At 36.1% G+C, this 72,089-nt stretch overlaps 4 protein-coding genes across 4 annotated transcripts in view; 1 reads left to right on the forward strand and 3 right to left on the reverse strand.

Annotated features, from left to right (window-relative positions):
• Nucleotides 1-11,666: 11,666 nt before the first annotated feature.
• On the reverse strand, nucleotides 11,667-13,365 carry LOC107819789 (MYB-like transcription factor 4). Its single transcript, XM_016645944.2, has 2 exons — nucleotides 12,962-13,365; nucleotides 11,667-12,393 (listed from the first exon to the last, which is right to left on the reverse strand). The coding sequence occupies exons 1-2, from the start codon at nucleotides 13,222-13,224 to the stop codon at nucleotides 11,883-11,885; spliced, it is 774 nt and encodes a 257-aa protein (XP_016501430.1). The 5' UTR covers nucleotides 13,225-13,365; the 3' UTR covers nucleotides 11,667-11,882.
• A 9,939-nt stretch (nucleotides 13,366-23,304) lies between these two features.
• LOC107819788 (L-ascorbate peroxidase 3) lies at nucleotides 23,305-28,661 on the reverse strand. The gene is made up of 9 exons (XM_016645943.2): nucleotides 28,405-28,661; nucleotides 28,192-28,316; nucleotides 27,469-27,518; nucleotides 26,696-26,761; nucleotides 26,555-26,603; nucleotides 26,215-26,297; nucleotides 25,984-26,063; nucleotides 25,737-25,839; nucleotides 23,305-23,721 (listed from the first exon to the last, which is right to left on the reverse strand). Exons 1-9 carry the CDS (start codon nucleotides 28,515-28,517, stop codon nucleotides 23,527-23,529), a joined length of 864 nt encoding a protein of 287 aa, XP_016501429.1. The 5' UTR covers nucleotides 28,518-28,661; the 3' UTR covers nucleotides 23,305-23,526.
• A 2,478-nt stretch (nucleotides 28,662-31,139) lies between these two features.
• Nucleotides 31,140-43,897, reverse strand: LOC107765314 (synaptotagmin-1-like). Its single transcript, XM_075238100.1, has 12 exons — nucleotides 43,441-43,897; nucleotides 41,815-41,913; nucleotides 41,678-41,728; nucleotides 41,462-41,585; nucleotides 40,384-40,502; nucleotides 40,192-40,293; nucleotides 37,103-37,177; nucleotides 36,716-36,792; nucleotides 36,364-36,610; nucleotides 35,929-36,279; nucleotides 31,893-32,024; nucleotides 31,140-31,442 (listed from the first exon to the last, which is right to left on the reverse strand). The coding sequence occupies exons 1-12, from the start codon at nucleotides 43,549-43,551 to the stop codon at nucleotides 31,311-31,313; spliced, it is 1,620 nt and encodes a 539-aa protein (XP_075094201.1). The 5' UTR covers nucleotides 43,552-43,897; the 3' UTR covers nucleotides 31,140-31,310.
• A 26,996-nt stretch (nucleotides 43,898-70,893) lies between these two features.
• LOC107767217 (E3 ubiquitin-protein ligase UPL3) overlaps nucleotides 70,894-72,089 on the forward strand; it is a 14,200-nt gene continuing 13,004 nt past the window's right edge. The window contains exon 1 of the mRNA XM_016586139.2: nucleotides 70,894-72,089. This exon is cut by the window's right edge and continues 214 nt beyond it. Within this exon, the coding sequence (XP_016441625.2) occupies nucleotides 71,404-72,089 (686 nt within the window). The 5' untranslated portion in view covers nucleotides 70,894-71,403.

Raw genomic sequence — 72,089 nt, forward strand, 5'->3', positions numbered from 1 at the left:
TTATGAGATCTTTTAACTTCTCTAGATTGTATTAAATTTAGCTGAATATAAGCGAGTTTTTTTAACTATAATTATGGCTTCTAAAAGGGCATTTCAATTAAAGACTTTATTTGTTATATAAAGTGATTCTTAAATTTTTGAGATTTACAAAGAGTTTTCATTTGCTTTTTTTGGAACATGTCATGCATGAATGATTTTTCACCTAATCGGTTTTATACTATTTGAAAAAGAATTCTTACCGAATAAAAATATAATTGTAATTAAATACTTAAATTTTGGTATGAGCTAGCTAATTAATATTATTTAAATAATAATCTAACTTAAATAATGATACTTCCAAATAAAATAAACACTTCCCATTCTAACTTCAGTCATTCTTTGAAATGCATTTTAAGTTGAATATTGAATATTTACATGGAGCAATTTTATTTTTATTAGTTATATACGACTAACATTCATTATTTTTAAGAACTTATATTTTTATTTTATAAAAAATAAATTTAAATAATTTTTTCTTTGAGTTAGGTACACGTGCAAAGCGCGTACACTAAGACTAGTTATGTATTATACTTTAAAAGTATTTAATGTGATAGTATCTTAACAAACACTTCTTTGTGGATAATATTTTTTGTGTACGTACTAATGCTTTGGTTGCTCTGCCTTAACCAGAACTCTTGTTATCGATCTTGATATCCCTCTTGAAAGTGCAGCATACAGTTGTTCGTGCAAGAAAACATATTGCGGTAAATATAGTCCAATATTTAGGATGCTTATCCTTGTGCTTTATTTATTATATTTGCAAAACATAAACATACTAAAGATTATCTTCACACAAATTTGAAAGGATATTCTTTAGTTTCAGAAGGCGAAAGTTGAATTCAGGAATATGAATATACTTAGAAGCACATTTACCAATATCATAATTTTTGCATGTATGGCGTTATTGTCAAAACTTCTATATACCATCTGTGTGCTATTACATAAGCTCTTCGGCATATTTAAGTTTTTCAGTAGCATAACAGGCATATTTTTCTTCAAAATCAACCTATATACAATGGAAGATCAACTTAGTCTATTATATATGCGGTGACACTAACATATGTAAGAAATAATAAACTTGATAACGAACATGTATAGTAGAAGGCCGTTTGGTATTAAAGTATTTAAGTATTCTTCTTGGTAGTAATTATTGGTATGATTTTCTGCCGAGTCAAAAACAGTAAAACATTTTGTTCTTACTATAAAATCTTGCAATCAACCTTTTATTTAGTTGATCAACATATTCATTTTTGCTAGCTAAGATGTCTTTTTAATTCTATCATGCGATCTGCACAAATTGCATTTTAATCTAGTGATAGAAATATTTCTCTTATTAAATGCGCTACTACTACCATTGGGATCGATAACCAAGTGTTTGGGAAGAACCAAATCATCTTTTATTGGATGCTCTTATTCGTTTCCGGCACAAAGCCAGAAGACATTGAATACTGAATTTGTTCTTACTTTAAATTTCTTGTCAGTTGAATCTTTTTCATTTAAGATCAGACGTATAACTTTAGCAAGCTAGCTTTTACAGTCTCTGCTTTTGTCGATTTTGGAACTGCTGGTAATACTTGACATAAATTACCTCCCAAACCATTAATTTTTCACCAAACGGTTCATTAATATCCAATATATCTCTAGAACTCCGTTTGACACTTAGCTATAAGTGCTTCATCCCATATTATCAATTTTGCTTTTCTTATAAATTTAGCATCATTATTTAACTTTGATATACTTGTGATGGTTATTTAAGTTGTTTAAAGAGGTATATCAAATCTAAAGTGGGTGGCCTCACAATAAAATCGTTATTGGTATACCACTTACTATTATTGCTAACAGTGTCATGCCTCTTGATATGATATTTGCAAGTAATCCTTGACATAGAAATATTATTTCGATTCTACCGGAGGCATCTACAAAAAATGATTTTGTTATAACATAGTCGACTCTTTATAATATAGTCTTGAAAGCTTGTTCGTGTTTAGGATTTAGCTTTGATTGTGCTTCCTCAAACATTTGTATAACATTTTGATTCTTAATAATATATTAACCTTTTTACTTTGTGTTATAACACTCTTTTTAATGAATAAATTTATGTACCCTAAGATTTCTTTTTAAAATTGAATAAGAATTTTACTCGTATGATAAATTTTAAAAATAATTGAATTGGATTCTCTTGCTATATAATTAATTAAAAGATTTAATTATTTAATTTTAACATAAAAAATAATTTATTCTATATTGATTTAGATCTTAATATTAGTTCATCTCTTGTTTTGAATATTTAATCTTAATTATAATTTTATTCACCATAAATTTTATTTTCAAAGAGTAAAATATTAATATGACATTTCACTTTTAGATCTTTATGTCTGTAGCATAATTAGTGGTATTGACTCTTACCAACCATTATCTTTTCTCTTTATCACACATTTATATTCTTAAATATTTTCTTAGTTGTTGTTTAATAATTGGGTATTTTTAATATTACTCAAAAAATTAATAAAAAAATATTATTTGAGTAGAAAAATAGTTCAAATATAATATAAAAATATATTATCGTGGGGGTATTTTTTTCTCAATGTCAACTCTTTATGAAATCCATTTAATATTACTTTTTATTTTTTGGTATTGGACATTATGGAGTGGTAACGTATTGCTAATACGGAGGATTCTGATGAAATTGATTTTATTAAACCTTCCTACATATTTTTAATAAGAATTTAATAGACACATTTTATTAATTTTAAAATATTAAATATTAAAAATTAGCATGAAAGGTATTGTAGTCCAAAAAATAAGTTATTGCAATTATGCCCTTTACCTATGAGTTATTCCGTTTAATATTTTAGGGCTATTTTGGTATATTAATATTGTATTTATGCTTTTAGATATAGATAGATATAGGCTCTCCTTTTTCTAAATGGATTTGAACAATATAATACATTCTCAAATTAAATTAGTAATAGGACATTATAATACATTTTCAAATTAGATTACTAATAGAAATTTTAAAGAAGTATATCCTAAAAGTAATAGGATTACATGACTAAAAATATTTACTTGTTCAATTTTATATGAACTAGACAGCCGAAAAATAATTATACTAATAGGATTCTTAAAGGTAATCATGTAGGATTCCTAACGTATAGTATTATGTCCTAAAACTAATAGGATTATAAGGTTAATATCTAAAATTCTGGTTATGTCCTTTTATTATGAGTTATTATGCTTAATATTATAAGGTTATTTTTGTAAACCGATATTGTATTCATGCTTTTATAATAATATAGATAGATAGATAGATAGATACATAGATAGATATAGATTACACACTTTTTGACCAATTAATGCAATTGTTTTCGATCGATCCGTCAATTTGGGTCAAATGGTTTTGTGGCCCATTACAAACTTGTTTTAGTTTTATGACCCCGTATCATTTTTTATACGTGGGAGATTTATTTTTACACATAAGAGATCTCGTAAGAGATCTAAAAAAGATATTTTCTTAATTTCAACATTGTAAAAAGTCATGGAGGCTTAAAAACCCCGTCAATTTTATATTTTGTCCTAAAAATATACATAAGGAAGGAGGGGATAGAAGAATGAAATTATAAAGTGGGGAACTGAATCCTCACAAACAAAGTAAAAGTTCAGATAGTCAACCAATTGAAATACTAAGATTCCCTTGTTACCACTTTCACTTGTTTAACTTATAATTACATGTTAGAGATAAATCAGTCGAGCTAATGGACGTCGAAAATTCGAATAGCACAATAGTCAAGAAATTACAGTTGATATGGTAAAACAAAATATTTTGAATATTAGTATATTTCGATAAAGTATATATATCAAAGTTTATAATTTTAATATTTTTATGAACATAATTTTTCGTAATTTTGAAAGTTGTAAAGAAATAGAATGATCTCTAATATCACGGGATGTTCAATAAAAGGAAATGCATATTACTCCCTACTCCCTCCGGTTCATTTTAAATATGTCCCTCGAGTCAAAGAAATTTGGCCCAAAATATCAAAAAAGGCATAAATCACCATTTTCAAATCTGTACTAAATGATTATGCAATTTTGATAAATAATTTTAAAAAAAAAATCTCTACGGTTATTATTCATTTTGAGGAGTGATAAAGAGTAATTTAGTCAAACAATTTTTTGATTAATGCTATTAAATAATATTTTTAATGAATATGCTAAAACCTTAAACTAGGAGGTCGTATAATAAATTAGAGAAGAGATAGTAATAACGGAAATAGCAATTACTATATGGGAAGTGGGAACTCAATCCAGCCAGCGACATAAGCGTAGCCTATTTATGTTGTTAGGTGAATAATTACTGCTAATCATGGTTTAGACATGTGATGCTTTATGGTGTAACCAATTTCTATCGTCTTCTATTTTATGCTGCTTATACCGGTTGACGCCGTACCTGCTTTGTTTTGTTTCTCATAAATAAATTACGAGGAATTTTTTACAACCAAACCTTCTAATTGCTTTTCACAAATATATATTATTATTATAAAAACATGAATATAATGTTGGTCGATAAAAATATTCTTAAAATATTATATGCTAGAATTCGAAAAGAAAAGATATAATTGGAAATAATAAGCGTAAGGAAAACACTTTTGGTAGGATACCGACTTAACTCGTCATTTGCGTCCTTCAAATTCTACTTCTATTATGCATGATATTGGCTATAATTCTACTTCTGTATGGACATCAACGAAGAGTTGCATCATCACCGTCATATGCATCATTCAAGTGACTATTCTATTTAGTTTGGAAATTTAGGTGAACACTTAATTTTTCTTTTCGGCAATTGACAACTAGCGTATTTTCCTAATATAAATATCCTAAGTATGTTAAAAAGGATCTTAACTCCACCTTTTTAAAGTTTATAGCTAATAAATTACTTTTACTATATTAATTATTTCATATGTAGTTTAAATCATTAATAATTTTAGATTTTACCTTTTTAAAAAGAAATTAAGAAGAGTAAAATCGAGATTCTCTATGTAAATTTATGTCATATTACCTTCTTCTTTTTAATATTCATGTTCTTATAATGGCTTTGCTCACATTATTTCTTCATTTGAATTGGTCATCCAAAATTTGGTTGGTTTTTTAACTTTAACAAAAGATATACAATATATAAATTCTGTAGAAATATCTTTCATTAGTGTATTATTAAAAAAGAATTGCAAAATGTAATAGCAACAACAACAACAACAACAACAACAACAACAACAACAACAACAAACCCAATATAACCTCATAAATGATATTTAAGGAGGGTAATACGTAAGCAGACTGTACCCCTACTTTGAAGTTAGCAAACTGTTAATAGCATAAGACGATTCACACTGAATCATGCTCATTAATTAGTTGAACACATACTCAACAAACGATGAAGCACAAATATACCTATACAAATAACTCCCAAAGTATTTATGTCTAGAATCCACAGCTGAAGACATGGACAAACATAAAAGAGAATTATAATTGGTTGAATTGCTACGGGTAAGAAATTTCATATTTACACTCAAGTTTTTTAATATCTTTTGTCAATTTTATTTATTTATTTATTTATTTTCTTTTCTTGAAAAATGTAGCAAACACTAAAGAGGGTGATCAAACGAACTATTTGAGATTATTATCGAATCATGTCAGAGGACCATATTAATAGAAGAATGTAAGACATTTAAGAATGTTGCAAAAGAAAGAGCATAATTAGAATCAAATAGCATCATTTCTGAATTCTTACGTGACACAGTGTTCTTCAAAATGTCATCAACTCTTCGAGATTTTGTTCCATTGTAATTCAATCGACGTTAGCAAATTGTAGGATGCTTATTATGAAGATATGTCAGACAACTTCAGAAGGATACATGATAGCTCATCTCATACTCAATTACAATTCACTCTAAAGAGCATTAATTATTTTTTAGAGAATACGAATAAGTGCTAAAAGATATGATTTACCTAAATTTGATCAGGACCGAGATGACAAAGTTGCATCAAAATGCTGCGAAATTATTGAAAAAAGGCTATACAAGTGCCTTAGGAACATTTCAATGCATAACCAAAGTTAAATCATGAACAAGAGCAAACTTTCAAGATTATATTACAAAGAGTCGACTCTGATGGGGGAGGGGGTTATTCTTTGTAGATAGCCCCAAAGGATCTAAAAAATAATCCTATATCGTGCATTAGTTGCAAATGTTAGATCAAGAGGCATGATAGTACTAGCGACAACAATTTTACCGGGGGCCATACGACTCACTGTAAATTCGACATAAATCTTGAAACAACTGAAACAACCGTCTCAAATATATCAAAGTAGAGTGGTGGTGCTAAATAAATAAATAAGGAAATCAAACATAATAATATGGTATGAAGTGTGAGAAGATCGAAACAGTTGACAAGACCTTTAGAGATATAATGGATGTCGATGAACCATTCGATGAAAAAGTAATAATTTTTGGAGGTAATTTTTATCATCACCAGTACTTTCAAAATCGACGAGAGCAGAGACTATAAATGCCAGCTTGGTAAACTCATACTTATGGCCTTAAATGAAAAAGATTTAGCTAAATAGAAATATGAGAGAAAGAACAGATCCAACATTTAGTGATTTCTTGCTGTGAGTCGGAGATGGAGTCTTGCATACAATAAAACATGATTTGGTCCTTCTTCCAGAATAATTAGTTCTCAAGCCCAATACTGATCGTAATGGTGAAGATCTCTTAATAAGGAAATAATTTTTGTCATTAAATGAAAATAAAAGCTATGTAAAGTATATGACAAAAAAAATTATCTTAGCTAACAAAATTAAATATGTTGATTCTCAAGTTTCCAGATGAAAGCAAAACATTACTCAATTTAACTCAGTAGAAGATGATACCAACAACGTAACTACTACCACTAAGAGTACTTATATACTTCTTCAATAGGAAATAACCTACCACCATACATGTACATTGCCAAGTTCAGCATATCTTTTATATGTCAGTGTCATGAAAGTATATAACAAACAAAGGATCTCTTGGTTCTGATCATGAAGGAGCAGCCAATGAGTAAAAAATGTACATATACAAAAAAAATATCATTTATAAAGAAGTCTTAGGCAAGATATAATCACATTGCATAGTTCTAAACAGTAACTACATAATATTTGTGATATATAAGTACATTATAATATTATCTAACTTAACTAAATTGATCATTTATGCAGATTCAGCAAATGTTCAACTAATTTAAATTTAAGTATTATACTAATGTAATAATATTGCATTTTGGTTTGTAAATGATTGTTGTATTTTTTCATGTTAATTGCTTACGCGCCATTATTAACGTACCATTATTAACGTGTAACGCACGTTCATATAAATTTTTTACTTGTCACTTTACGCATGCCAAGAGAAGATAATTTTTTTTCATGTTTTATCCTTAATTCATTAACCAACATTTCTTGAATAAATAATGGTCAATTGTAACTTTCTAATGCTCAATATTGAAATTTATGGAGACTCTTCATTATCCCCTTAGTTAAACACAAAAGTCCACTAAAATCATCTTTTATTCTTTTATTCTTTGGAGTATTTTTTCTTCAGAAGTTATTTGGAAATTTGGGTTCAATTATTGAGTATCAATTAATAAGGTTATTGTGGTAAAATTATCATGTCAATCATTATTTTTTAAGGGGCGTGAAAAGTCAAAACGTGCCAAGTAAAAATAACGGAGGGAGTATATATTTGACCTTTGAAAATCGTGTCCTTCTTCTTTCCTTTGTCACCTTTGGGGGTGTCCTTTCGTAGGAAGCTTCGCAAGAAACTGAAGAAAATTTTAGTCCATTATGTAAGATGTTACCTAAGGAGTTTCCTTTTTCTTTGGACGTGAATCTAAACATTATTCCTAATATAAATTGGCGATGATACTTATATTACCTCACAAATGTGACCTGATAACACCCCTAAAGATTATGACATTTTCTTTAATGCTGAAGACTGTTTTTGTGAAGTTATTAAAAGGAAAAAAATTGATAAGGAGAACGATAGTTCTTACAAATGGAAGGCAAAGATTGGATAAAAGAGAGAGGTTTTGGGTCCACACATATTTTTAATTTTGAAAGGGGAGACGGGGTAGTTATGCATGTGACATTGTGACGTCGCAATTTGGACTTTTAAAGCTGTATGAGGTAAAAACAATTATGAGGTTATTGAGAGATGTGCAATAATTAAATTGGTACCAACAAAGTATGTGGCATAATAATTAATATACTTTTATCCTTACAAAAAGTTTCGGGTTCTAGTATTTAGTATGGAATTATTTTTGTTAAAAAGTGGTTTATATATTCCCAATATGAAATTTTTTTAGCGCAAATCTAGATTTTGTTGAATCTCAATACGAATATCAAATAAAAATAATAATTAAATTGATAGGGGTAAGTAGTACGAACTTGGATCCAATTCTTTTTTTAAAGAGTGAGATGAGAAGTGGAAAATATTGTGTGTGTATACTAATTGGGAGGAAAAAATATCTTATGGAAGCTTCTAATGTCTCTACCTAACACATGCCATAATTAAAAAAGAAAGGAAAGAAAGAAAGGAAAAAAGAGGATGGTAGATAGGTTTAGAAAGTGATTTCTTTTCGTTGTGCGAAGAGACATTTCAATTTTATATTTTTGGCTTTCTTTTGGGATTCCTTCTCCTTTTCTGGAGGAATATGAATATGAATATGAATATGATATATATTGCTTGATTGGATTTGTCACACATGCCTTAGATTGCACTTTGAGGGGATCTTGTCCCTATTTTCTTGCTTTGAAACATTTCGAAGCATTATTAATAGACTTATCACGGTAACTAACTAGATAGTCGATAATTATATTCAATGTTGCGTGCGTATTAGAGTCCGACTCATCTCTTTAATTTATTTAATATTGTATATTTATATTAAGTTATCTACGCTTCTACACGGCGTGAGAATATGGATTATAGTCTTTTTACATGAGTTTAGACAATTTTCATTAACTACCTTTAATGTTAAGTTAGGCTCGAAATTCATAATTCCTATTTAACATATATACTATGATGCCAAGTCCAAACAACCATCGAATATGCATGTTTCGTGCCCATGGAAGTCTCAAGTGAAACCTAAAAAATTGGGATCTTCCAACTATTAGTACAAAAGTTCTACGTAATAAAAATACAGAGCGTTGAACAATTTTAGACAATTAATATGCGGTGATCTTAAACTTTAATCTGATATATTTTACGTTTTGTCATATTCATGAAGTGAAAAACAATGACATTTCTATACTAAATCTTGTACCGAAAATCCCGAATTAAGCTACTATTAAACTACTATTTAGATAACATGTTTTTTTTCGGCCAAACTTTTGACTTAGAGATTAAACACCGAAAAAGAAAATTTTACCTTCATAACATTTCAGATAATTAAGAAAAATATGAACCCGAATTAGTCCGCACATGTGATAGTTTTTTCAATTTTTCTTTCTATAGTGGAGATAGCCGCACGTAATGACAGACATATTTTTAAAGGATTCTACATTTGCTTTCTTATTCTTGCTAACAAGAAATGAACCTTCACGCTCATGTCACGTCAAGGTACTATAGGAAGGAAAAAATAGTAAAATCCGACCCAATTTATCTTATTCGATTAGTTAACATATTGGTTAAACGTATTCTGAAACACGACAAAAATTATTGGCTTTAAAGTCCCATTTTTAATAAATAGAGTTATTTTGTGAAATTAGTCGAAGTACGGATAAATTAATCCAGACAACGCGAGTACAAAAAAAAATGTAACGATGACTTTTCCTTTTCTCGGTGTCGTTACGTTTGTGTGGAATATTTAAGTTTGAAAAGCGGCCGCTTGATATTTGATTCACTCTAAATTAGTGAAAAAAAGATAGATTGTGATATTTTAATGAATCGTTAACCAATTTTGATAATATCATACTAAATTTGAATCCTTATCTTTAGAACACTCATCTCAATCGCAACCATCCTTGTCTACCTTGTATTTTCATCTTCTAACTTCTTACCCTTCTAATTTGAAGATTTCTCTAAAAAGTATATTTTCATGTCATAATTCTTTTGAAAAATTCTTAATTAGTTATTTCCTTAGATAACTTGACATTGTTTACAGTTTTAATTTGAATCTGCCGTGAATGTTCGGAGTACTCTTTCCATTCAATTAAAATTGTTCTTTTCTCTTTTGGTCCGTGTCCCGGAAAATTTAGACTTTAAAAACCCTCAAATAAGTCAAACTAATTTAAATTATTATTGTTTTAAGAATTTAAACTATTATTCAACACTTTTCTAGAACCACATTTAAACTTTCAAACATTTTACTCTGAACAACCGCACTTGTAAAGATATGCTATCTTGTTTTTTTAGGAGAAAGGGAGTAAATCATCAATTTTCTTTTCTTTTTTTCCTTTATGCATTCTGTGTTCAAAATTTACTGGTTGTTAATTCACGTTTGTGCATGTATTCCCACTAAAAAGGAAAATATTTCCCATCAAAATCTTTTTTATTCCAGAGCTCCATTCCAAAATTTTTAATTAAGGGTAAACGATTCTCATTCATCGACGACCCCGCCATACTTGTTGTGCTAAATAAACAAATTTCATTTGGTACATGTAATAAGCAGTGAATACTGCAAGGAGAAGGTGAAATGATATGAGGAGAAAGATGGAAGTAGAGATTTAAAATCTTGGCGTGGGGGAATGGTTGGTTAGGTCATGGCTAGGACAATAATTGTTAGGTTGGTGGAAGAATGGTACTACGGATATATAATTGTTTGTTAGTTTCTTCACGCAATTTTATCTATTAGTTTTTGAGACACTCTTTTTTTTCTTATTATTATGAATGGAAGAGATAGGTTACCCACTTTTTTCCGCTCTTCTTCTCTTCACATCCTCTCACTGCTTATCCATTGCTCCAACCCTTTATCCACTTCTTTTTTTATTTTTTATTAGGAGTTCGGTATTCATATTAGAGCCTAAGCATTTCCTAACAAAAATAATTATATACCTAAGGCTTTAAATCAAGATCTTTAGTAAAAATAAAGTAATACTTGTCACTCTCCACAATCTTTGTTGGTACCCTTTATCCCACATACAGATCCTATATACTCTCAATCCTACTTCTGACAATAAATCTTCTTTTTTTTCTCTCTAAAAAGACAAAAAGCTTACTAAGTCTATATTTAGAAAAAGAAAAAGTGATGAGCAGAAAATGTTATAAGTGAGTCTTTCAAAATTCTCTATGTCAAATGAATAAATAAATGTACATAATATATAAACGAAGTTTCATCGACATGGGGAACCATATAGTAGGACAAGGAAAACCTAATATAAAAGAAGTAGGCAAGGAAAGAAAGAAATCAGTCTCTTGAAGATGTAAAAAATAACGCAACGTTCATATATCTTTTATATCTTAATGTATAAAAATTTATTTTTTAAATCATTAATCTCACTTTTTATGAATAATTTTATAATATCTACCTAAAAATAGTTAAAATTAAAAAAGAACATGTTATAGTAACAAAAATAAAGAAGTACAACAGCAGACCCATTAATCAGCAAATTCCTCCAAAATGATACTACTAGTATAAATGTCGTAAGGTACACTGCTATACTGCTTTCAATTTAATATAATAATACTTTCAATTTTAGAAATAAAAGAAAAATCGAAAGAACTTAAACTAATAGCTCTGTCTTTCTTAATCCTCTTTTCCTTTCTTACCCAAATGCACAAGAGGGCAAAAAGAAAAGTTAATCCAAATAACTTTCACTTAGTCTCCAAAGTTCTATAGTCCAAAACACCATTAGTCTTTAATCCTAAAAAATCATAGCTTGCAATATTACCCATATTATTTTTACTGCAACTGCAATCTTTACTATTTTGTATGCCCAAACTGCATGCAAAACACCTCGGACTCGGTTTCAAATCTTGATCATTTTGGTAATTTTGCTGATAAGGAGGGCTAATTCTGAGCTCAAGATTTAAGTCAGGACAGTACTGTTCTTGAAAATGGCTGCTGTTGCTGCTAATTTCATCTTCTTGGCTAAGCCCAGATAATTCACCTTTAACATTGACCTTCTGATCTTCTTCATCTTTATTATTTCGAGCAGCAAAAGAAATTGTTGTGACTTTTGGAGTTGTATTAGGCTCGTTAACTGCCCTGTGTGTAGTAGGATCAATACCACGACTCAAAAGTTTCCTTCTTATGTGTGTATTCCAGTAGTTTTTTATCTCATTATCTGTTCTTCCCGGTAATCTTCCAGCTATAAGTGACCATCTGAAAATTAAGAAGAAGAAGAAGGTAACTAATAAATGCCAAGTTACTTCACATTTTAATTAATTGAACTAATTGAACTTTAGTTATGAAAGTTGAACAAAATGACAAAAAACAGTTTCTCATGTTTAGGGGTTGGTCTAAAATAATCCTTGAATATTCATTGTGTACCTTTACTCCTTTTCGTTATATTAAAACACAACCCGGCAATTATTATTCACGGAATTAATTCTGGAGAAATGCGAGTAAACTTTAAACTGAAAAATCATAAAGAATTAACTTAAATAGTTAATTATATAATCTATTTTTTCTGACCACTTTGGATTTTTCTTTTGACACCATCTGAAAATAGTTTCTTCAGTTTAAACAGCTCACTTACTTTTCACGAGCCAATTCCATGAATATAATTATCGCGTTGTGTTTTAAATCCAACTAAAACAAAAGAATGCTCAATCATAATGAACTAAAGTTGTTCAAGTATATATTTGAACGACTATTTTAAACCAACCCTCAATTAAAAGGGAGGATTTTTGTCATTTTCGACTAAAGTGAAATAATAAGAAAGACGTACTTGTTACCGAGAAGGCTATGGAGTTTGATAATGAGTTCATCTTCTTCTTCAGTAAAATTACCACGTTTAAGATCAGGCCTCAAATAATTAATCCAACGAAGACGGCAACTTTTTCCACACCGAAGAAGTCCAGCAGCTTTAGGAAGAGACCTCCAACAACCTTCGCCATGAGTTCTAATATAAGCAATTAGCCTTTCATCTTCTTCTTTAGTCCATGCTCCTTTATTTGTATGTGCTTTTTCACAACACGGTGACCTTCCCATGACCGGTTTTCCTCTTTAATTTCCTTGGCTTAATAATTGAAAAACTAAACCAAGAAACTAAAACAACTTCTTTTTTTGAAGTAGTATGTAGTATTAGTTGTTGTTGTAGTAAGAGGGTGGAAACTATAATGGAAGTTTTTTTGGCTTTGGTGGTAGTGGTATTGAGAATCAAAGCCGGCTTTTTGCAGAAATTATATTGAGGTGGGATTTTATAAGCTTTTGACTCCATAAAAAAATGAGGGACCCACTGACGTGGGGGGTGGTAGGGTTGGAAAGGGGGTGGGGGTGGGGTGGAGGTGGGGGAGCCAAGTGACCTTATAATGCTTCTAGATGCGAGTTGGTAAGACATGTTTGAGAGGAGTGGCTGGTGTCCATTCTTTCTTCTTTTTCTAATGCTATAATGATATCGATTTAAAATATATTATACATTAATAATTTAAAAAAGTGATTGGTGTATTTTATTTGTTGTAAGAGGTCATTTAGTATGTTTTACAGGTAACCAATTCATGTTTGCTATAGATCATCAATGTTGCATGTAAATGGTTATTAAATACCTAACTATGTTATGCAGTTTATAGAAATTAAAGTTTTTTATATGTACGAGTTTAACATTTATGAACTAACAGTACAAAAAAGTTACTACTCTATGCAATCTGGAAATGAATATAATCTACTACTAACATATTAAAATACATTAATAATATAAAAATTATTTATATTATCAACAGTTTACCCTCAAAATCGGATAACAATTAAATTTGTTAATGGTTTAAAGGATATGCGGATTAATTTGATACTAAATGATAAACTTGATAGCAATTGAAATAAATAACGATAAATTAACTGCAAACCACACGAATTTGATAATTTTAGCCTAGGAAAGCTGTCCACCCTCAAGCTGAATGTACTTCGATTGACACCAAGATACCAAAGAATAAGAACTTAAAGATTAACGATAATATATTGCTTATGAGTGTATGTTACAATGTTCTTTCATGAGTCGCTAGGCCCCCTGTATATATTAGAGGAGTCCTACTTTTAGAGTATTATTCTATTCTTCTATAAAAGGTAAACAGTCCTTAATTTGTTGACTGTTGGTCCCCCTTTTTTTAGTATGTTCCGTGATTTCCGTCGTAATATCCGGTTAGTTGCAAAAATTTCGGACCCTTGTCGGATAAGCTGGCAATATTTTTCTTGAGACCGTTATAACCGGGGCCGGTTATGATCTCGGTAAACTCGAAGGCAAGTCTGGTGGTTCCGGTGGCTAATTCGGCAAGGTAGGAACCGATCTCTAGGATTTTAGCATCATCTCTCAATCCTAAATTGTCGTGTCGGATGCTCGGTCAAATCCTAATTTCAGTTGAAATCCAGTGCATCATTGTGGGGCTGTGCGATCCCCTCTGCGTCTTTGTCGTTGAACGACAAGGTTCATTCTGGTAGGTAATCTCGTGTCTGTTTCTCCCTTGTAATGGAAATTTAGGTGCGCTACATCATCGGCCCCTGGGGGATATCGACCCCACCGATGATCATGTTTTTGACATGCTGAGGTTCCTCTGGTTTGGTTCGTTTAATAGAATCCATGTTCCTGAAATGGTTCTTCGCCCGATCATTGAGGAATTCTCGGAGATATCCGTTGTTGAATAGTCGGGCTACCTCTTCCCTTAATTGTCGACAATCTTCCGTTCTGTGACCATGAGTGTCGTGATATTTGTACATTAGGTTAGGATCCCTTTGGGCTGGATCGGATTGCAAAGGTCGTGGCTATTTGGTATCTTTGATGTGTCTGAAGGCGGACACGATAGCAGAGGCATCGATGCCGAAATTATACTATGATAGCCTTGGTGCTTCTTTAGACCCGATGGACCTGTCGAAGCCGTTTTTGCTCATGAGTCCTCGGTTGTTCTGTCCTAGATCATTTCTTCTTTCATTTCTCATAGGGTTTCGCCCAGACCCGCTGCTTCTCCGGTCCCTACTGTATGGTTGATACCGATCCAGGTTTGATCTAGGTTCATGATCGGTGTCTCTCTTGAATCGGTCGATGATCCTGACAGGGTGTACGGATCCGGAAGGGGTCCCAAGCTGGTCATCTTCGACCCTGATTTTTGATTGGTACCAGTTATGGACATCGGTCCAAGTGATTGCTGGATATTCTACCAAGTTTTGTTTCAACTGCTGTGAAACCAGCGAGCTTCGAATATTGAGTCCTTGGGTGAAATCCTGAACGGGCCAACCGTCCACGACCGGGGGCAAATCCATCCCTTCCATTTGGAACCGGATACTAATTCTCTGAGCATCTCGTTATCCCTCTGTTTTACTTTGAAAAGGTCTGACTTCCCGGCCTCGACCTTTATAGCCCCGCCATGTGCCTTTATGAAGGAATCTTCAAGCATTGCAAACGAGTCAATAGAATTGGAAAGCAGGTTGTGATACCATATCATAGCTCCTTTAGATAGGGTCTCCCCGAATTTTTTCAACAGGACAGACTCGATCTCATCATCCTTCAAGTCGTTCCCTTTGATGGCACGTGTATAGGAGGACACATGCTCATTTGGGTCGGTCGTTCTATTGTACTTAGGAATTTCGGGCATGCGAAACTTCTTGTGGATCGGCTTTGGAGTCACGCTCGGGGGAAAAGGTTTCTAAATAAATTTATTGGAATCCAAGCTCTTCAGTATTTAGGGTGCTCCCGAGATTTGGTCGACCCTAAAATTGTAGGTTTCTACCTTTTTATCGTTGGCTTCGATTTTATTTTCCCCTGATTCTATCCGTTTCGTCAATTCTTTGAGCAATTTTCTGATTTTGGGGTTAGTCCCTGATTCACTCTCGCTCATTCTTTCCGAGGTTGATTCGTTCATGCGGATGGCTTCCTGGGGGAGCTCGGGTTCATTCTTGCTTGGTGTTCGACCTTGGCTCTGCAATTGAGCTATCGACGTATGTTGAGCCTGTAGTATTTAGAAGATCATACGCAGGTTGATCCCATCATTTTCGTCGTTGTGCGTGTTTTGGGCAATCGAACGCACTTCCCTGCGCACACTATTTTCGGGTTCTGTGGGCTGGCTTGTGTCGATGGCCATATGCGAACAGGAGTCGATGGGAACCACCACCGGGATTCTACCAAGATCGACCGGTGTTGCCTCGTTACCGAGCGATGCATTGTTGTTCCTGCCATGGTGGCCGGATTCTGCGTCTATGTTTAGAGGGACAGACTGTGGGTTTGACATTCCGACCCTAACCTGAAATCAGAAATACTTCAAAGAGCAAGTGTAAAATGGGGGTGTGTTATGATGATTTGTATCAAATTACCGTTATTATCCTCAGCCCCACGGTGGGCGCCAAACTGTTTGCCTTCAAAATCGGATAACAATTAAATTTGTTAATGGTTTAAAGGATATGCAGATTAATTTGATACTAAATGATAAACTTGATAGCAATTGAAATAAATAACGATAAATTAACTGCAAACCATACGAATTTGATAATTTCAGCCTAGGAAAGCTGTCCACCCTCAAGTTGAATATACTTCCATTGACACCAAGATACCAAAGAATAAGAACTTAAAGAATAACGATAACGTATTGCTTATGAGTGTATATTACAATGTTCTTTCTTGAGTCGCTAGGCCCCCTTTATATATTAGAGGAGTCCTACTTTTAGGGTATTATTCTATTGTTCTATAAAAGGTAAAGAGTCCTTGATTTGCTGACTGTTGGTCCCCCTTTTTTGGTATGTTCCGTGATTTCTGCCATAATGTCCGATTAGTTGCGGGAATTTCGTACCCTTGTCGAATAAGCTGGCAATATTTTCCTTGAGACCGTTATAATCGGGGCCGGTTATGACCTCGGTAAACTCGAAGGCAAGTCTAGTGATTTCGGTGGCTAATTTGGCAAGGCAGGAACCAATCTCTGGGATTTTAACACCATCTCTCGATCCCAAATTGTCGTGTCAGATGTTCGGTCAAATCCTGAGTTCGATTTTACCTGTATACATCAATATATATAAGTTAAATCATAACTGGTATACTATTGCTAAAGGAAATCCAACAAAAGAAAATTGGGGGGGGGGGGGGGGAGGACCAAAAGTGGCGTTGATTTAAATAAAGGTAAATTTTAGGTAGGTGCAAAGTGAGGTATAACGATCCAGTAAATTTAGGACAAAGGAGAGTCTTGTGATCTAATCTCACTACTTATTTTTTTGAATTTTTTTTGGGTTTGTCACTAAAACTCTGAACCACATCTTATAATAATTTAGCTAACTACTAGTCAAAATCTTCCCAACCAAATGGACGACATGTACCAGACACTTTTCTTACAGACTACTAATTTAAAAAATAACAATAGTATCATTAGTGCTCTTGTTTGTACTAACAACCTTAATTATATTTGCGGGGTTCTACAGAAAGTTTGTCTTAACAACTGGTCAAAGTTAAACTAATTTTGTAAATATATATATAATTATGCGGATTTAAGTTATATACACTAAAACAGTATTAGTGAATTTTAACATGAATATATATAAGATATCAATTACCAATTTTACTAGGTTAATCACCTTATAAGTAACATGATTGTTGAAATGTTTTTGACATCATCGTTACATAGAGCTTATAAAACACATTTCCTTTTTTTGGATATTAGTAATACTTTATAAGATGCAAAAGGAAAAGAGTGGCAGTGCAAATTGACTGAATAATTTTCTTGGTTTCTTTTAAATATTTTAGCTAGGTTTCTGGTTAGTTGTAGTGGGCATTTGGTGAAGAATTGTTCACAGTCCTTTAGGCTTACATATTTTTGTTGTACAAGTAAGATAGTGGGGAGGAGTTTTTCTGTATTGGTTCTATAGTATACAAGAAAAGGTAAAATGGGTGTATATTGTTAGAGTTTCTAGAAGAGATGGAGGTTGGAGAATAATGGAAGAAAAAAAGAAGAGAAACATTAGGAAATTAGGGGAAAATGGATGTGGGGTGTGATTGTAGTTTTATATGGGTTTTGGTTCACCTTCCGCTTCTCTCTCTTTTTGTTTGTTTCATTATTAAAGAAATAGAGAGAGAGAGATCCCCTATTCCACAAGGCTTGTGGTTCAAGTTAATTTAGGCAACAAAGTAGGGTTGCATATGGTAAGGCTGATTCACCTTTTTGTTTGCTAAGGGAAGTTAAGTTGGAAAGATTGGAAAAAATAATCTTAGCATACGATAATACTCCCTTATATTTTGTAAAGGATGTATAATTTATGCAGTGTTTGGTTGCTCGTATAAAAAAGAGAGTTCACATTTTATGTATTGATTGTGTATAACTTTTTACACCGTTAGATTAAGTTAACTTATAATAATAACACGTCTATTATAGTAAGCTGAAAAATAGAATATATATATATGATCGATCAAACTAAGTTGATGGGATAAAAGTTCTTTATACTGTCATTATTTATAACTTATATTCATAAAAAAAGTCATGCATCATTATATGTCGCGTTTGATTGAAAATATTAAATTTTACTTACATTAAGTTATATGATATATATTATTTTACACGGGATAAAATGCGAAAAAGATATATGATTATTAACAATACAAAGATTCAAATGTTAAAGAGAAAATATGCTTAACATAACTAATTCATGCATAAAAATATCTTACAATAGCATAATAATTCCTTTATTAAGATTTATTGTGTAACTAATTCCTGAATTATAATCCCGAACTAACACGAACCAAAAGTCTAGTTATGATTATCTACCTCCAATTTGCAGAGCAATTTTACTGTTTTTTACCCACCACCAAAAAACGTTATCTCATTTTCCTCTTTTTCTCCCTGAAAACAACTGTGATAACAACTTGTGCCTATGCTTCACGATATACTGAAATCTATCAACTTGGCTTTGATGACTCGAACGAGAGTTGTCCACTTGTATAATTTCATGTGTGTGTTTTACCTACCTTTTGTCAACTTTTTGCATTCCCTTGTGTCACGTCCAAAAAAATAGTTCCCCACCCTCTAAAATTTTGATGTTGAACTACCGCACGGTTTTGGATTTTATTGCCACACGTAATTCTTCGTTTTATCAGATCCTAAAAACCAACCTTATAAGCTTATCCATTACCTTCTACAACATGTTTGGCCTCCCTCTTAATATTACTACCACCACTCAAGTGCTTAAATATCAAACTCCATCCTTATCTTTTAGTCCGACTCAACTGACGAGCTAATTGTTTGGGAGGGATTCAATTGAATTCTTTCATGAAAAATTATACCTGTGCAAATAGGATAAAAATAGAATTGTAATATGTATATAAATGGTAACAAAATTCATTAAAATAGATCTCACTATGTATATATATAAATTATTGAACTCCAACATAGAAATATTTTTTAATATGATGACAAAGGTGATTCGAAAATTACTTTATGTCTACATGTTAATTAGAATCTCAATTGTGACATTTCTGTATGGGCCAAAATCTGCCCTAAGGGTATTTGGTCTAATATGACATTAAGGAAAAAGTCGGTCGAGGTCGATCAGAAGATAGCAAAATTCGTGGCCGAGATGTCAATCATGGTCGAGGTCAAGCACTGCGTAAAGCACAATAATTGCTAGTTTTCAGAATAAGATATTAGAGAGAATATTCTTATGAATATTCATTTGTACTATTAGGGTTTACTAGGGATATGTGTTGAAGATATAAGGGAAAAGAAAAAGAAAAAAATACATGTGATATTCATTTGATAAGAACACTTTTGAGAATAAGACTCTCTCTCTCTTACAAAAATACAAAGATTATCTTTTGATAAAGATTCTTGCTCATATTATTCCCCATCTTTCCACCAGATCCGAGGATTGTTCATGCGAATCTTGGACCTTTCTGTCACTCATCATTGTCGTGAGAAATATTCGTCCAATCCATTCATTATTGGGTGAATCATTCTCCTTATAATTTACTTAAATGTTATTTATTACTATTTATTGTTAGTTATATCCAGTGTTTTAAAAGGCGTGGGCGTAAGGCGAGGCGTTTTACATATGCCTCAGCGGGGCGTAAGCCCCATAGGTATTTAATTTTTAATATTTTATAAAATAATATAATGACAGTAAATATTTATAAACAGGTAAAATTGCATAAAAATTTAAGAAAACTATATATATGTGTTCCCCCATCCCCACAAAAAATTAATCAAAATAATCTATTATACGCTACTTACAAGCACAAGTAATTTGAGTCTAAAAGAATAAAGTTTTCTATATGGAGAAACAAAAAGGACGATTAACCTGCAATTTGAATTTTGAATTTGCTGCTATGAAGGAGAATGTAGTTCTCTTTGTATTTGTAAAAAAAATTAAATATTCATTGCTTTTGGAAGATATTAGCACACTAGCGGACAAGATAAAAAATTGGAAAAAACCATGAATTAGGGCTTAAATCAATAAAAAAAGGTCTTGACTTTTAAATTTAATACTTTTGAGTTCCTTTTTAAACCTTTTGAGTAATTACCAAACTGACTTTTGAGAATTTGGGTATTATATGAAGGACTAATTCAACAAATTTTGTTTTAATTTGAAAAAATCTCTGGGGCTTACTCCTCACTAAAAAAAAAGCGCCTCGAACGCGCGGGCGTACGCCTCTTGAGACTTTCGCCCCACACCATCGTTCCAGGGCGTTTTTGGTACGCCTCGCCCCGAAAACGCCTTTTAAAATAGTGGTTATATCTCCATTAATGTTCATGCATTAATAATATTTTGCATTGATTGTCATCAATCATTTACGGGATCTGTTCTCATTTACTGCACGCTTTCGAGATTAGCATTTAGAGTTGTTATTCTTAACTAGATTTAACTCATTATTACATGAATTTAATAGTTTAACCGAAAATTATATTTTTTGGTCAAACAATTTCTTGTGCATTTAATTATCATGTCCCACACACCGGCCACTAAAATGAGCTAGGTTCTTTTAGAGACCCTACTCAATATGAAGCCCCTCCTATGTTACTCTTTCCTCGCAAATGGGAACCAGAAGACCAGTCTTGAGATATCTGAATATAATATCTATATTGATAAACGAAGGCAGAAGTTCAAGGGAAAAAAATAAGAATTGTGATGACATAGAGGTTAGTTCAGTGTAATTCACTTTCAACTTCAACTGATAGGTTACAAGTATGAGTAGCGGTACATAAGTTGAGAATATTATTCTGATCCGTTTTTGAGTATAAAAACTAGGAAGAAAAAAGGGGAGATAAATTATTAGAGAGGATTAAAACACTCATATAGAGTAAAAACTATATACTATAAGTCAAATCCATAATGAAAGAAAAATAATTGGTACATTACAACAGGCTAAAACATAATAATAGTGTAAAAGTTTGTATATATAAGTTAAATCTGTAATGAAAGGAAAATGGTTGGTGCATTAGTTATAACAATAATAACATACCCAGTATTATCTCACACCGTGGGGTCTGGGGAGGGTAGTGTGTACGCAGACCTTACCCCTACCTTGTGAGGATAGAGAGGTTGTTTCCAATAGACCCTCGGCTTAGTAACTCTTGCTAGACCATGTAATTGTATTAGGAAATCTATTAAATTTATATAAATATTTAATTGTGAATCTAATAATTAAGACGAGCTATGAGTTTGCAAGTAATAAGTTCGTAACTCATAAATTTCATATTCTGATCACTACTTTGTTGTCCTTGTATATAAGTTAAATTCATAACGAAAGGGAGATGGTTGGTAATGGGTAGGCGATATTATTATGGAAGAATAAGGTGAGAACCCAACTCGGGGGCTCGTGGAGATCATGTGCTTAGGTATAATGAAGAAGACTTGTGGGACTGTCCTAAAACCCCATTGTTTACCTACCTCTTTAGTCTCTATATCTCTTCCCATGTGACATCCCCTGCCTTTGCCATTCTTGGGTCTCTGTCCACTGTCCCACGTTTGCTGTTTGGTGGATAATGCTTCAGTAATTGCTTCCTCCTCATTCAAATTATTGATAGAAACACCTCCCTATGTGGGATATAATATATATACATTCGGAGCTTTCCTCAGTAATATTAAATGGGTTTGAAAAGGGTTAAATCATAGTGAGAATTTATATAGCGGACTACAAATAATTTGAGCTTCAAACATAGTTACTTTAGTGATAGATATTTTATGGAATCGTAGCAAGGTCGGATGTAGCCTACCGGTTATGAGTTCATCTGAACCCATAACTTTCGACATAGAGTATAGAATATATGTAAAAATCTATTGAAATCACAACAAATGCATTATAATTAGTTTAATGCTGAAAATCTTAAATATTGAATCCATACATTTAAATTTTGGATCCGCTTCTAATCATACCTAAAAAGAGATCCAGCCGAGGGCTGTCCCTTCATACTCTCTTTTCCCAGATATGAAACTTGAGTCACGGAAGCTTTTTTGGCTCTGCCTGATCCACTCATCTTAAGCAACTGGGCTTCAAAAGGAAAACTCTCAATGGTAGTTTGGTGACCTATTTTCAGTAGGGGGCTTAAGTCTTTTGATTAAAGTACGAGTAGCGAGAGAGTGAAACATACCGTCCCACCATAGTTTTGGGATTATTGTTATAGTCAATAAAACTGAAACAAAATACAGTACCGCACACCCAAAGTTCGAACCCTTCTCATAAGCGTTTAGAACATCAAACGTAAACCAGATTGAGCCACTCAACATGCAAAGCAAAATGTTTGTGTTTTTTATGCTTTTCGTACACTGAAACACACAGTAGTAAAGCGTCTCTTTCTTGGCATATGCTTGGGGTAGGTGTAGGTGTGACAAGGGCCAGATTCAAACAACATGACCCAAAAAATTGGGGCAAGAAAACTTTTAAAACTGGGAAAAAACCATAATTATCTGCTTATTTTGGCGACAACAATCACTGACGACGTTAGGCAAGACAAGCAGGTATGCCACTCAATAATTCGCACATGGAACGTGCAAACAAATGAATGGTATATAAATCTCTGGTAGCAGTCTATTATGCTCTCTTCGTCTCTCTTTGTCTTTCCTTGTCAAACTCCTAACAGGATAAACTCAACAAGCATCTGATGCAAAGACAAAACCAACTCAGGTTGAAATCAGCAACCTTCCAGAAGCACGGGAATCAAATATAAACATTAATTCCATGATACAACCGGTTTACTATATTTTTGTATTAATCCATTTAGTCGACGCTACAGGGTATTATTTGAAGAAAGTGTGTAAAACCATAAAAATAAGGTACAGTTCATCATTAATGGTACGACGTTGAAAATATGGCAGTAAGAATGCAATCTGTAGTTGTCCAATTCACTTCATCCTTTTCCGCACTTCATACCAGTAACTCAGTGCCACCACTGCAGCAGCCACAACAACTCCTACAGCACTTTGTGCTAATATAGTGCCATCCCTCACTGTAGCCTTGGAACCAGAACTTGGGGTAAACCCTAGCTCAGATAGTTTCTTGTGTGATATCGCGTAATCCCTAAAGAAGGCATCTTCATCCTGCAATATTCAATAAATACGACATGAATCACTAAAGTTTTCCTACCAGTAAGCAAATAAATGGCTCATTGTAATGGAAAGAATAGCATGTGCGCAACTTTCCTTCAAAGCAAGAACTAAGCATCGGTAATCATGTGCAGAAAGGCTTTCAAGGAAATATATGTATGACCAATAATATGAACAGTAGAGATCTAAACAGTAAGGATCACATTCATTACTTCACACTTTGCAGAGACTTGCAGGACAAATACGAATGGCCCAGTTGGCCAGTACACATTATAGTCGCAGAATGTCCAACCAATATTTCTGACACACAGAAGAACCAAATTATCTTGAAATGAATAGAAGAGATGCTATCTAAATCATACTAAATGTTGTAGGTTCGTTTGAGATTGAAAAAGTAGAAGACAAAAAGTCAGTCTCGATTAAGCTGTCAAACCTGTTCTTTCTGTACAATTTCCATCCAATTCAGCCTGTCAAGAACTTGTAAATTAATAGAAATCCTGAGGAACAACACCCTCCAGCTTCCCACATCTTCCAACTTCTCATGTCTCGCAAAAGTTCCATTTCCAACTGTCATTAAAAAGGCTCTCTGACCTTTTGCATCCCACATATGTCCTTTGGTTCTATTGCTTTCTTCCAACATATATACCATAGAGTTTCAATTAAATTTCTATCCATCCTAAACTACCCAAAACTTATAAACATCGTTGGATCCCTGTACCATGCTACTTTGTTCTCATCATCATAGGAGAGTATTTCAAATGTAGTTGCCTTCCTTCATCCTAAAGTGGGAAATAGCAATATGAAATACTTGGATTTCTTACTTTACATACATGTCTGAAATTTATGTGTGTTCTTTCATTTCTTTCCACTCTATGCCAAAGTTAATAGGCTTGGAGTCCCTGGAATGTTCCTCCCTGCCCCTCCCAATTTAAAAGAGGGCATAGGAGAATTCTAGGTTGTTCAAGCCCCTTCCACTGTCCATAGACAATCTGACGTTATTTCCTCGGTTTTTTCTACATTTTAGGTAAGATAATCTCACGCCATTTCCTAATAGCATTTAGTAACATATTTGACTTTCTAATGCCCTTAGCTAGACGGACTGTTCAGAGCCTACCTAGAAGGCATTGCTGAAATCATAATATCATCTCTCAAATGTACTAACTAAGGTGCATGACTTGCATACTCACTCTAACACCAACACCCAACACGTGCTTCGTCTGCATTGTCCACACCTATTTCTGAACATTAGAATCTAGCTGTAACCATTGATGACTGTTTGATTATTGCGCTCCAGATTTTCCCAGCACTGCTGCAATCTTTATCCAAAATATCTTTTTACATTTAATCCAGAGCATCCAAAACCTAAACTCAGATTTATTTGTTTTTTTGGATTGCTTTCTTGTCTTCAAATCTCTTCATGTCAACGATACACTATCTCTATTTCACCTTAGCCTCTCCACCTCCAAAAGTTCTCTCATCTCTCAGCTCCAGCAGAAGCTCACTAAACCAGTAGATTCCTCTTTATTTGCAGACAGATCCATCACCTTGTCTTGACCTCTCTAAAGAGTATGAAACCCAAATTTTCAAAGTTTACCAACCTTTTGGACCGTAAAGGTCTAAGACCCTACTTAAAATAAGATTTACTGCTGTATTAAAGTCCTAATCATCCTTGTATAAAGACAGAAGAGCAGTCATCATCATTAGAACAACACGTGAAGCTATAAAGCAGGAAATTAAAATTCAAAACACAGTTTTAAACTAACACTTGGAGGTTATTATTCTGGAGCAAAGACTATCGACTCATACGTGCCTAAAAGACAGTTGATCTCAAGCACTCCCTTCTACAAGTTACAACTACATTAAGAAGATTAAAATCTAGAGGTGTCCTGTTCATCTTGCATTAATCTAGTTATAATGTGTTAGTAAACTCAAAATTGGCCTAACTTAGCAAACTTGAAACATTTAGACCACAAAAAACTTAGGTCATCCAGTTGAATTAACTTCTTCACCTTAGCATACAGCTCAACATATTGTCTGAACTCAGGATCATCCAATAAAGCTATGTCTGTGGGAAGTTTCAGTAGGCCCTCACTTTCCCCCTTAAGCAGCTCCCTGGATTCAAAAGAACGATAATACTTAGTCAGCAACCGAAAAGATATTAACATTGGCATTCCCCAACAAAAAGGCTTTTGGATTTCCTTTTAAAGAAAAAGGTCATAAGATCAAACAACTAGCTTATATGCCCATATTTCTTACACAAAATATGAATTGTCAAATTTCAGTGGCTCCTTTGTCCATGGACCATCAAAGCCTGATCTCTCTGGATGTGCCCTTCCCTGAAGACAATATTAAATGAACCAATTGGTATGTGCTCTGTGGATGTTTGTTTCATCACTACAACATGTCACTTGCGGTTCTTAGTGCAACAGTAGAACAAATAAAAATTGAGAACAGAATCAACAACTAGGGGAAGAGAAGGTTACTTACCAGCGTATGACCACCAGATAGCGCCACTATATCTTTGTCAGACAAACCCATCCTATAAAATACATCTTTCAGATGTGGCACACCTACCATCAATCGTAAAATAATCAGAGAATCTCAACCTTCTACAAGTTCATTTTAACAAACAATTGACAGATCAAGAGACTGAATCTTGTTGAGAAAACACCGCAAACAGAAGAATGACTTCCGAGAAAAAACTAGCGATTTTATCCACACTAATTAGTAGGTATGCCATATTCCCACTGGGAAAAAAGATTTTGCAGGTCACTGATGAAACTCCTTCACGACAGCATATTAATAAAAGAAAAACAGTTCATGAAACCTTGTTTAGCATCTGGCAACCGCCCTTCCTTTGGAGAAACACTGGAATCCTACGGAAAATAGAGAGGTATAAAAACGTTAGCATTTCATGAATATCATTATTAAGTGGTTATCAATCAACAAAGGATAAAAAAATTGTTACCTTCCTACCAGGGACAAAATCAATGGTCGGACCACCAGTGACCTCAACTGCAACAACTCCTGCAAGCTAAACATGGAATGGATTTTGATAACAGTTCAGCTCCCCAACTAATGTGTGCATTAACAGATCTTAATCAAAAACATAATTACCAACAGCTGAAGTGCAACATAATATGAGAACTCTCAGTTATTCATGAAAAGATCTAGGATCCCGTTTCTGTATAATATCATCGCTACAACGTGTCTAACCCAAAAAAGAAACACCCAGCTTGCACAAATTTAAGATGTATTTTCATCATTACATATGAATTTGACTTTCATGTGCCATGTCAGCAAGACATCACCTGTTGTGTCAGTTATATGTAATAACCACTCAGTAAATTGTCATGCCAGCAGCATGGGAAATAACACAGTTAAACAGACTATTTTGTATTTACATTATTCACTCCTTCTCCACATATTGGTGTGTATAGGTCGAAGGGTATGTCCTAACTAAGCGAGGATTTCCTTAAATCTAAAAAGTATCTTCTGTAAAACGAAGAGAACTATCAAGAAACAAACATTTCCAGAAAATCTCATTTGAAATCTAAAGCTTACAAGGAAGAAGTACATTTTCCTCTCTATATACTGATCTACAATATAAACTATTGGAGAATCGCCTCACTCTTCATTAGCCACTCATTCACGTAAAGAGATAATCAAGTTGATGATCATCCTTTCTAAACCATATGAATACCACGAAAAGCATTTCTAGAAAAAGAATAAAGAAGCCACCTGGTATAGATCTGCATACGTAATCTTTGGATGTTTAGACTTCACTGCTTCTGTAACGAGAAACACAACATGTTAAAAAAGGAAACAATAATGTCATTTACAATTTTAAGAGAAACCTACATCAAATAGTGCTTTCTGGTGGACACTCACACAATTTTACATTCAAGTTTGCAACATTAAAAAAAACATTTAAGGAAGGGAATGGGATAATTTTTCATCTTTCAGAGTTAAATTCAAAGAATTGACTGCTTTTCACTAGGGTCATTACAAGCCCATCAGTGCTTGTAGTGCCAACTCTCGTCCCTTTTATCCTTTGAGTTAGCTAATTGAGTGAAATAATTATACCTATTCAAAGTCACTCCCCTAATCCCCTTGTTGCTCCACCTAATTACATAGTCTAATAGATTCAATTTATAGGCATAATCGAAAGTAAACATCAGTTGTTCTATTTGCAACACTCATTTCTGAATTCTATTGGCAACTTCTCCCCGCGCTAAACCTTTTCGAATTTAGCTATTTAAAAATAACCTACTCTAAGAGTAAAATTCCAGAAATCAATAAGTAAATACTAGTACAAGCTATTCCAAAACGATTTCAAAACGCCAGATAGATGAAATTGCAAAAATATAGCGATACATTAGTCAAACAGATAAGCTTAATTAACAGCACAACGAATGAAGCGGAACAATCAAAATTCAGTGGTTTCGAAGAAGAAATTGTTACCGCAAAAGTCAAGAGCGATTTTCAATCCATTATTAGCTCCGTGACTGAACTCTTCCTCATTTCTGATGGAACCATTCGGTCCCCCAGTCTTCGACTTAGCATCGTATGTTCCTGCATCGTGCCATCTGCGCAGAAACATAATTGAATAAACCTAAATATAATATACACATATTAGACATATATTATATGTGTAGAGAGAGAAAGAGAAATTACGCTAAGCGAAGCATGATAGGAGCACAGTTTTTGCTGGAGATGAGAGCGCGGAGGTCGCGCCGAGCTTTCTCAATTTCTTTGAGGTACTCCGTGTCGACGATTGGCTTCGCCATTGATGGAGGAAAGGTGAATGAGGATAAGATTTTTAGCAAAACGAGAAATGGAGGCACAGACTTTGCTTTTTGTATTTGAGGCTTCAATTGGTTGTTGGAACTTGGAGCTAAAAGAGGCGGGTCAAACAAGTTTAGCCCATTTGGCATTTGGGAAATTATTCTTTTTTCTTTTCTTCTTTTTTATATGGATAAGCATAGTAAAAATGGCGTGTGGTAGCCACTATTTAAGGTGTTATTTATTTTTTATTCAGCAATTCTAATGTTGAGCAAAAATAGTCATTACTCTATTAAAATTAATATGAAAAGATATTTTTACCCTTTCTTCTATTTTTTTTCTTCCCAAACCCTCGCTTCTCTCTCGGTTTATCAAAACCGTTTATCAAAAGTTAAGAACTCTCACTTCTCTCTCCAGAACTTTAGTACAAGGTGAATTGGAGTTGTAGCTATCGGATTTATAATTCTATTTATATTTTCTAGAACACACACACGTTCAAGATCAAGTCCCGTAATATTTGGAAGGTAACAAGATTAATAATATGCATTACATTTCTAAGGTTCTTTTGGGGTAAAAATTGACCCTTTATCAAAAGTTCAAAACTCATGCCTCATTCAAAAAATAAGGAAATGTAGTCCTAAACTTAGAGTTACAAGTTCAAAAGTTAAGGACATGTAATCCTGAACTTAGAGTTACAAGCTCAAAAACTAAGGACATGTAGTCCTTAACTTAGACTTACAAGCGCATAAATTAAGGACAGCTAGTCCTGAACTTACAGTAACAAGCTCGTAAGTTAAAGACACTTGGTCTTGAACTTAGAGTTGGAAGTTCAAAAATTAAGGACATTTGGTCCTTAACTTAGAGTTACAAGTACGGAAATTAAGGACATGTAATCCTTAACTTAGAGTTACAAACACAGAAATTAAGGACAGGTAGTCCTTAACTTCGAGTTCCAAGTTCAAAAGTTAAGGACATGTAGTCCTGAACTTAGAGTTACAAGTTCAAAAGTTAAGGACAAGTAGTCCTAAACTTAGACTTACAAGCTCGTAAATTAAGGACAAGTAGTCATGAACTTACAGTAACAAGCTCATAAGTTAAGGACACTTGGTCATGAACTTTATGAGCAGAAGGATATTTTCGTCCAGGCGGGTAAAGTTTATTAAAGCAGTGGCTAAAGACTAAAGATATTTTAAACAGTGGCTTAAAAGTAAATACATGTCTTATTAGTGGCTAACTGTGCTCTTCCGCGTAAGGAAAGAGACCTTAAAAATTAGTCTTGATTAAATTTAGTCTTCAAATTTTTTCACTATTTCTACATTTCTGTAATGACTAATATAATTTCGTGGAATAATACTAGTTAGTAACATCAGTCATGTGGGATAACTTTTACTTAATAAATTTATTTATTTCTCTTACTCAAAAAGTCTTTTGAGAAACTATTACATTCATATTTTGTTTGAGACATGTATGATGTAGCACCTTCTTTCAATCGATTTGATAAAAGCCCATTAATTTAATAGTACTCCATTACCTTTTACTTCAATTTTTAAATTAAAAAAAAAGTGACAATTTCCATCATTTCATCTCGTGGACTTGCTAGATTTTTCCAATTCTTGATACGTTGCTCTTGAATTGGCTTTGTGACCAATCTTCAATTATGTCACTACTATTGTTGGCTGCCATAGGTTGGGTGGAAAAATCGATTAGCCAATGCATAGGATATTAAGAATTACAATAAATTTAACAAGGCTATAATGTGCGGAGCGCCCCTCGATTTAGCATGCGTCATGAGGGGAATAGATTCTACGCCTAAAGCCCTTCAAGCCGTCAAAATAAGGGAAACTACCAGTTATGTCCATTTATAAGTAGCTCATTATTAAAATTGGTCAATTTATAAAATATTACTAATATTAGCCAATTAGCTATTTTAGCAAAAATATGTCAAATTTTTTCTTTCTTTTGAGTGGGTGTTATTAGAATAAATTGGGTATATCTTAAGGAGCTTGAATCTCAGTTTTGGAATGATTTGTTGAAATTTTGAGGTGGTTTGAATTGAAAATTTTAAAGTAAAAAACTGAACATAAAAAAAATAATATTTGTATCAATTGTGTATCACATGTATACATGTGTGTGAGATACATGCGTGATACATGTTTTACATGTGTCGTAGAAAAAGACTTTTTGAACTCGATTTAATTATGAATTTTGATACAAAACCAGTCCAAATCACCTCCAATCTTTCTCAAATTTTGTATATTGACTTATCTGAATGTTTTCAATGAATTTCAACTATACCTATTGAAAAAGTTTCTTTTTTGCTTAGATTTTTGGAATATTGTATTTTTTTTTTGTATTTCATCACCTTATTTGCTACCTCATCAATGAAATTTCCTTTCCGTCTTGCATCTAATGTTGCTAATCACGTTTAAAAATATAGAAGGAGATTTTTGCATGTAATTCTTTGAGAGAAAGAACCTTATTTATTTGGATTTTTTAATTTTTAAATGTGTTTGGCTAGTTTTGGTAAGTCTATGACTAATGGCTAGAGGTTGGTAAATTAAAGACTTATTTGGGACATTTGTGTAAGTTTACCTTAAAATAATACAGACAAAGAGAAAAAGGCAAACTAAACAAACAATTTTGTTACGTAGTAATGTACAAAACAATTGCAAAGATTTTTCCAACGTGGGCTGAAAAAGGAAATATTTTTGTTTTACTCCCCAAACACCCATCGGACAATCAAAAAACAGAATACAAGGAAAATGAACATGTTTTCAGGCATGGAACTAGCGATTAGATCATGATGCAGTTCTCCATTGCAGCTCAACTTGAAGGCGACCGTTCTTTGAATCAATGAGGTGGTACTTCTCGTTGATCCTTTTGTTGTTAACAACATCGGAAAGGCTTATATCAATATAACCCAATACCTCCTGAGTTAAGAAAAAAATTACACCAGTATAAGTTAGCTTCAGTAATATAAACAATTAAGTGAGCTTCATTTTTTTATAGATCGAGTAAAGTGAGAGCTTCAACAAAACAATGTCAAACACAAAACCAAGATTGCAGGAAGAAATAGCATTTCATATTACCTTGAAAGGTGATTAACTAAAATAGGATGCATACCATTTTATCCTAACGGAGTATTACTGCAGTGTAAAACAGTAAATAACAGATGCGAGTTTCACCTTTTGAAACAGAAGCTATATAAAATGCACCATTCCAATTACTAATATCTGTTGTTACTATTGTATGGTGACACTTCAACTGTTCAACATCATATTCTAAAAGGTCATCTCAAGTTTCCAGAGAAATACTACTTGCACCAGTCCGTTGCTCCACCCTTAAGGCATAATAAATATCAGAAAAAGCAATTTCTGTACCTTAGGATGCAATAGGCCAATCCTCATTGAGGTGCTGAGAACTTCCAAATGCAGCCTATCATTCACAGGAGGCTCCTCCAACACAAAAGTAAAATCCTCTTCCCATCTTGGATCCCTGTTCTTCTTGACTTGCTGCAATCAAGGTGGATAAAATCACGTAAATGAATGTGAGGAAAATTAGACATAGTATAACCCTATGCAGGAAATTTCTTGCATTTAAGTCAAAGTCAGACTAAGGGTATGTTTGGTATAACGGAAAACGTTTTTCAAGAAAATATTTTCTTGGAAAACAAGTAGTAATCTTATTCATTTTCCGGTGTTTGGTACGCAAATTAAGGAAAATAACTTCTCAAGAGTACTCATAAATAATTTAGATACAATAAACATGAAGTCATAAACTTTCGAACCAACAACCTTTCGAACCCACAAATTTCATAAACTTCCGAACCGCTAAACTTTCGAAACCGCGAAATTTCGAACCCGTAAACTTTATAATTTCTAAACCCGTAAACTTCCAAACACATAAATCTCCGAACTCATAACTTTGGAACTTGTAAAATTTCGAACATGTAAACCGAAGGATGAAAAAACTAAAACTTAAAATATAAAAAAAAAAATAAATATTTTCAGGGGGGTTGCAGGAGCGGCGGGGGGTGGGGGTGCAGAAAAACGAAAAAACAGAAATTTAAAATTACAAAAAAAAAGTAAAATTTTTTTTTTTTGGGGGGGCAGTGGGGTGGGGGTAGGTGGTGCAGAAAGAAAAAAAAAATTTGAAAATTAAAAAAAAAAGAAGTAAAAATAAAATAAAAAATTGTGCGGGGTGGGGGGCAGTAGGGTGGGTGGTGCAGAAAAGCGAAAAAAAAAGAAAAAAAAATAAAAAATTGCGGGGGTGTAGGGTGGGTGGCGACAGAAAAAAAAAACTGAAATTTGAAAAAAAAAAAGCCTTTTTGGAGAGAGGGGGTGGGGTTAGGTGGGTGGGTGTGGGGTGTGTTGGTGAGGGTGGGGAAGGTTGATAAGGAGTTTTGGAAAATGTTTTCCCTTCTCTTGATAAGGAAAACATTTAAGCCAACCAAACATGGAAAAATTGGAAAACACTTTCCGGGAAATGTTTTCCTTCACACCAAACACACCCTAAATACATACTGCAAATCCAGAAAAGCAAAAAAAAAAAAAAAAAGTTCTAAGTAAACGAACCTCCAGCAGTTTCAGTTTTATGACCTACATGGATTTACTATGAGGGCGAGAATGCAAATTAAATTTGCACACAAGCTTATCATGGAGAGATCTATAGTAATAGCAGAATGAAGAAATACTACATGTATATTAGCCAAAAAGGCTGAGAAAGGTATACAGCAGAATAATAGATATGCAGTTTTTAAATTCAAGAAACAAAAGAATAGAAAATGAATTTGTACTCTGATTGGAAACACAAACAGCATAGTTGCTGAAATTATTGGAATCTATCATGCACTCCAATGGATTTTGAAGACATAATGGAAGAAATTCATGTGACAAGAGTGGGTTGCTCTAGTGGTGAGCACCCTTCACTTCCAACCAGAGGTTGTGAGTTCGAGTCACTCCAAGAGCAAGGTGGGGAGTTCTTGGAGGGAGGAAGCCGAAGGTCTATCGGAAACAGCCTCTCTACCCCAGGGTAGGGTCTGCGTACACACTACCCTCCCCAAACCCCACTAGTGGGATTATACTGGATTGTTATTGTTAATGGAAGAAATTCATCCAGGGAGTGGACCCCAAGAAGCAACCTTTGATACTACAATTTTTTCTCGGAAAAACTTAAGTTTCCATAGGACATTCCCTAAGAAAAGGACGTTTTTGCGCGAACTCTATAAAAAACTTGGAGCTCCCTTACAAGAGAAGATGAAGATTCTTGCACAACCACGTTAACTCAAGCGACTACTTAGCCTGACCTAACGACAATCTCTTATCCTAACTAACGGTGCTTTATTTTCACGTAACCCAAAAATGAAAAAAAGAAAGAACGAAAAAAGAAGTTACCACAAGCATTTTCATGCTTCAAAAATCGAAAAATGTTCTACACAACTTAGCAAGGTAAAGGGTCCCAGGAAACTAACATGCTTCATGGAATGGTAATTGAACTATACATTATATCTGTGGGGCTAAGAAAGGAGATCTTGGGGAAAATGAAGTAATACTAATATCCACACCCAAAATCTGAACTCCCCCTTTTTGGTCTTCTGATCTCTATATAATAACCTCATGATATAGGATATCACTTCTTCATGGTTGTGGCTTTTTCCTCGGCTGCTTAGCCACTCCCTCTAACCTCTCTCTAGCTTTCTTGATACATGAGTCTCAAATTCGAACATTTGGTAAACTTAGAGAGTTTGGAAAAGCTTATAAGTTGATGAAACCACTTTTTTGCTTATATATGCGCTAGGTAAACATCAAAAGTGCTCATAGAACCCGTTTGGATTAGCAGATTTGAAGTAGCTAATAAGCATTAGGTGCTGAAAAGCACTTTTAAGTGCTGAAACTGATTTAATAAATAAGCAGTTACGTGTTTGGATACAAGTGCTGAAATTGATAATAAGTTGCTGCAGTATTTGATAAAAAAGTGTTGATAAGCTCTTTTTCTGTTAAAATGACTTAAATAACCTTACAAGTGTTTACACCTATAAGGGCGTAATATCTTCAAAATTTTAGATTCCAAATCGATCCAAAAACAAAAGATTCTATTTGTCATTTTATTTTAAATACAACTGTACTTAGATAAGATAACTTTTATGATAAATATAATTTATTTTATGATAAGCATATAATCATAAGTTATAATAATTAATAAATTGATAAAAGTTTCTCAGTAAAAAATAAACCTAAATAGGACAAAATATTTGAAGTTCAACAAACTCTGTCTTTATCACCACAACACTTAGAAAGCAACATACCAAAAATTTGATATGTCCTCATTTATTACATATAGTTCAAAGATTAATACGCAATCACCTAGATATAAATATGCAAAGGAATAGAGAATTTGCTTATCTTAAATAGTCAATGAGCATTGCAGACTTGAAGAGGCGGAGGGAGGGAGTAGGTTGAAATAGTACTTAAGGCAGTGAGTATCGATGCAAGAGTTTTGTTCTAAAAAAGAATATTTTAAGGATAAAATAGTAAAATTTTTTGTCAAACTTAAAGTGCTTATAAGCTAAAAATTTATAAGCTGGGGGTGACCAGCTTATGGCTTTTGGCTTATTTTTGACTTATAAGCACTTGGCTTATAAGCACTTTTAACTTTACCAAACGCGTAGATAAGCCGAAAAGTGCTTATAAGCTACTTTGACCAGCTTATAAGCTTAGCCAAACACCCTCTATATATGCGCTAGGTAAACATCAAAAGTGCTTATAAGCGCTTCCGATTTGACCGAGGGCTTTACTATTCTATCCCTAATATTATTTGTATTCCTCGAAATAACCTTTCACAAAACAAAACCTCTAACTCCCTCTCCATTCCGTTTTCAATGTTCGTCCTTCTCCATGTTCTTTTAAACCAAACACATCAACTGTTTATTGTCAAACCAACACTTCTATCTAAACACGTAGCGACTTAAAATCAGTTTCAGCATTTAAATGTGTTGTTACCACTTGATGTTTATCATCATCTACTTTAAATCGACAAAGTCAAACGGGCTCTTAGAAACTAAGCCAATGCAAGTTTGTGATGAAGTACAAATGCCACCACTGTCCTGGTTTAGGTGGCATAACCTGACAAGCATAAAGGTTTAGAATTACTGTTTCAAAAGGTTATCACATCAAAATTATCAATTTGTGTTCTTCAGAATGTGGTCAAGTTAGCAAGTAATATTGAAAGGAGGGAGTGAATTCTAGAGAGCTTGGATACCCGGGCTAGCGTAAAGCCTAAACACTTGTGAGGTAGAGGTGTTGAGGTTGAAAGGTTGAAGATGAGTGGGAAAAGAATTCTATACTATCCTACTCATTTCTATCATTGCCTGCCAAGTAGAGAGCAATGAAGGATTAGAAAGAAGAGGAAATTTTGTACCTTAGTTTTTCTTTCCTCCCCTCTGAAAATAATCCTGACATATGGATTAGTATGGTGCTTTCCTTCAACATCTTGAGCTTCATGGACCGTAATCATAAGGACGCCTCCCCCTGGTGGCGTTCCTTCTGGAACTTTTTGTACTGCATCTGACTCTTCAAATTCTTTCGGCACCTCGTCCTCCTTAAATGGTTTGTAGGTTAATTCCACCATGATCTGACCGCGGTCCTTATCATTCTGAGTATCATTAGAATCCATATTCTTTAGGAGATCCAGAGTCATAGTTTTTGATTCATCAGGGGTCAAATCTTTCAGTGGAATAACATTCATACCCATCTTATCATGTTTGCCAATCTGAATAAAGAAGGGACTGAAGCTTGAGATAGCACAAAGAAGGAAAACAATAATGAATGTGTATCAAGAAACTAGAAAAGTTACCTGCTCCCAATCATAAACAGAGAGCTCCAATGCTTGTGTTTCTGGATCTTTGACAACCATATTAAATTCCTCATCCCACTCTGGATTCAAATTCTTATGCTTCACAGTGGTTTTCTTTGAAGGAAGTTTTGACTCAGTGAGCTTAACTTTTACGTAAGGATCAGATCCACCCATTAAATCTTTCTTTCTCAGCTTCATTGCCCTCAGAATCTTCACATGCAGGATCCCTACAGGTTTTTTCATTGCTCTACATGTTCGCAAAGTGAAATAAAATGATACAATTAATTGAAAGAGATTGCAAAACCTGAGACAAAGAATATGATAGCAAAATCTAAAAGTAAAGAAGATATACTTGGATGGATCCAAAATCTGCACTTCTAGAGTTTTAGGCCACAGATACATGTTAGCAACCTGATCTTTAATGGTCTCCTGTAAAGAGAGTTTCCCAATATTAATATTAAATCGTTTGATCATGACTACAACAAAAATGTTATCCCCTGCACATGCACTTATAGCAGCTGCTTTGTGTCATTAAACTCAAATCTCTATACTAAAAAATTTGGTAAGAAATTCCTAGGATTCTTAACCTTAGAAGCTAAGCAACAAATATGCTTACAGTCTTCAGTAAAATACAGTAAAGGATACAGGCTGTTTTCCAAAAAAGAGCAAATGAGAAGGCAAGAAGCATAAACTGTTCCAACAAGAAATAGAAGACAATGGACATCAAAAACTATAGTACCTGGACAAACCTGTACAAGCCAGGAACGGACATAAGATCAGCACCCAAAAGCTTCAATCCAAAGTCAACATGTGGCTGCAAACCAATAAGAATCTACTAAGACGATGTTTTTGTTTCATTTGTGGTGTAAAGAAAGCTATTTTAGAAGATGCAGAACCTAGACATCATAGAATCATTGTAAAAGATAGAACAAGGACATATGATTGCTTTTTGAACTGTAAATATGGCTTAAGCACATCGTTTGTGCTGACATTAGTATACTGTTACCTTTCACAAAAAATAAGAATCTACTAAGACGCACGTCAACAAACGAAAATCTGCCCTAATAAATTGAAATGAGTTCAGAAATCTATAATATCAAGGGAAGATGTCAACCATAGTGTGATAAACTTTACAGAGGCTAAACTATATGAGGGATGACAGAGGGATCATGGGGATAGTGGACTTCAGAAGGGCCATACAGGATTGGACTTGGAGTGAGATGATGTTGAGGAATTTCTCAGCAAATATCTCAATAGGAGAAGATGGCATGGCCAAGATGATATAAAGGAGGACAAGGGCGAAGTCAGTCATGGTAAATCAGTTTAATTGGAGTTAATAGGAAGGGGAAAAGAGCTAGTTGAATCTGTCCAAAAGAAAAGACAAAGAGGTAAGTTTGGCAGAATTTACAAAGTCCCAATGCACTGCAAAAGTCGCTTTTTCCACTTCGTATGCAATACGGGGTGCAATATTAACGGTGGATAGTCCATAGATGAGGGCAAAACATTGTGAGTTGGAGTTGCTCGTGAAAGGAGCATGGATAAGACAAGTGCTCATGCTGCACTGCAGCTTTACATCTATGTTATGCACACTGGTATTCTCCTTGTTTAACATTTCATGGGTGCTATCAAGGTCAGTGGATAAGCAATGTCGAGGTGGAGTTTACAAGAGATTGGGAGTGAAAAAACACAGTTGTTGTTACTATTCTATTGTCGCATTTTATCTTCTTGTGTCGAGGGTCTATCGGAAATAGCCTCTCTACCCCCAGGGTAGGGGTAAGGTCTGCGTACGCACTACCCTTCCCAGACCCTACTTGTGGGATTATATTGGGTTGTTATTTGTTGTTGGGAGTGAAAAAACAGCTTGGAGAACAAAGATTTAGGACACCGATCGAAAGTAGTGAGATGGAGGAATGAAACATAAATAGATTCATTTTTTCCCCCAATATTTTTGGTGTAATGAGAGGAATTTTTTATTTTTACAAAAAGGAAGAAAAAAAGAGCATGGGATAGTTTCATATCAATTACCTAAACTGCCCCCCCCCCCCCCCTTCTTTTTAAAAAAAAATAGTGAACCGCCACTTCCCATACCAAAGAATGACCAACAAAGCACTTTCTTCACTTTGTTCCTTTGGTGACTCAAACCCCTGTCTTATCATGGGAGATGGAGGGTCCTTACACTAGGCAATCCCTCTCCCCATTATCTATGAATGACCCATATCCATAAATTATTCGTATACCAGCTACACGACCATAAAATACATTACATTCTTGATTAATCAAAGAGAGGAAACATGTCAACCATATAACCACAGGATTACACAAGGAAACAAGACACAACAGTTTGGCTTTGAAAATTTTTGCTTGTTCTTTTTTCTTTCGCTCCAAACATATAACGAAAAAGGGTCATATTTGCCCGTGTACTCTTTAAAAAGGGTTATATTTGTCCTTCGTTGTACTTTTTAGATATATTTATCCTTTATCGTTATACTTTAGGATCATATTTGCCCTTGTACTCTTCAAAAGGGTTATATTTGCCCTTCGTTATACTTTTTGACATATTTATCCTTACAATTATACTTTAGGATCATATTTGCCCCTCATCCGTTAGATCGCCATGTCCCACCTTTGTTTTCCTACATGGCGCCTATATGGATTTCTTTTTCTTCCAATTTAAATATGGTCACCTATTTAAGATAATTTAACCCGCCCATCCAATTTAAATAAGACTTCATTAACTCCATTGTTGTGCAACTTCTCGTAATTTACTTTGGTTACTGCAATAATTGTGAGCAGTATTAGATTAGTGATTTTGAGTTCAAAGTTATTGTTTGCCAATATGTTGTCGCTGCTATATCGCTATTGCATTTCGCACAATCTTCATAAATATCGTATCAGGAAATTGCTTTTCGTGGATCAATCATGGTCAATTGACACACTAACTAAAATAACCCGCCCACCCAATTTAAACAAGACACTAACTAAAATAAATGGAAATCCTAATCCCCCCTCCCCCACTCGTCCATCTCTCTTCTCCGGGTCAGCTCCATGTTTTCCGGAGAGCGAGAAAATTTTGGACAGTGAGTGAATGAAACTATAGTGTTATCTCTAATTGATTTATTTAATTATTTCACTTTTGTCTATGTTAATTTGTTTTCCTTTAATACTTAGGAGTCACGAGACATGAATCACTCAATGATGTTTTGAAGTGTTTGTAGTGATAAAACTCTGTAAAGTCTAAACTTGGTCAATTGACCATGATTGATCCACGAAAAGCACTTTCCTGATACGACATTTACGAAAATTGTGCGAAATACAATAGTGATAGAGCAGCGACAACATATTGGCAAACAATAGCTTTGAACTCAAAATCACTAATCTAATACAGCTCGCAATTATTGCAGTAACCAAAGTAAATTACGAGAAGTTGCACAACAATGGAGTTAATGAAGTCTTATTTAAATTGGGTGGGCAGGTTAAATTATCTTAAATAGGTGACCATATTTAAATTGGAAGAAAAAAAAATCCACATAGGTGCCATGTAGGAAAATAAAGGTGGGACATGGCGATCTAACGGATGAGGGGCAAATATGATCCTAAAGTATAATTGTAAGGATAAATATGTCAAAAAAGTATAACGAAGGGCAAATATAACCCTTTTGAAAAGTACAGGGGTAAATATGATCCTAAAGTATAACGATAAGGATAAATATATCTAAAAAGTATAACGAAGGACAAATATAATCCTTTTTAAAGAGTACAGGGGCAAATATGACTCTTTTCCGAACATATAAACCTACTCTTAAAACATGTGCCAGATGCATAACCTACCTTTTCCATGAGGGACACCAGGATTTTGGCAAAACATGGAAAGCTTGGAACCAGAGGCTTCAAAGTAATACGTGGAGCTGCAAAAACCTGCAAGTCCACAACCTGAAACATCCACTCAAGCAATTAATTTTGGCTATTGTTGGCATTCTTTTGTCAAAATCTCGTCAAAATGTAAAATACGTAAAGCAAAACCTGAACAGTTGCCTTTAATCCGAATGCTTTGACCGCAACAGTGACATTAGGATTTCCTGCCCACTTTAATGATGGTTCCATGATCAATTCTTTTTCGTCAGTAACATAGACCTTCATCCCTGCCAAATAGAAGCACAGGAAAAACTTATGATGAATTTAAGCGAAAATCAAACACAAAATATAGTTTTAAACCATTATTATAAAGATGAATAAGAGGCATTTGACCAAAGAGATCTACCAGGCTAGTTGATAACTGAATCCAACTCAGTAAAACCATATCTTAGAGCGTGACCAACATCAATTACAAGACTACAAGAGTCCTACTTGATATAATTGTCTGTGTAGAATATCATTTCTTAGAAAAAGCATGCACCTCCCAGAAACTTATGGCATAGAAAGCATACACAACCAGGTTAATTGAACTTCATTAAAATGAGAAGATCATGGAAATTTAAGGTGCATGAGATAAATAATTTTGCAATATAATTTTTTTGCCATAAGTAAAAATTTTGTGGACATTAAAGAGAAAATAATCATATTCAGGGGGGAGATTAAACAATTGTTTTCAAAATTCTCAATCAAAGGACAGCTAGCTAACAAGAAGCTGATCCTTTAAAGTTCAAACTCCTCTAACTTTTCTCCTCTCACCTCAAAGCTGCCCAAGGCCTTCGATAGTGAGTTTGTTATCCGTCTATTAAAGGTATACAGTACGTTAGTCAAAATTCTATGGGACTTCCCAGTGATCATCAATTTTATCCACGTCTTACAGAAAGTAATTCAGAGTGAAAGAATGACAGTAACTGCTTGCTCAACTGCTTAACCCCTTAAAAGTTAGATATGAGCATGATTTTCAGAAAATAAATGGATCAGCAACAAAGTGACATGCACAGTCTCAAATGGAGAGAGCACAATCAGTTAATCAAATTATTTCCAAAAACAAATACCATGTCATTTAGGCAAAACCAAACAAATAGCATGCTTCATATCTTATGCTACGCGTTATTTTTCTACAAATCTCAACATGTAAGAGAAAATAGGAACAAATAAAATTTATCGGTTGCCATAGAAAACGACTAACCCTGGAAAGTAGGAGGTAAGGACCCCAAAGTTAGTGTTTCAAATTCGACAGAATCAATTTTATATTTTGGTATTTGCTCAGCAATAATTGGTGCCGCAATATCTTTTGCAGTTCTGCAAATTGCCTGTTTAAAAATAGTTGAGCACTAGTTAGTTCATTTCCTTTAACAAACATATAAAGGAAATAGTCCAGAATGATGTTCAGACATGAGAGTACCTTGTCCAGGTAAGGCCACATATACTCGAGAAACTTGTTGAGCCAGTCCACCTTAAGTTTAGAAAATATAAAGCAAATAAAAATATATTCACTGAAAAGCTACTTTAAATGCAGTTTAAGCTTCTCAATATACATACACGGTCATAGTCCGGACATTTAATCCAAAGAGGAATTTCAGACAGTATCTGCTGCAAGCTTTTAGTATCTCGCTCAACCAATGGACGAATAACAGGGTCCTGATAGTTTACAGGAAATGCATTAGTTGTTCAGCCCAAAAGGAATAAAACACTGATGGGGTACGATTAAAAAAATGTATCGTTGCAAACATATGAGGGAAAAATGAAACACCCTGAAGAATAAGTGAAACTGTTTAAATGACATGGATGCAACCAAGTAAGTTATGACCTTTTTTCTCGGATTGGTAGTTAAGTTATGACTTTTTTGTTATTGATAAGTAAAGGTATTATTAGTAATATAAGCTCAGCACCAAGCTGGTACTGAAACAAGGTACAATTAATCTGGTAGTTGTGCTTGTGCCTTCAAAACAATAATTAAACAGCATTTTGGCATGGCCACATAAAACAATTACTCCCTCAATGTCGTTTTATTTGACACTATTTGACTACACACAAATTTTAAAATGTAAATTTGACTTCTTTTTATATTCTTTATTATCTTAGTAGTGACACGAGAAAATGTCAAATCATTATTAAATTTTTAAGCATCACATTAAAATTTCAGCCAGTTTTAATAAATTTAAATTCTGCAAGTTTGTGGAAATTATATAGAATAATATTAGTATTACTAGTGAGATGGTAGCAAATTTTAGAGGCATAGACGGCCATGATTTGAGCCATTTCACCTTGATATGGTAGTATTCTCCATGAGTCCTCGATGAAGTATTTATCAAACAGGTGATGCTTGACTAAGTAAAATACTTTTGCCCTTTATTGGCAGCTTTCTAGTGGGATGTTTAGTATGTTTTTAGGATCGTATATAAGCACCAGCCTTAAGTTTCTCTTCCGTTTCATCTTACTTCTACTAAGTATGACTCTAGCTTATCGAGATAGACTTACAACAAATGAAAACAAGAGTTTACTTTTTCTTTGTAATATTTTCCATCTATTTGTTAGATACTCTTTTAGTTGCTCATTTACCTTTAGTGTTGATCTTAACTTTGGGGGGAGGGGCAAAGACTTCCTCGTCCCGCCTCTTACCCGCTTCTTGAAACAGTTAAATCTCTTTACTGGAGAATCTCAAATGGGAAGAATTTATAATTTTATATACATAGGGATAAAAGGAGTATAAAACTATTAGTTCATGTCTCACTCTTCCAATAACCTGAGGTTTGTTTACTAACATCACAATTTTCTTTATCAAATAGAAGTCAAATTATCTACATACATAATGTTGAACTTACAATCCATAGTGCAACTTTTACTGAACCAAACAATTAAACCTTAGGGCAAATGTGCAGCTCCAGTATACTAGGTCAACTTGTGGTTGACTTAGCCAGTTAGATTAACCCAATTAACAACAAGAAGAAGAAATTGCCGTGCAGCTATTCTTACAGTCATACTAATTTTCAATTTATCAGTGACATTGCCTAATGAAATACACAATACACATAAATAGCAAAGGAAAACACACATAACACAGTAAAATAGAGAAATTCTCAATCCAAGTACAACTTAAACCCACAATTATAATATGATAGCAAGAGAAACGTAGAAACGAAGACACAAAAGCAAAGAGTGCAACACCTTAACATCACAAGGCTGGAAGTAGATGAACAGATAGTATCCGATCACCAGGCCAAATGAAATCCCAACTCCAAATCCACAGAAGCCTAATATAGTACTCACAAAACCCATCTCTCTAAAAACCACACCAAAACCCAGCTCAAAGTTAGCGTTCAACAAAATGTATCCATCTGAATCTGCTTCACCTTCTCTCTTACCATATATACCAACGCCATTGATCAGGATAAATTAATATTTAGAAGAAAGGACAAATGTGCCCTCGAGGGAACTACTTCAGTGTCAATTTAATGCCTTGGGAATTGTGTCCTTTGTCGTCTTTTCAAATTTAGATGTAGATATTTCGGACAAGCTTTAGCGCAAAGGACGCTCCGGGTTAAGCGAATAGTGTCCAAATTAACTGACTCCCGAGCGGCGTAAGAGGAAAAGAAAATGCACGTTAAATTTTTTAAACGTACGCGACACACGTTATGAATTATGTGCTGTTTATATTTTATTTTTATTAACGTTTCGGTCACCGACGATAAGGCAGGCCCCAGGAATTAAAGTAACCAAAACTTTTCACTACTAACCAAGTGGGTAACTTTTTCTGGCATTGTACTTAAATGTTAGCCACTTTTCGAAATTGATGAATTTTAGTTTTGACTTTAAGACAATTTATCTAATTCTGAAAGAGGGGTCAACTTTTAAACGCAATGCTATAAAAGTGTTTAATTTGTGCAAATTATATATCATTTGGGTTGATTGGCATATTAGTTAAATAATTTCAATGCGATATATTGCATAAATATTAAGATATTTGATTGATCACATAATAAAAAGAAATAAATATTTTCCAAAAAAAAAATAAACTTCACATATTGATTCAATATTTGATTGATTGACTCAGGAAAAAAATAAAGGGAATCTTACACAAATATCCCGAATAAGTTACAATTTACCAACCTCTAGTCATTAATTATAGACTTATCAAAACTAGTCAAACACATATAAAAATTAAACACCCGAATAAATAAGGTTCTTTATCTCCAAGAATCATATGCAAAGATCTCTTTCCATATTTTTAAACGTGATCAACAACATTAGATGCAAGACGGAAAGAATATTTCATGGATGAGGTAGCAAAGAAGGTGATAAAATATATATATATATATATATATATATATATATATATATATATATATATATATATATATCATATAAGATTCCAAAAATTTAAGCAAAAAGGGATCTTTTTTCAATGTGTATGGTTGAAATTCATTGAAAACATATAGACGAGTTAATATACAAATTTTGAGGAAGATTTTAGGTGATTTGAACTGATTTGGTATCAAACTTCGTAGTTAAAATCGAGTTCAAAAAATTCTTCTAGGACACGTGTATCAAACATGTACCACGCATGTATCACACTCACGGGTATACATGTGATACACATTTGATACAAATATGATATATATGCGATACATAAATGATACACATATCATTTTTTCGTGTTTCATCTTCTACTTCATAAGATGTATCCAATTTATTCTAATAACACTCACTCAAAAGAAAAATAAAAATTTGTTCTTTTTTACCACAAATAGCTAATTGGCTAATATTGGTATCATTGGGTTAATATAGTAATATTTAATGAAATGACCAATTTTTATAATAAATTACTTATAAATGGACATAACTAGTAGTTTTCCAAAAATAAACTCAAATAACTAATGTAGAATAAGGGTATGGTGTAAGGTAGGGATGGGTCAAGGGAGTTGGGTCGGTGGGTGGGGTGGGACAAGATTGGGGTTGAAGGGTAGAAACCAATTCAGAAACGTATCCACTATTTTATGATATGGATGCACCTAGTACGTGGATCTAAAATTTATATTTTACGGATTTAACCTTTAGGTTATTTTTATGAATTAATGGACGAGAAATATTCGCTTCTAACACTTTGAAAAAGATTTAGCAAATTTTTTTCTAAATATTCTTTCTTGGTGTTTGGTTGAAAAACAGCCTTTGCAAAAAGTAGTGATATTCTTCCAAAATATCTTTTTTGTGATAAAATAAAGATTGTAAAGTAAAGACAAGTATAGAGATAAACTGATATATTATTCAAACTTCAAACTTATGTACATAATGAACTGAAAACTCCTGTATTTATAGAAGAAATGAAGCTGTTGTGTAAGCTGCTTGTAAGTTGCTACTGCAAGCTGCTGTGTAAGCTGCTTGTAAGTTGCTTGTAAGTTGCTACTGTACCAAATATAGATAATCTTCTACCGAGGGTAATGTTTATCCATAACGGAGTACCAAAATAATAAGCTTCTTCAAGAGGCTTATTTCCAATAGAGTATTAAATAGATAAACATATTTACGGCGGAGTCTCATATGGATAAACTTCTTCAGGAAGCTTATTTACAATGGAGTACTAAATGAACATCCATAATATAATATATTTATATATATTATATTAAGTTGCTTGTAAGCTTACTTACACTGCAAACTGTTGTGTAAGCTGCTTGTAAGTTGCTTGTAAGTTGCTACTGTACCAAATATAGATAATCTTCTACCGAGGATAATGTTTATCCATAACGGAGTACCAAAATGATAAGCTTCTTCAGGAGGCTTATTTTCAATAGAGTATTAAATAGATAAACATATTTACGGCGGAGTCTCATATGGATAAACTTCTTCAGGAAGCTTATTTACAACGGAGTACTAAATGAATATCCATAATATAATATATTTATAACCCCCTCATCTGGATGTTCATTAAAAGATAATGTGCCTCATTAAAACCTTATTAGGAAAAATCACATGGGAAAAAAATCTAGTGAAGGAAAAAGAGTACACATATTTAGTAATACGCATTGCTAGCTGCCTCATTAAAAATCTTATAAAGAAAACCCTATGGGAAAATCCTTAGTAAGGAAAAAAAAGAGTACATCGTGTATTTTACTCCCCCTCATAAAAATATTGTTTTAAATATTTGAGTCTTTGCATTCCATTCTTGTATACCATCTTCTCAAAAGTTGAAGTTGGCAAAGATTTAGTGAATAAATCTGTCGGATTGTCACTTGAATGGATTTGTTGCACATCAATGTCACTATTTTTCTGAAAATCGTGTGTAGAATAATTTTGGTAAAATGTGATTCGTTCTATCTCCTTTTATAAATTCTCCCTTCAATTGGGCTATGTATGCATCATTGTCTTTGTATAAAATTGTGGATCTTTTATCACATTCCAAAGTACATTTTTCTTGAATAAAATAAATTATTGATCTCAACCATACGCATTCCCTACTTACTTCGTGAATAACTATTATTTCAGCATGATTTGAAGAAGCAGCAACAATAGATTATTTTGTGGAGCGCCATGATATGATAGTGCCTCCACATGTAAACACGTACCCGGTTTGAGATCTAGCTTTATGGGATCAGATAAATAACATGCATATGCATAACCAACAAGATCTGCACTATCTTTGTTAGCATAAAACAAACCCATATCAAGAGTTCCCTTTAAATATCGTAATATATGCTTAATCCCGTTCCAATGTCTTTGTGTAGGAGAAGAATTATATCTTACTAGTAAATTAACAGAAAATGCTATGCCAGGCCTTGTAGCATTAGTAAGATACATTAGTGCACTGAGATATGGTGTTTCAGGACCAAGGAGTTCCTCTTCCTCTTCTGGAGGTCGGAATGGGTCCTTATTCACTTCAAGTGATCGAACAACTATTGGTGTACTCAATGGGTGCGCTTTGTCCATGTAAAAGCATTTTAAGACCCTTTCTGTATAGGCAGATTGATGGATAAAGATCTCGCCTGCTAAATGTTCAATTTGCAGACCAAGACAAAGTTTTGTCTTTTCAAGATCTTTCATCTCAAATTTTTTCTTAAGATATTTAATTGCCTTTGGGAGCTCTTCTGGAGTTCCAACAAGATTTATGTCATCAACATAAACAACAAGTATAACAAATTCGGATGCCATCTTCTTTATAAAAATACATGGACAAATAATATCATTTATGTAACCCTCTTTCAGCAAATATTCACTAAGGCGATTATACCACATGCGCCCAGATTGCTTTAAACCGTACAAAGATCTTTGTAATTTGATTGAGTACATTTCCCGAGATTTTGAACATGCTTCGGGTATTTTAAATCCTTCAGAGATTTTCATGTAAATTTCATTATCAAGTGACCCATACAAATAAGTTGTAACCACATCCATTAGATGTATTTTGAGCCTTTCACGTAAGGCTAAACTGATGAGATATCGAAATGTTATGGCATCCATAACGGGTGAATATGTTTCTTCATAATCGACTCCAGGTCGTTGTGAGAATCCTTGTGCAATAAGGCGAGCCTTGTATCTTTCAACTTCATTTTTATCATTCCATTTTCGCACAAAACCCCATTTATGACCAACTGGCTTTATACCAGCAAGTGTTTGGACTACTAGTCCAAAGACCTCTCTTTTAGCAAGTGACTTCAATTCCGATTGAATTGACTCTTGCCATTCTGGCCAATCGGATATTTGTCGATATTCTTTGACAGATCGGGGTTCAAGATTCTCACTATCTTGCATAATGTTAAGTGCAACACTATATGCAAAAATATTATCCACCACTAATTTAGATCGATTTAAATTAATCACATCACCAGTATAACTTATTAAAAGTTCCTCACTCACTTGAGTCTCGGGTTCATTGATTTATTCATGAATCTCAGAACTAATTAGATCTTGTGTCTCTTCAGGAGATCCCTTCGTAATATCATTTTGATCATTTGTCGATTTTCTTTTTTCTAGGATTTTGATACTTAGAACCCAAAGTCCTACCATGCTTCAGGCGTGCTTTAGGTTCACTGTAGGGATATGTGACTTAGTTATCCTTTTCAAATCAGTAATTGCGTCTGCCATTTGATTTGCAATATTTTGTAAATAGATGATCTTCCGGACCTCCTGATTACATATAGGGTACGTGGATCAAAGTGAGATAATGATGAAACTTCCCACACAATTTCTCCTTTGATTTCCTTTTTCTCCCCCCATAATTGTGGGGAAATTGTTTCATCAAATCGACAATTTGCAAATCGAGCAGTATATAAATCTCCCGTCAATAGTTCAAGATAACGAATAATAGAGGGTGATTCAAACCTAATATATATTCCTAAACTTCTTTGGGGGCCCATCTTACTGCGATGTTGTCACGACCCAAACTAATCCCTGTCGTGATGGTGCCTATCGAGGTACTAGGCAAGCCGACTCATTCTAAAACAAACCGATATTTTTCATTTCAAGGATAATTCCAAGGCTATTTAGCTTAAAAACCTTTGTAAAGGAGTTCAGATCAAACTAAAGTGCGGAAAAGAAAAGCTCGACATCGGGGTTTCACTAGTCATGAGCATCTACTACAATCTGTCTAACAATATCAAGGCTAACTCAGCCTGGAAAATAGCTAAATACAGCTAGAGGAAGATAAGAGGGAGAAGAGCAGGGGCTGCGATCGCCAAACAACTACCTTGCTATATTCGAGAAAATCTGCAACCAGGATAATCAACAACCGCTACTGTGTCCAACTATACCTAGATCTACACACAAGGTGCAGGGAGTAACACGAGTACGCCAACTCAGTAAGTAATAACAATAAATAAAGACTCGGCAGTAGTGACGAGCAATAAAGCCTATAACGTTCATATCATGAAATCTCAGTAAAATACATCATGCTTTTAAAATTAGGATTTGAATCAAAATATCTCGTTTAAACCCAGTTCCAGTAAAAATAATTTAAGCATATTTTTCAACAGTTTTAAAACAGAGAAAAAATGCAAAGGTGAGCAAAAATGATGAAATCATAAACAATCCCTCAGGGAAAATATTACTCATATACAACCCATCGGGCAAACCTCATAATCACTCTTACCACTCAGGCATACCTCACAATCACTCTTGCCACTCGGGCATACCTCACAATCACTCATGCCTCCCAGTCACTCAGCATTCGGCACTCGGCACTCGCACTCAGTAGGTAAATGCGCTCACTGGGGGTATGTACAGACTCCGGAGAGGCTCCTTCAGCGCAAGCGCTATATCAAGCCAAAATCATGGCATAAATCACTCAGGCCCTCAGCCTATATCAAACATGCTGCGGTGTGCAGCCTGATCCCATAAATATCCTCACAAATCAGGCCCTCGGCCTCACTCAGCCATAAACCTCTCAAGCCACTCGGGCATTTTAGTAACAATAGGGTATTCAGCCCAAAACAATATTTATATGCATCAAAATAGAGTCATAAAGCTGAGTTATGCAGTAAACAAGTATAACCATGATTGAGTATAGATTCTCAATCGAAAATAGTGAGAGGATAGTAAGAAAGGCCCCTAATGGTCCAAACAGCATTAGCACAAGGCCCAAACATGGCATTCAACCCAATTTACAGAAACTCTTTATAAAACATATAAGTATCATATAGTTTCAACAAAATATGTAACTTTACAGTTGCTACGGGACGGAATAAGTCACAATCCCCAACAGTGCACGTCCACACACCCGCCACCTAGCATGTGCGTCACCTCAAAATAGTAGAATGATACGAAATTTGGGGTTTCATACCCTCAGGACTAGATTTACTATCATTACTTATATCAACCCGGTCAAATCTCTACCCTGCAATGCTCTTGCCTTTGGACTCGGCCTCCAAATGCTCCAAATCTATTTACAATCAGCGCAATACCATCAATATACGCTAATGGAATGAATTCCACGAGAAAAACTACCAATTTAGACCAAAAACCCAAAATTGGCTCAAACCCGCCCCCATGGCCCATGTCTCGAAATCCGACAAAATTTACAAAACTAGAAATTCCATCCACTCACGAGCCTAACCATACCAAATTCATCAAAATCTGACATCGTTTGATCCTTCAAAATCTTAAATTACTCTTAAAAAATTCCAAAGTCCTAACCCCTCATTTTCACTAATTACATGATTAAACAACGAAAAATTACCATATATACGAGTATTATGGCTCAAGCAACTTACCTCACTGATAGTCCTTGAATCACCTTTCAAAAATCACTCTAAAAGCTCCAAACACCGACTTGAAAATGGTGGAAATGAACCAAATTGGCAAAGGGTTCTATTTATGGTTTCTGCCCAGGCTTTTCCGCACCTGCGGACCAATTCTCACTTTTGCGCAACCGCACCTGCGAAAAATCCATCGCAGGTGCATAACTCACTTATGAGACCAGGTTCCGCATCTACGGCCAGCCTGTCGCACCTGCGCGTGACATGCCGCATCTGCGAAGCCAGCCTTCTTCCTTCCTTCCGCATTTGCGCCCCAGGTCTCGCACCTGCGGGCTCGCAGATGCGATAGACTTCTCGGCACCTACACATCCTGCCTAGCCCAGCACTGTCCGCACCTGCGAACCCCCATGCGCACATGCGACTCCCTTTCTGCAGGTGCCGAAATATCAGTAGCAGCAGCTTCAGCTGCATTTTCCAACTTCAACAAATCCGTTAACCACCCGAAATCACCCCGACGCCCTCGGGACCTCAACCAAAAATACTAACAAGTCATATATCAACATACAAACTTAGTCGAACCTTCGAATCACTCAAAACAATATCAAAATACCAAATTACCCTCGGATTCAAGCCTAAGAACTTTTAAATTTCCAAATTCGGCAACCGATGCCAAAACCAACTAAACCACGTATGAATGACCTCGAATTTTGCGCACACACGTCACAAATAACACTACGAACCTACCCCAACTTCTGAAATTCCATTCCGACCCCGATATCAAAATATTCACTGCCGACCGAAATCGTCAAATTTCCAACTTTCGCCAATTCATGCCTAATTCCACTCCGGACCTCTAAATCATATTCCGGACGCGCTCCCAAGTCTAAAATCACCTAACGAAGTGAATGGAGCCATCAAAATTAAATTTTGAGATCGTTTACACATAGTCAACATCAAGTTGACTTTTCCAACTTAAGGTTCTAAATAAGAGACTAAGTGTCTCATTCCACTCCAAAAATACTCCGGACCCGAACCAACCAACCCGATACATCACAATGCAGCTAAATAACACATAAAGAAGCAGAAATGGGGGAAACGGTGCTATAACTCTCGAAACGACTGGCCGGGTCATTACATCCTCCCCCTCTTAAACATTCGTTCGTCCTCGAACGGGTCTAGAAACATACCTAGAGTCTCGAATAGGCGTGGATATCTGCTCCGCATCTCCCGCTCGGTCTCCCAGGTGACCTCCTCCACAAGCTGACCTCTCCACTGCACCTTCACCGAAGTTATATCCTTTGACCTCAACTTCCGAATTTGCTGATCCAAAATGGCTACGGGCTCCACATCATAAGTCATATCACCCTCCAACTAAACCGTGCTGAAGTACAAAACACGGGACGGATCACCAACATACCTCCGGAGCATGGAAACATGAAACACTGGATGCACACTCGACAAGCTGAGTGGAAAGGCAAGCTTATAAGCTACCTCCCCTATCCTCTGAAGCACCTCAAAAGGCCCAATGAACTGGGGGCTCAACTTGCCCCTCTTCCCAAATCTCATAACACCCTTCATGGGTGATACCTTCAACAAAACCTTCTCCCCAACCATAAAAGACACATCACGGACCTTTCTATCTGCTTAGCTCTTCTGCCTAGACTGCGTCGTGCGAAGCCGCTCCTGAATCAATTTCACCTTATCTAATGCATCCTGGACCAAGTCTGTACCTAAGAGCCTAGCCTCACCTGGCTCAAACCATCCTACCGCAGATCTATACCTCCTCCCATATAAAGTCTCGTATGGAGCCATTTGAATACTCGACTGATAACTGTTGTTATATGCAAACTCCGCGAGTGGTAGAAACTGGTCCCATGAACCCCCAAAGTCAATAACACAAGCGCACAACACGTCCTCCAATATCTGAATAGTGCGCTCAGACTGCCCGCCCGTCTGAGGGTGAAAAGTTGTGCTCAACTCAACATGAGTACCCAACTCTCGCTGCACTGCCCTCCAAAACTGTGAGGTAAATTGAGTGCCCCTATCTGAAATGATGGAAACTGGGACATAATGCAGGCGAACAATCTCTCGGATGTAAATCTCGGTCAACCGCTCTGAAGTATAAGTAGTACCAATAGGAACGAAGTGCGCGAACTTGGTCAGCCGATCCACGATAACCCAAATAGCATAGAACTTCCTCGAAGTCCGTGGGAGCCCAACTACAAAGTCCATGGTGATCCGCTCCCACTTCCACTCTGGGATCTCTAATCTCTGAAGCAAGCCACCTGGTCTCTGATGCTCATACTTAACCTGTTGACAGTTGAGACACTGAGCCACAAACCCAACTATATCCTTCTTCATCCGCCTCCACCAATAGTGCTGCCTCAAATCCTGGTACATCTTCACGACAACCGGATGGATGGAGTACCGCGAGCTGTGGGCCTCCTCAAGAATCAAATCCCGAAGCCCATCTACATTAGGCACACATATCCGGCCCTGCATCCTCAACACGCCATCATCACCAATGGTCACATCCCTATTATCACCTCTCTGAACCCTGTCCTAAAGAACGAGTAAGTGGGGGGTCATCATTCTGATGCTCCCTGATACGGTCATAAAGAGAAGACCTGGAGACCACGCAAGCCAATACCCTACTAGGCTCCGAAATATCCAATCTGACAAGCTGGCCCGCTAAGGCCTGAACATCCAATGCCAAAGGTCTCTCTGCTGCTGGAAGATATGCTAAACTCCCCAAACTCTCTACCCGGCGACTCAAAGCATCGGCCACCACATTGGCCTTCCCCGGATGGTACAGAATAGTGATATCATTGTAACACTCCGAAAAATTTTGAAGTACTTAAGTGTAAAGCCCGGTAGAATTTGCAAAGAAAATAATGTTTTATGGTGCCGGACTAGGCTTACGTGTTTAATGTTTGTAGGCTTGGACTTTTTGGGTTGAACAATGCACCGAAAAGTAAAGAAAATATTTTGGCGGAAAAGTGCATTTTTGACGTCTATTATGCGACCACATAACTACTATGCGGACCGCATAATGACCGTAGAGTGAGGCAGTTAATTGGGTCATTTGGAAGCGACTATGCGACCGCATAATTGTTATGCGGTGCATTATGCGACCGCATAACAGTTATGTGGACTGCATAGTGACCGCATATACAAACAGTTCTTTTGGCTATTTTGTAACTAATTATGCGACCGATATGCGGTCTGCATATCGGTTATGCGATCGCATACCTTGTTCCGGAGCTCCATTTTTGAGTTTTTAAAATCCGACCATATTTCGTTAAATACACTCTTTGGACCATTTTTGAGACATAATCTGATATTTTAGAGTGAGAGAGAGTACCCTAGAGTGAGAAGGTGTTCTTCAATAATTGTTGGAGGTTTCCAAAGGTTTAGTTTGGGTGTTTGGAATGGAAATTTAGATTTAAAAAAAGTGAACGGGTTATTCTCAATATGTCCTCCATGAGTATGCTATGTGAATTGTTAATAGAGGTAAAGTATGTGTAGTCACACTAGGCCTTATGAAGTCTTGAAGAAAATAGGCCAAACTATGAGAATGATGTTTCCCTATTATTGACCTCCGTTTACCCGGTGTTTCATGTGTCTATGTGTAAGAAGGTGGAGTTAATGGATAATTGGATTATGAGGAGCGACTATTTGCTATCCTTGTTAGATAAGTCCGGAAGTTAAGATTGCCTCCGTCAAGTGCTATGGTGAAATCAACAGGTTGAAGAGGCTACTTGGGAGGCCGAGGAAGAAATGAAGAAAAAGTATCCTTATTTGTTTGAATAACCATATATTTAAAATTGTGATCTAGGAAAAAATTATAAGACTTACTTTTTATGAATTTTATATCATGTGAACAATTGGCATTAAGGGTGTTCCGTTCTCGTAATATAATTGCTTGTGAGGCTACAGTTGGTGTTGTTTTGTATTATGTTACGTCGTTGGCTTACGTATATGTTGTTAGGATGTGTTTCTGGGGCTCTCTGACAGGTGGATAGGCCTAGTTACAAGGGAAACTCTGGCGAAATTTTTGGAGAGTTAGGAAGTTAGTCAAATTTAGGGCTGCTCGAATGTGGTATGAAACAAACTAAGTTGCATAAGATGCTAATGACGGATTTTTACCCTTATTCGAGGACGAATGATCCTAAGCGGGGGAGAATGTAACATCCAGGAAAATTTTGAAGTACTTAAGTGTAAAGCCCGGTGAATTTGCAAAGAAAATATTATTTCATGGTGCCGGACTAGGCTTACGTGTTTAAGGATTTGCATACTTTTTGGGTTGAACAATGCACCGAAAAGTAAAGGAAATATTTTGGCTGAAAAGTGCATTTCTGCGATCCATTATGCGACCGCAGAACCACTCTACGGACCGCATAATGGCCGCATAGTGGGGCAGTTAATTGGGTCAGTTGGAAGAAACTATGCGGTCACATATGCGGTGCATTATGCGACCTATAACAGTTATGTGGACCGCATAGTGACCGCATACACAGACAGTTCTTTTGGCTATTTTGTAACTAATTATGCGACCGATATGCGGTCCGCATATCGGTTATGCGATCGCATACCTTGTTCCGGAGCTCCATTTTTGAGTTTTTAAAACCCGACCCTATTTCGTTAAATACACTCTTTGGGCTATTTTTGAAACATAGTCTGATATTTTAGAGTGAGAGAGAGTGCCCTAGAGTGAGAAGGTGTTCTTCAATTCTTGCTCAAGTTTTGGAAGATTAAGGAAGGAAACTCACTAGGTCTTCATCCTAGAGGTAATATTCTATACCCTAACCCTCAATTTCGAATTTTGTCTATAAATGGGTAATAGGCAAGATAATTTCTGGGTAAGAGGGTTGTTTATTTTACATGCATGTGTTATAAAAGGGTGTAGAAAGATTGTTGAGCTAAAAATAGTAAAGACTGGGTTGTGGGATGATGGAATCCTCCATAAAAGGACCTTGAACCTTAATCCATACTTAGTGTTTGATAAAATGCTCAAATGAGCCGAGACCATGAATATCTTCCTAATTATGGTTCAATTTTGTTATGTCTTAAATAGATTGAGATTGCTAGAATTTCCGGAACGTTATTGTAATTTAAGGTAAGCTTAATTGAGATATGTTGGCTAAACTTTATCTCTTGGAATTGAATTCCATAATGTTTCTTTGAGTTTCAAAGTATGGGTTGTGTATTAAAATGTTATGTCTTGAATCGTATTTCAAATGAAAGCTAGCATGCCAAATTGTGTGAGAAAATCTCAACATTCTTAAGACTCTTAATTGCTCATATGTGTACCTAAAGTCTTTATTTAGAATGTCTTATTGTTGATAACCTATAAACATAGTTGGAAACGAAATCAGTAAATTGGGAATATAAAGTACGGCCAACGTGCCAATAGTGAAAGTTATACTTGTGACCAATGGTGCCAATAAAATGAAATAATGTGAGAAAGATTATGAAATGAGCTTTGACTCAACTATTTCAAAATTGACTTCGACAATATAATCGGCTAAAAGTTTATGAACTCAAGTTATGCCCATATGTAGATTTTTTAGCTAATGTTATGCTTTGTAAGTAATTTTCAATGTGTTTTACGTTCTTACATATTCGTGAGTGGAAATTGTGTATGATTTTAACTTGTACTTCGATTGCCAATCATTTTACTCCATTTATTAGAAAGAAATTGATTGTGTTTAAAGCCTTCATTACTAATGAATTTAAAATTGTGATTTCCGGAATATTCTACTTGTTGATAATTATGATGATGATCTATGAAAGGGAAGAAATGAAAGTGTGAAATATGAAATACGGCCATTGCGCCATGAATAAAGAATCATATATATGGCCAAGAGAGCCAATAAAATAATAATGTTATAAGTGATTGAAAGTACGGATTAGGTGATATGTGGTGTGAAAGGTTATGAGATGTATGTATTTGTACTTTTGTTTCCAATGTGTTATGAAATCCTATGGACGGTCTATGAAACACATAGGTATATTGTGTTATGAAACCCTATAGACGGTCTATGAAACGCATAGGTATATTATGTTATGAAACCCTATGGACGATCTATGAAACGCATAGGTATATTGTGTTATGAAATCCTGTGGACTGTCTATGAAACGCATAGGTACATTGTGTTATGAAATCCTGTGAATGGTCTATGAACGCATAGGTACATTATGATATGAAATCCTGTGGACTTTCTATGAACGCATAGGTACATTGTGTTATGAAATCCATTGTGATATGAAATCCTGTGGACAGTCTATGAAACACATAGGTACATTGTGTATAAGAGGTATAGATGTACGGTATGAATAAACACTATGAACGGTCTATGAAACGTATAAGTGTATAATATGATATGTGAACACTAAGTACGGTCTAATGAGACACAATATTAATGCAGACAATAGGTGCCCTTTTGTTGTCCTTGTTTGTACATGTTGTTTCAATTACATTATATTATGTGTTCCACGTATAGATCATATGGGCATTCTATTTTGAAAGAGGATTTCTAGTTATACATACTAGTGCTATTCGACAGTACTAACGTCCCTTTTGCCGGGGCGCTGCATCTTTAATGGATGCAGGTGGTTCTACAGCAAGTGGCATTGATCAGTAATAGCAGTACACTCCTTTCAGCTGATTTGGTGAGCCCCACTTCATTTTGGGGTCATGTATCTTTTGTTTCTCATGTACTTTGTGGTTGAGGTATAGCCAGGGGCCTTGTTGCCGGCAATTCCATATTACTATCCAGTTGTACTTAGAGGCTCCGTAGATAGGTTGTGGGTGGTATTTGATGTTGGGAATTAGATTAGAACTGTTGGTATTTGGCAACATATTTTTCATTAAATCTATAAACTCGTACTATTTTAGAAATATTGAATGATGCTGTTAATGGGAATGAAATGGAAGCGTTTAATGAAACCTCTTCAGTATTTGATTAACGGAGTACATCTCCTCTTTATTCACGAATGAATTTGGATAGAATGAATCTAATAGGCTTGCTCGGTCGGGTTCACTCGGTTGAGCATCGGTCGCGCTCCTCGAATTTTGGGCGTGACAATCATAGTCCTTAAGAAGCTCCAACCATCTCCGCTGACGCAAATTAAGATCATTCTATTTCAATAGATACTGCAAACTCCGATGATCAGTATAGATCTCACAATGAACCCCATACAAATAATGGCGCCAAATCTTCAAGGCGTGAACAATGACGGCTAACTCAAGATCATGGACAGGATAGTTCTTCTCATGGGTTTTCAACTGGCGCGAGGCGTAGGCAATCACCCTACCCTCCTGCATCAGAACACATCCAATGCCTATCCTCGAGGCATCACAATATACAGTGTAAGAACTTGAAGCTAATGGCAGAACTAACATTGGAGTTGTGGTCAAGACAGTCTTGAGCTTCTGAAAGCTCTCCTCACACTCGTCCGACCACCTGAATGGAGCACCCTTTTGGGTCAATTTGGTCAAGGGCGATGCGATAGATGAGAAACCCTGAACGAACCGACAGTAATAACCAGCCAAACTGAGAAAGCTCTGAATCTCTGTAGCTGAGGACAGTCTGGGCCAACTCCGAACCACCTCTATATTCTTCGGATCAACCTGAATACCATCACTAGACACCACGTGTCCCAAGAATGCTACTGAACTAAGCCAAAACTCACACTTGGAGAACTTTGCATAAAGCTTCTCCTCCCTCAATCTCTGTAATATAATCCTCAAATGTCGAGCATGCTCCTCCTGGCTACGAGAGTACACCAGGATGTCATCAATGAATACAACAATGAATGAGTCCAAATAGAGCTGGAATACATGTATGAATGTTGCTGGGGCATTGGTCAGCCCAAAAGACATCACTAAGAACTCATAATGGCCATATCGGGTCCTGAAAGCTGTCTTAAGAATATCTGAATCCCGAATCTTCAGCTGGTGATAACCGAACCTCAAATCAATCTTGGAGAACAACCTCGCTCCCTGAAGCTGGTCGAATAAATCATCAATACGAGGCAAAGGATACTTGTTCTTGACTGTGACATTGTTCAACTGCTTGTAATCAATACACATTCTCATGGAACCATCCTTCTTCTTCACAAATAGAACCGGTGCACCCAAATGTGACACACTAGGCAGAATAAACCCTTTATCAAGGAGCCCTGAAGTTGTTCTTTCAATTCCTTCAACTCCGTCGGTGCCATACGATACAGTGGAATAAAAATGGGCTGAGTGCCTGGCACCAAATCAATACCGAAGTCAATATCCCTGTCAGGCGGCATTCCCGGTAGGTCTGCAGGAAACACATCCGAAAAATCACGTACCACCGGAACATAATCAATGACAGGAGTCTCTGCACTAACATCCCTCACAAAAGCCAAATACTATAGACAACCCTTCTCAACCATGCGCTGAGCCTTCAAATATGAAATCACCCTACTTGGTACATAATCTAAAGAACCACTCAACTCAACCCTCGGAATTCCCGGCATAGACAACGTCACCGTCTTAGCATGATAATCTAGAACAACATGACATGGAGATAACCAATCCATACCCAATATCACATCAAAGTCGACCATACTGAGCAGCAAAAGGTCCACTTGGTTCTCCAGACCCCAATAGTCACCACGCATGACCAATATACGCGGTCCACGACAATAGTATCGCCCACAAGAGTAGATACATGAACAGATAAAACTAAAGACTCACGAGGCAAATCCAGAAAATAGGCAAAATACGAGGAAACATATGAATACATGGAACCATGGTCAAATAATACTGAGGCATCTCTGTGACAAACTGAGACAATAACTGTAATCACAGCATCTGAAGCAATAGCGTCTGGTCTGGCAGGGAGGGCATAGAAACGGGCCTGGCCACACCCTGATCTACCTCCCCTCTAGGGTGACCCCGAGCTGACTGGCGGGTGGTGAGGTAACTGGTGCTGAAGTCGGAGGCTGACTCCTCTGCTGAGATAGACCTCCATGATGACGAGGACAACGCCTCCACATATGCCCAAGCTCCCCACACTTAAAACAACTCCTTAGTGTTGGTGGCGGGAACTGAAGGGAACCCCTAGCACCGGTATAACTGGTAGAAGAACCTGGCATGGAAGAGCCCCGAACAGGTGGAGCACGGGACGAACTCTGAGCTGGAAGGTCACTAAGTGATAAGTGGCCCTGATGAGAACTGTGAGAACCATGGCCAGATGATGCACCACGGTGAAATGGCCGAGCTGACTGAGCCTGCCTGAAATGATGACCTATACCGTGCTGAAACTGACCCCCAAAAGGAGCACCGCTGAATCCACCCTGACCACGATACCTCTTGGCTTCCCTCTTAACCCTCTCCTGACCGCAAACCATCTCAATCTGCCGAGCAATGTTTACAACCTCATCAAAAGTAACACCCGAAACGTTCTCTCTGGCCATGAGCAACTGTAGCTGATAAGTGAGACCATCAATAAACCTCATGATCCTCTCTCTTTCCGTGGGAACCAACCAGATAACATTACGGGCCAACTCAGAGAATCGCATCTCATACTGCGTCACAGACATATCACCTTGGTGAAGCTGCTCAAACTGTCTGCGCAGCTCCTCTCTGCGGGATCGAGGCACGAACTTCTCTAAAAAGACCACGGAGAACTGTTGCCAAGTAAAGGGTGCTGCGCCAATAGGCCTACGCCTCTCGTAAGTCTCCCACCATTTGAGTGCAGCCCCGAAAAATTGAAAAATAGTAAAGGAGACCCCACAAGTCTCCAGAATACCAGCAGTACGAAGTATCCTCTGACACCAGTCCAAAAAGTCCTGAGCATCCTCTCTCTCTGTGCCACTGAAAGGTGGTGGCTGGAGTCTCCCAAACCTCTCCAACCTACGTTGATCATCCTCAGGCATAGCAGGAACCACATAATCCTGAGCAACTGCAACCGACTGGGCTGGTGGTTCCCCCGGTGTCTGGAGTCCCTAAACAACCTACTCGGGTGTGCGAGTGACGGGAGTCTGAGTGCTTGTGCCTCCCCGGCTTGAGAAGTGGCTACGACCGTCAAGATAGAGACTGCCTGAGCAAGGCCAGCACACACTGTCATAATCTAAGCTAGGGCCTCCTGAAGGCCTGGAATCACAATAGGCACATGTGGTGCCTGAGCTGGTGCATCAATAACTGGAATCTGGTCCTGATCTGGGATGTGAGTAAATGCTCTAGTCACAAAGGAAATATAGTACCAACATATTGTCTATACCAAAGGGGAAATGTTTGAAAAAGATTAAGAGAGGATGAACACTTGTTATGAACCAAACATGTTTAACATGATAGCTCTTACGCTGCAATACCAGGAAACACTACTGGTGACTACAATACTGGGAATAAGGTGAATTACTCATCGAGGATGGAATCAGGTGGACTAAGTCCTACACTTATAAGGAAAACAAGAAGGCGTCGTTGAAGAATTTAGGAGGATCTCAAGTTTTAGAAAAGGCCATGTTCGGGCCAATGACTTTTGTTGAATTAAATATATATTAAGGGTGTTCCTTTTCTGGTAATATATTGATTATGAGGCCACGGTTGGTGTTGTTTTTATATTATGTGCGTCATTGGATTATGTATATATTGTTAGGATTGGTTTCTGGGATTCTCTGGTAGGTGGACAGGCCCAGTTACAGGGGAAACTCTGCCGAAATTATTACGAATTTGTGAAGATAGCCAATTTTTAAGGGCCATAGGTAAGTTGAAGTTTTGGAAAAGAAGTATGAGATCGATGTAGTCATGAATTCCGATGTATAATGGTTGGAGGTATAAGGATAACTCTATTCTTAGAAGTGACTTGTGAAACATTCGAGGACGAATGTTCTTAAGTGGGGGAGAATGTAACACCTCGGAAATTTTTTCTAACGATTTAATATTTTAAAGTACGCCAACGGTATTTAGGAATGACGTGTTAGAGTATTAAAGGAGACGCATGGGATAGAATTAAATTATTTTGAAATGAAACGTATATGTTTAAGGTGTGTTGAAACATACTAAGGAGTTTTGTGAATGGAAAGAATTCGTGTGGAACAAGTAGGATACATTAAGTGGAAAGGATGTCTGAATTCGCACAAGATCCTACTTCAAACTTACGCTGATACCAAAGTATAACAACTTATGAGGTGATATACCTATAAAATTAAAGCCCTTTGAGTCTAATTTCTAACGCTTCAAACCGTTCGTCATTCGGACATTCCTACAAGAAGTTATGATCAAATTACCAAAGGCTAGCGGAGGAGCCTGCGGATGCAAAACATCCGAAGCAGCATCCGAAAGAGAGGCTGGCAGTGAAGTGCTGCCATAGCATCCAGGTCCGCATCCGAGCTTCAAAGAGGAGTGAAGTGGGGATGCAAAGCATCTAGGGCCGCATCCGAAACCCAGAAATCTGGGCCTATAAATACAAGGTTGGGGAAGAGGGATATTTTGAGTATTTGGGGGTTAGGGTTCTTGAGATGAAGGGACGATTTTGAGCTCAAATCAAGTCCAATCAACCAAGGTAAGCTGTTAATGATGTTTTGGATTGATTATTACTCAATGTACGTGATTTCTAACATCATTCTTACATCCAAATACAAGATTTCATCATTAAATCCTCAAGAACACAAAAAATCACCAAAGTTGTGATTTTTCAAGATTGATCTACTAGAGGTAATTCCAATGCTTCAAACTCATTTAATATGAGTAGTTAGAAGTATTTGAAGCATTTTTTGCAAGTTTTAAGGGTTGAAAGATTGGATTATAAAAATTTAGTTCATGGCATGAATAGTACTTTTGAGAAAATAAGGGAGAAGGTGAATGGTAATCTTGGCGATGAAATTTATGAATACATTGAACCTATGAGATTTGTTACTAATATTGGTCTCATTGGATGTTGTTATTGTAGATTGAAGTTGATTAGTATAGTGCATCGTTGTAGTATCATTAAGGGAAGAATTTGAGGTATGTTGGCTAAACTTTCTCTCTTGGAATTGAATTCCATAATGTTTCCGTAAGATCAAGTATGATTGGCTCAAGATTCCTAACTCTTACATTCTGGGTTATTTCCTATAAATTTAATTATCCCGAATGAGCCTTATGTCGAAATATAGATGTTCCAAGTATGGGTTGTGTATTAATATGTTATGGCTTTGAGTCATGTTTCAATGAAGGATAGTATGCCAGAATGTGTGTGAAATCTCAATATTCTTAAGACTCTTAATTTCTCATATGTGTACCTAAAGTCTTGATTGGGAATGTCTTATTATTGATAATCTATAAAGATGGTTGGAAGTGAAATCAGTGAATTTGGGGATATAAAGTGTGACCAACGTGCCAATAGTGAAAGGCATACTTGTGGCCAATGGTGCCGATGTAATGAAATAATGTGAGAAAGATTATGAATGAGCTTTGACTCAACTATTCCAAAATTTACTTCGACAATATAATCGGCTAAAAGTTTATGAACTCAAGTGATGCACATATGTGGCTGTTTTAGCTAATGTTATGATTTATAAGTAATTTTCAATGTGCTTTGCATTCTTACATATTAATGAGTGGAAATTATGTATGATTTTAATTTGTGCTTTGATTGCCAATCACTTTACTCCATTTATTGGAAAGGAATTGATTATGTTTAAAGCCTTCATTACTAATGAACTTAAAGTTATGATTTTCTGAATATTCCACTTGTTGATAATTATAATAATGATCTATGAAAGGGAAGAAATGAAAGTGTGGAATATAAAATACGGCCATTGCGCCATGAATAAAGAATTATATGTTTGGCCAAGAGAGCCAATGAAATAATGATGTTGTAAATGGTTGAAAGTACGGATTAGGTGCTATGTGATGTGAAAGGTTATGAGATGTACGTATTTGTACTTTTGTTTCCAATGTGTTATGAAACCCTATGGACGGTCTTTGAAACGCATAGGTATATGGTGTTATGAAACTCTATGGACGGTCTATGAAACGCATAGGTATATCGTGTTATGAAACCCTATGGACGGTCTATGAAACGCATAGGTATATCGTGTTATGAAACCCTATAGACGATTTATGAAACGCATAGGTATATCGTGTTATGAAACCCTATAAACGGTCTATGAAACGCATAGGTATATCGTGTTATAAAACCCTATGGACGGTCTATGAAACACATAGGTATATCGTGTTATGAAACCCTATGGACGGTCTATGAACGCATATGTATATTGTGTTATGAAATCCTGTGGACGGCCTATGAAACGCATAGGTACATTGTGCTATGAAATCCATTGTGGTATGAAATCCTGTAGACGGTCTATGAAACGCATAGGTGCATTGTGTATAAGAGGTATCGATGTACGGTATGAATAAACACTATGGGCGGTCTATGAAACGTATAAGTGTATAATATGATATGTGAACACTAAGGACGGTCTAATGAGACACATTATTAATGCAGACAATAGGTGCCCCCTTTTGTTGTCCTTGTTTATACAGGTTGTTTCAATTACATTATATTATGTGTTCCATGTATAGATTATATGGGCATTCTATTTTGAAAGAGGATTTCTAGCTATACATACTAGTGTTATTCGACAGTACTAATGTCCCTTTTGCCGGGGGCGCTGCATCTTTAATGGATACAAGAGGTTCTACAGCAGGTGGCATTGATCAGTGATAGCAGTACACTTTTTTCAGCTGATTTGGTGAGCCCCACTTCATTTCGGGGTCATGTATCTTTTGTTTCTCATGTACTTTGTGGTTGAGGTATAGCCGGGGCCTTGTTGCCGGCTTTTCCATATTACTCTTTCAGTTGTACTTAGAGGCTCCGTAGATAGATTGTGGGTGGTATTTGATGTTGGGAATTGGCTTAGAATTGTTGATATTTGGCAACATGTTTTTCATTAAATCTTTAAACTCGTACTATTTTGAAAATATTGAATGATGCTGTTAATGGGAATGAAATGGAAACGATTAATGAAATCTCTTCAGTATTTGATTAACGGAGTACATCTCCTCTTTATTCACGGATGAATTTAGGTAGAATGAAATCTAACAGGCTTGCTCAGTCGGGTTCACTCGGTTGAGCGCCAGTCGCGCTCCTCGGTTTTGGGGCGTGACATGTAGGTACTGCCCCAGCTGCGGTACGGGTTGCACCTCTGCCCCTACTACGACCTCTACCACGGCCTCGGCCTCTCTCGGCCCTGGCTGGTGGTACTGGTGGATGGCCCTCCTGACCGGTAGTACAAGTCCTCACCATCTGTGATAGAATGAAACAACAAATGTTTAGTTACTAGAATCAACAGATTCACACGACAAGAATTCAAGAATGTGGAATTTTCCTAAAGGTTTTGCAGCCTCTCGAAGATAAGTACAGACGTCTCTGTACCGATCTGCAAGACTCTACTAAACCCGCTCATGACTTATGAGACCTATCTAACCTAGACTCCGATACCAATCTGTCATGACCCAAACTAACCCCTGTCGTGATGACGCCTATCGTGGTACTAGGCAAGCCTACTCATTCTAAAACAAATCGATATTTTTCATTTCAAGGATAATTCCAAGGCTATTTAGCTTAAAAACCTTTGTAAAGGAGTTCAAATCAAACAAAAATGAGGAAAAGAAAAGTCTGACATCGGGGTGTCACTAGTCATGAGCATCTACTACAATCTGTCCAACAATATCAAGACTAACTCACCCTTGAAAATAGCTAAATACAACTAGAGAAAGATAAGAGGGAGAAGAGCAGGGGCTGCGATCGCCAAACAGCTACCTTGCTATCTCCGAGAAAATCTGCAACCAGAATAATCAATAACCGCTATTGTGTCCAGCTACACCTGGATCTGCACACAAGGTGCAGGGAGTAATGTGAGTACGCCAACTCAGTAAGTAACAACAATAAATAAAGACTGAGCAGTAGTGACGAGCAATAAAGCCTATAACGTTCATATCATGAAATCTCAGTAAAATACCTCATGCTTTTAAAATTAGGATTTGAATCAAAATATCTCGTTTAAACCCAGTTCCAGTTAAAAATCATTTAAGAATATTTTTCAACAGTTTTCAAACAGAGAAAAAATGCAAAGGTGAGAAAAAATGATGAAATCATAAATAGCCACTCGGGCAAAGCATCACTCATATACAGCCCCTCGGACAAACCTCAATAAAACTCTTGCCACTCGGGCATACCTCACAATCACTCTTGTCACTCGGGCATACCTCACAATCACTCATGCCTCCTAGTCACTCAGCACTCGGCACTCGCACTCAGTAGGTACCTGCACTTACTGGGGGTGTGTACAGACTCCGGAGGGGCTCCTTCAGCGCAAGCGCTATATCAAGCCAAATCATGGCATAAATCACTCAGGCCCTCAGCCTATATCAAACATGCTGCGACGTGCAGCCCGATCCCATAAATATCCTCACAAATCAGGCCCTCGGCCTCACTCAGTCATAAACCTCTCAAGCCACTCGGGCATTTCAGTAACAATGGGGCATTCAACCCAAAATAATATTTATATGCATCAAAATAGAGTCATAAAACTGGGTTATGCAGTAAACAAGTATAACCATAATTGAGTATAGATTCTCAATCGAAAACAGTGAGAGAATAGTAAGAAAGGCCCCTAAGGGTCCAAACAGCACTAGCACAAGGCCCAAACATGACATTCAGTGCACAGTTGATACGGGACGGACCAATTCACAATCCCCAACAGTTCACGCCCAAACGCCTGTCACCTAGCATGTGCGTCACCTCAAAATAGTAGAATGATACGAAATTTTGGGTTTTATACCCTCAGGGCTAGATTTACAATCGTTACTTACCTCAATCCGGTCAAATATCTACCCTGCAATGCTTTTGCCTTTGTACTCGGCCTCCAAATGCTCCAAATCTATTCATAATCAGCACAATACCATCAATATACGCGAATGGAATGAATTCCAAAAGAAAAACTACCAATTTAGACCAAAAATCCGAAATTGGTTTAGACCAAAAATCCGAAATTGGCTCAAACCCGGGCCCCGAGCCCACGTCTCGAAATCCAACAAAATTTACAAAACTAGAAAGCCAATTCACTCACGAGTCTAACCATACTAAATTCATCAAAACCCAACATCGTTTGGTCCTTCAAATCCTTAAGTTATTCTCCAAAAATTCCAAGTCCTAACCCCTCGTTTTCACTAATTAAAATGATTAAACAATGGAAACATCACCATATATACGAGTATTAGGGCTCAAGCAACTTACCTCACTAATAGCCCTTGAATCACCCTTCAAAAATCCCTCCAAAAGCTCCAAAAACGGACTTGAAAATGGTGGAAATGAACCAAATTCGCAAAGGGTTCTATTTATGGTTTCTGCCTAGGTTTTTCGCACATGCGGAAACTTTCACGCTTCTGCACCACCGCACCTGCGGAAAAATCCATCGCAAGTGCGGAACTCACTTATGAGCCCAGGTTTCGCATCTGCGGCCAACCTGTCGCACCTGCGCATGACACGCCACATCTGCGAAGCCAGCCTTCTTCCTTCCTTCCGCATCTGTGCCCCAGGTCTCGTACATGCGGGCTCGCAGATGCGATAGACTTCTCGCACCTGTGCATCCTGCCTAGCCCAGCACTGCCCGCACTTGCGAACCCCCATGCTCACCAGAGGCCCCGCACCTGCGACTCCCTTTCCGCAGGTGCGGAAATATCAGTAACAGCACCTTCAGTTGCATTTTCCAACTTCGACAAATCCGTTAACCACTCGGAATCACCCCGACGCCCTCGGGATCTCAACCAAAAATACCAATACCCTAGGATTCACTCAAAACTTAGTCAAACCTTCGAATCACTCAAAACAACATCAAAACACCAAATTACCCTCGAATTCAAGCCTAAGAACTTCTAAAATTTCAAATTTGGCAACCGATGCTGAAACCAACCAAACCACGTCCGAATGACCTCAAATTTTGCACACAAGTCACAAATGACATTACGAACCTACTACAACTTCCAAAATTCCATTCCGACCCCGATGTCAAATTTTTCATTGCCGGCCGAAATCGCTAAATTTTTAACTTTCGCCAATTCAAGTCTAATTCCACTTCGGACCTCCAAATCACATTTTCGGGCGCGCTCCCAAGTTTAAAATCACCTAACGAGGCTAATGGAGTCATCAGAATTAAATTCTGATATCTTTTACACATAGGTCAACATCCAGTTGACTTTTCCAACCTAAGGTTCTAAATAAGAGACTAAGTGTCTCATTCTACTCCGAAAATACTCCGGACCCTAACCAACCAACCCGATACATCACAATGTAGCTAAATAACACATAAAGAAGCAGAAATGGGGGAAAAAGGGCTATAACTCTCAAAATGACCGTACATCTGTGGTGGTGCTACTGGCACATATACTGCACATCAAAAAATTCGTAGATGGGCAATATTTGGTTCATGACCAAAAACTAATTGTGACGGAGAATATTTATTATAATATGTCGGTCTGAGATGGATAAGTGATGGTGCATGCAAGATAGCATCACCCCAAACAATAATGGACAATTTTGTTTTCATAAGTAGTGGTCTTTCTATCAATTGCAAACGTTTAGTAAATGACTCTGCAAGCCCGTTTTGGGTATGAACATAAGCTACAGGATGTTCAACTTTTATCCCAAATGATAGACAATAATCATCAAAAGCTTGAGATGAGAATTCTCTAGCATTATCAAGACGAGTAACCTTTATGGGATAATCTGGGAATTGTGCCCTTAATCGAATTACTTGGGCTAATATCTTTGCAAACGCCAGGTTGCGAGATGATAGTAGGCACACATGAGACCATCTTGAAGATGCATCTATTAGGACCATAAAATATCTAAACAGCCCACTTGGTGGGTGAATAGGTCCACATGTATCCTCATGTATACGTTCTAAAAAGACAGGGGATTCAATGCCAACCTCCATTGGTGATGGTCTAGTGATCATTTTGCCTTGATAACAAACATCACAAGAAAATTCATTATTTGTAAGAATCTTCAGGTTCTTTAATGGATGCCCACTCGAATTTTCAGTAATTCGTCTCATCATTATTGATCTAGGATGGCCCAAACGGCCATGCCAAAGCACGGAAAATATTTGAATCAGTAAACTTCTGGTTTAAGATAAAGTGAGCTTCAACTCTACTAATCTTTGAATAGTATAAGCCAAAAGATAAAGTTGGTAACTTTTCTACAATGCACTTCTGGCCATAAATATTCTTTGTAATACAAAGATATTCCATACATGATACCCATTTTCGGCGGATATCTATAAAACTCAACAAGTTTATTCGGGACTTAGAGGAGAATAATGCATTGTCTATTATAAGTTTCGTTCCCTTAGACAAAAATATAGTGGCTCTTCCGGAGCCTTCAATTAAACTTATATTACCAGAATTTGTTGAAACATTTGCTTTTTCCTTATGAAAATAAGAAAAGTATTTATGATCTTTGAATATGGCATGAGTTGTTCCACTATCAATTACACAAATATCTTCATCATTGGTCTTTGATCCAAACATAATTTGAGGATTATCCATATTATTCAAAATGACATAAACAAAATAAATATGATAGTAAACATCATTATCAAATCATAACTTTTATTTATGTACAATAATTACATAACCACACTATCTACTACAAACAATAAAAATTAAATATTTACATCTCTACAGATTCATCACCGATCACATGACTTGTTTCTCATTCAGTGAGTGCAAATTAATCAACTACATCCAAATGCATGGAGTCTAAATTATCTTCAGAAATAAAATTTGCTTCAGCATTTTTCTCTGTCTTCTTCAGGGAGGCTTGATAAAGCTCAACCAGGTGCTTTGGCGTACGACAAGTACATGACCACTGCCCTTTTACTCCACATCTATAGCATGCATTTTCTGCCTTTGCTGCTTGCAACGCTTCATGCTTTTGTTCCTTCCTTTTCCATTGCTAGTGGTGAGGAGGGTTCTTTGGTGCATTATTATTACCATGATTAGAGTTTCTTCCTCGACCACGGCCATGACCACAACTGGGGCCACATTATCTTCCACGCTTAGCTTGGTAGAAGTTCGTCTCATTCACTTAAGGGAATGGACAAGAACCAGTAGGTCGGCTTCCATAGTTTTTCATTAATAGCCCATTATGTTGCTTGGTTACAAGAAGATGTGAGATAAGTTCAGAATACTTTTGAATCCCATCTCTTGATATTGCTGCTGCAAAAGCATATTCGAGGCATGAAAAGTGGTGAAAGTTTTCTCCAACATATCATGATCAATAATATTATCACCACATAATTTCAGTCGGGAAATAATTCCAAACACAGCAGAATTATACTCACTGATAGATTTAAAATCTTGTAACCTTAGATGAGTCCAATTATAACGTGCTTGTGGAAGAACGACCATCTTCAGGTGGTCATATCTCGTGCCTGTGGAAGAACGACCATCTTCAGGCGGTCATATCTATCTTTCAAATTATTCCACAGTATGACTGGATCTTTAATAGTGAGATATTCCATTTTCAAGCCTTGGTCAAGGTGATGGCGTAGGAATATCATTGCTTTGGCACGATCTTGGTTTGATGCTTGATTTTTGTCCATGATGGTATTTGCCAGACCCATCGCATCAAGATGAATTTCAGCATTAAGCACCCAAGACATGTAGCTTTTGCCCGATATATCCAGGGCTACAAACTCAAGTTTAGAAAGATTTGACATTATTTAGAAAAAGGAAGTTCGTACATCTGATACTTTTAAAGTATTTGCTCGAGATGGCAGAGTCCCGTGCTGATAACGTGTTATAAAATAAAGACTGTAAAGTAAAGACAAGTATAGAGAGAAACTGATATATTATTCAAACTTCAAACTTATGTACATAATGAACTGAAAACTCATCTATTTATAGAGGAAAAGAAGCTGCCGTGTAAGCTGCTACTGCAAGCTGCTGTGTAAGCTACTTGTAAGTTGCTTGTAAGCTGCTACTGTACCGGATATAGATAATGTTCTACCGGGATAATGTTTATCCATAACGTAGTACCAAAATGATAAGCTTCTTTAGAAGGCTTATTTCTAATAGAGTACTAAATAGATAAACATATTTACGGTGGAGTCTCATATGGATAAATTTCTTCAGGAAGCTTATTTACAAACGAGTACTAAATCAACATCCATAATATAATAGTATATTTATAACATTTTTCTATTTTTTCAAGCAGACGTCACCATCTGAAAAGCAAATTTAAAACAAGTACGTAAAAGAGAACCAAATTGAAAAGCAAAGTCCAACCGATTTTGAACCAATTCGTACTGTAGTCACCGCCAAAGGCGTCGCCTGACATGGTATGTGGAGTGATATATATATATATATATATATATATACTCTGTAGAAATGAAGGAAAAAGAAGAAAAATAAAGGGAAGAAAAAAGAAAAGGGAGCAAAAATAAAATAATAAAAAGAATTGGAATTACAAAAGGAACCAAAAGCAAATTATTCGATCTTTTTGGGGAAGGAAAAAATAAAAATTTCAACAGACACAAAATATTTATAGAGTTAGGGTTTTCTATATAGCTTTCTCCATCTTGCCTTTTCTCAGTTATATTCCTCCTTTCAGACTCAGAGTCGCATATCGCTCTACAAAACAAACGTGTTGATTACTCAAAGCACTTAATTGGAATTCGATTTTTCCGATTATACTGATTTGGGACTTTTAATAGATTGTGATTTGGGGATTTTAGCTAAAATCGATAAAGATCGCATCTTTTTTATCCCTTTTGCTTAAAAATCGTTTCAATTTTGTGAATTAGGGTTTCTGATATACGACGATGATATCCGAATCGGAAAGTGTCTGATCGCCGATTTTATTAAATCGGCGAGGTGATTCGCAGTTTTGAAGGGGGTTTTGGGTTTTGTATGGAAACTCGGAGCCGGAAGCGGGCGGAGGCCACCTCATCAGCGCCTTCTTCTTCTTCCTCTGCTGGTCCCACCACCCGTGCCGCTAAGCGTGCTCGTCTCTCCACCACTGCCGCCGCTACTTCCACCGCCAATTCAACTCCCACCGCCGCGTCTGCATCGATCTCAATTCGTTCTCGCATCTCAACTCGTTCCCAGGACTCATCTACACCCATGGACTCCACAAACGAATCTTCCGGGTCGGGTACCCGAACCCGCCGTGGTAAGAATCCTAGTCATGGTTCCGATAAAGATAATAATAATTTGGATAAAGGTAAGGAGAAAGAGCATGAAGTTAGGGTTAGGGATAAGAATAGGGATAGGGATAGGGAGGCTGAGAGGAGTCTAGGATTGAACATAGATTCTGGTGGTGGTGAGGACGATGATAATGATAGCGAAGGGGGTGTTGGTATTTTGCACCAGAATTTAACTTCAGCAAGTAGTGCACTTCAAGGACTTCTTAGGAAACTAGGTGCTGGATTGGATGATTTACTCCCCAGCTCTGCAATGGGGTCTGCGTCGTCGTCCCATCAGAGTGGCCGGCTCAAGAAGATATTGTCCGGTTTGAGGGCGGATGGTGAGGAAGGGAAACAAGTAGAAGCTCTGACTCAGCTGTGTGAGATGCTTTCTATTGGAACGGAAGATTC

The sequence above is a fragment of the Nicotiana tabacum genome, chromosome 19 (genome assembly GCF_000715075.1).
Source record: "Nicotiana tabacum cultivar K326 chromosome 19, ASM71507v2, whole genome shotgun sequence".
NCBI lineage: Eukaryota > Viridiplantae > Streptophyta > Magnoliopsida > Solanales > Solanaceae > Nicotiana > Nicotiana tabacum.

Coding starts and splice junctions, on each gene's coding strand:
- LOC107765314 (XM_075238100.1), bottom strand. CDS start 43,551: ATGGGTTTTGTGAGTACTATATTAGGCTTCTGTGGATTTGGAGTTGGG. Junction 41,586..41,677: donor TGTGGCCTTACCTGGACAAG/GTACTCTCATGT, acceptor ATTTTTAAACAG/GCAATTTGCAGAACTGCAAA. Junction 40,503..41,461: donor CTTACCTCCTACTTTCCAGG/GTTAGTCGTTTT, acceptor TCTATTTGGCAG/GGATGAAGGTCTATGTTACT.
- LOC107819789 (XM_016645944.2), bottom strand. CDS start 13,224: ATGGGAAGGTCACCGTGTTGTGAAAAAGCACATACAAATAAAGGAGCA. Junction 12,394..12,961: donor CATAGCCTTCTCGGTAACAA/GTACGTCTTTCT, acceptor CTTAATTTTCAG/ATGGTCACTTATAGCTGGAA.
- LOC107819788 (XM_016645943.2), bottom strand. CDS start 28,517: ATGGCGAAGCCAATCGTCGACACGGAGTACCTCAAAGAAATTGAGAAA. Junction 26,298..26,554: donor GTTGCCAGATGCTAAACAAG/GTTTCATGAACT, acceptor GATTGATGGTAG/GTGTGCCACATCTGAAAGAT. Junction 25,840..25,983: donor TTTGACAATTCATATTTTGT/GTAAGAAATATG, acceptor TTTTGAATCCAG/GGAGCTGCTTAAGGGGGAAA.